Source organism: Nerophis ophidion, linkage group LG01 (genome assembly GCF_033978795.1).
Source record: "Nerophis ophidion isolate RoL-2023_Sa linkage group LG01, RoL_Noph_v1.0, whole genome shotgun sequence".
In the NCBI taxonomy this organism is placed as follows: Eukaryota; Metazoa; Chordata; class Actinopteri; order Syngnathiformes; family Syngnathidae; genus Nerophis; species Nerophis ophidion.
The window spans coordinates 71,011,168-71,076,663 of NC_084611.1; the positions used below are offsets into that span (position 1 = coordinate 71,011,168).

General features: G+C 39.8%; 2 protein-coding genes and 1 long non-coding RNA gene across 6 annotated transcripts in view; 1 reads left to right on the forward strand and 2 right to left on the reverse strand.

The window, feature by feature from the left end:
- The window catches only part of lyl1 (LYL1 basic helix-loop-helix family member), an 18,990-nt gene extending 11,431 nt beyond the window's left edge, over positions 1–7,559 (forward strand). The window contains exons 3-4 of one of the 2 annotated variants that reach the window (XM_061909980.1): positions 660–757; positions 5,278–7,559. In XM_061909980.1, coding sequence (XP_061765964.1) covers positions 660–757; positions 5,278–5,813 — 634 coding nt within the window. In that variant the 3' untranslated portion in view covers positions 5,814–7,559. The remainder of the gene's footprint in view (positions 1–659; positions 758–5,277) is intronic. The other variant, XM_061909984.1, reaches the window with a different exon arrangement.
- A 15,390-nt stretch (positions 7,560–22,949) lies between these two features.
- On the reverse strand, positions 22,950–48,078 carry LOC133558831 (uncharacterized). 3 transcript variants are annotated; one of them, XM_061909971.1, is made up of 9 exons: positions 48,060–48,078; positions 42,810–42,911; positions 38,581–38,909; positions 33,499–33,609; positions 33,299–33,421; positions 32,396–32,762; positions 30,439–30,498; positions 29,095–29,450; positions 22,950–24,972 (listed from the first exon to the last, which is right to left on the reverse strand). In XM_061909971.1, exons 3-9 carry the CDS (start codon positions 38,905–38,907, stop codon positions 23,530–23,532), a joined length of 2,787 nt encoding a protein of 928 aa, XP_061765955.1. In that variant the 5' UTR covers positions 38,908–38,909; positions 42,810–42,911; positions 48,060–48,078; the 3' UTR covers positions 22,950–23,529. The 3 variants fall into 3 exon arrangements, with proteins under 3 accessions (XP_061765955.1, XP_061765952.1, XP_061765957.1); XM_061909968.1 differs by lacking the exon at positions 48,060–48,078 and having other exon boundaries at positions 42,810–42,993; XM_061909973.1 differs by lacking the exons at positions 30,439–30,498; positions 48,060–48,078 and having other exon boundaries at positions 42,810–42,994.
- A 9,402-nt stretch (positions 48,079–57,480) lies between these two features.
- On the reverse strand, positions 57,481–60,142 carry LOC133558871 (uncharacterized). The gene is made up of 4 exons (XR_009808047.1): positions 60,092–60,142; positions 59,294–59,437; positions 58,651–58,759; positions 57,481–57,915 (listed from the first exon to the last, which is right to left on the reverse strand). It is a non-coding gene; the product is annotated as an uncharacterized LOC133558871 (long non-coding RNA).
- Positions 60,143–65,496: the final 5,354 nt, after the last annotated feature.

Genomic DNA, 65,496 nt, shown 5'->3' on the forward strand with positions numbered 1-65,496 from the left:
GGCCGTATTGGTTAATATTTCATCATTGATATATAAACTATCAGACTGCGTGGTCGGTAGTAGTGGGTTTCTGTAGGCCTTTAAATGGATCAAATATAGTAAGGTCGACAATATGCACTTCTTTTTTTTTTTTAAATAATAATGTAATATTTTAGAAGCTCCACTTTATTTCATCACCAATTCTTGCCACTTCAGGAAGCACATAGTGGGACAATCACACAATGGAATGACTAATTGTAGGTGCTTGAAACTGTGAAACTGGTAGCCTTGCTGTATCTGAGCCCTCCAACTGTGCATCTATTCGCAAAATGATTTTTGAACGCAGCAGACGAATGATAGTCCACATTATCTCCATGTACGACTTCCCCATCTGCCCTGGAAGCTTGTTCCTCTCTACTGTGTTTGTAAGCAGGAGGCATTGATCTACTTCATCCTCCTGTAGTGCACAACTGGTCTTAATTAGACTGGACTCATACTCTACACGCACACTCAATCTCACACACACACACACACACACACACACACACACACACACACACACACACACACACACACACACACACACACACACACACACACACACACACACACACACTCTGTGATTCTTCTTTTCTTTGCCATAGTCATGTTTACTTATTACGTATTGCCTATTCCTTTAGTTCATACTTGGGTACCTCAGGAGGAAGCTTTGGAGTCATCACCAGCAGCCGCATTAAGAGGAGACCTTCGTCACACTTTGAGATGGAGATCAATGAACGTAAGTCAGCAGCTTCTACTTTGTTACAAATGTCTCAGAAAACTCACTCATCATATTTTGGTGTTAAGCTGTTTGAATAGCATGTTTATAAGCATGTTGCAGCAAGACTTTTTTGCACGTCTGATAAGCTCCTTCTGTTGAAAATCAGTCTTTAGTCAAGTGTACTTTTCCAATTAAAAAGGCCAAACTATCCAAATTTGGACCATCTGCAAATGTTTGGATTATAAAATTAATATTTATGACTTATTCAATGCGGAACATGTCTGGAAAAAATACAATATTTACCCTGGATTTGCAACTAGATCTGCGCCAACAAGTTGTTTTTTCTGAGCATGCAAAAAAATAAAATAAAACATCAAACAAACAAGTTTTAGATTGAGCCATTTGACACTACACAGTAAATATTAGCTCCTTCTGTTTTTAGCGCAAACAATCACATTTATTGATTATTTGCTAATTAACAATCCAATTATTAAACATTTGAGAACACACACACACACACACACACACACACACACACAAACACGCACGTATTTATTGCCTTCTTGAGAGCTCCGAAAAAGGCCTACTTCTTTAGGACCACCCTTTTTTAGATATATAAAAAATGTATTTACAACATTAATGATATATTGATATATACATACTATGCAAATATGTATGCATAAGGTAAGCTTTTATTTTTGTATTGTTTTGTAATCTTCATTATTTACTTCAAATTATAACAGTATATCTCTATATACATATTTATTTTCCTTCATCCATCCATCCATTTTTCTACCGCTTGTGCCTTTTTGGGGTGGCAGGGGGTGCTGGAGCCTATCTCAGCTGCACTCGGGCAAAAGGCGGGGTACTCCCTGGACAAGTCGCCACCTCATCACAGGGCCAACACAGATAGACAGACAACATTCACACTCACATTCACACACTAGGGCCAATTTAGTGTTGCCAATCAACCTATCCCCAGGTGCATGTCTTTGGCAGTGGGAGGAAGCCAGAGTACCCAGAGGGAACCCACGCAGTCACGGGGAGAACATGAATATGTTTTTATTTTTTTAATTAATTTTGGCAAGAGAGGGCACTGTACAATTTCTTACACACACTTGTTATTACATATGTTGGCCAGAGGGGGAGCACCTGTTGTTGCATATGTTTACCAGAGAAGAGCACATTCAAAACTGAGAGTCAATTGGAAAAATCCCTCCTTTTTGGGACCACCTTAATTTTGATAGATTTCCCCACCAGGGGTGCAAATGAGGCATTCTCTATTAGATGCAATGGTTTTCCGTATTGCGGCCATGATTTCGGTCCTAACTTGTTCACTGGTCCTCACAAGGAAGGTACTTTTCCTTGTTGATGTCTCAAGAAGAGTAGTAAAACAAGAACACATTTGGATGGACGGACTGACCTTTGAAGATAACAAAACAAAAACATGGCACTGAGGAAATGAGAAAAAAAAAAACACTTTTGAGGCGTCCACACCGGAGAATAACTAAAGTTAATTAGAAATTGTGTAAAACGTGATAAAATATATGTGAAAATAAAATAAAAATAAAAATATTACAAAATAAAGATAATAAAACATGACATTGAGAGAATAATAGCAGTATTATTAATAATTAAGATAGAGAACCACACAATAAAATAATAAAAAACATGAGTTTAAGGTGATTAGCCTAATGTTAAAACAAAAAAGTCTGGGTTTCAAAATGTGAGTTTCCAAAGACTGTACTCCGAGGCGCAGCACTCTAAACCCAACACTGCCTCACACACACTTGTCTTGATTAATTGCAGTAAAAACTAATTATTGCATTGATTTGGTTGAAAACAGCTTTTTAAAAACACATGTAAAAACCTTAATTAGATGTTTGACCCTTTTAAAAACAGGATTAACATACATACTACATATCTAGATAAACCTCACAACATTATTTGAGTTTGTTTGAAAAAAAGGGGTTGTTGTATTTTTTTTATTTTTATTTTTTTTTTCAAAAAGTGCCAACAAATTCAACATAAAGATGTCAGAAAATGATTTTACATAATCACATAACCATGATTCACATGGATTATCGCCTGTTGAGGATACAAATATTAATAATACAGTATTAATATTACGGTATGATATTATTAGTTCTCTCCCCAGTCTTCAAAAAACTAGTGACACCTTGGTTTCCAACTTTAAGCGAGGATTCCTGAATGCACCACAGTTAAATATAGTAAGATATGAAAAAAAAAAAAAAAATATATATATATATATATATATATATATATATATATATATATTTTTTTTTTTTTTTTTTTTTTTTTCATAGGAGAAAGTTTTGTACAAGTTTCACTTTTGAATCTTACTGTATATAATTCAGGAATGTATTCAGGAATCCTCGCCTTGTTCTAGAGTGCTGGTGGCGTGTGTCACATTTTGTGTTTAGTGAAGTCTTCCATGTCAAGTTTGCCACTGTCCAGGTAGAACGAACCATTTCGCATTTTTTGATAACGGGATGTTGGCAATTAGACATATTTAATTGAATTCAAGGAACCTAATTATTGAGCTTCTACATATATTTTGTATTAACATTCATTACGTAGATTTTTTAATAACTTACATATAGATCATACGGGGGGGGGGGAATCTTCCGACTTACAAAAGACCAGGGCTCACCTGTGTAACAACCCCTCTGTACGGTACTTTTTTGGGAGGAAATGTGTTCCAAGACAAAAATAGAAATCATTTGTGTTTATTTCTAGGTGATATAACTAGTAGATATATTTCTAAGCTACCGGAGAGTTTGAAGACTCATTTCTTCATTGATAAGAATGATCTTATAATCAGCATTTTGCTAACTTTATCGGTTTGGGTTAATAGCTTGTGTGAGTGACAGGATGAAAAGCTTTGACTCGCTTAGGGAGACGTCGTTTGGTGCAACCTGTTGGTTAGCATGTATAAATTACTGGACTGAAAAGCATAAGACGACCCTGCAAAATTGTAAGAACTGTGGGGATTCTTTCTGAGATACAGTTTATAGGAGAGAGTGATCTCCAAATCTACCCCGATTGAAACAATTGGAATGTGGGTGGTTGATGTGCCTTTTGTGTGCTTTGGAATGTAAATGTCTGTAATATTATGTTGATATCTGTCGGTGGTTTCTCTTTTATTTATTAATTAATTATTTAGTAGATTTTTTATTTTTTTTATGGGACGGCGTGGCGCAGTGGTAGAGTGGCCGTGCGCAACCCGAGCGTCCCTGGTTCAATTCCCACCTAGTACCAACCTCGTCACGTCCGTTGTGTCCTGATTAAGACACTTCACCCTTGCTCCTGATGGGTGCTGGTTGGCGCCTTGCATGGCAGCTCCCTCCATCAGTGTGTGAATGTGTGTGTGAATTGGTAAATGTGGAAGTAGTGTCAAAGCGCTTTGAGTACCTTGAAGGTAGAAAAGCGCTATACAAGTACAACCCATTTATTTATTTATTTTTTTTTACTTGTTGAGGTGGAAAACGGTATATGATGCATTTTTGGCTATTTCTGTTAACTATATGTGTCTAAAACCCATCCATCCATCCATTTCCTACCGCTTATTCCCTTTCGGGGTCGCGGGGGGCGCTGGCGCCTATCTCAGCTACAATCGGGCGGAAGGCAGGGTACACCCTGGACAAGTCGCCACCTCATCGCAGGGCCAACACAGATAGACAGACAACATTCACACTCACATTCACACATTAGGGCCAATTTAGTGTTGCCAATCAACCTATCCCCAGGTGCATGTCTTTGGAGGTGGGAGGAAGCCGGAGTACCCGGAGGGAACCCACGCATTCACGGGGAGAACATGCAAACTCCACACAGAAAGATCCCAAGCCTGGATTTGAACCCAGGACTGCAGGAACTTCTTATTGTGAGGCAGACGCACTAACCCCTCTGCCACCGTGAAACCCAATAAACAAATTAAAAAAAAAAAAAAAATTTAAGACGACATGTCTTTTTTTTAGACTTTTTTTAAGGATTAAAAATAATAGTCGTCCCTCGCCACATGGCGCTTTAAATATTGTGGCCTCACCACATCGCAGGTGGGGGGATTTATTTTAAAGCATACCTACACTTTATTGGTCTTAAATTAAGACTTTTAAGCATAACAAATGGCTAAATGCACAAAAAATATGAAAACTAGAGACTAGCATCGGACACTAAAGGAGACCTAACCAGTTAATCAGTATCATGACCACTGATTGGCTCAGCCTCAGGCAGCATTGCTATATTGGATTAAACTAGTGTAAAGGTGACAAAAGGATGTTATTTTGTGTCTGGAGGGCTGTCATAAAAAAAAAAAAAAAAATTTAGAAAAGTAGTAGGAAAAATGTTTAAATTTGATTCATGTAATTAATGAATTCTACTTAATTTATCAGGATCATGTCCAGGACCAATTAACAGTAATAATCGAGAGGAGACTGTAATCTTGTATCCGGGTCAATGTTCACAGTACATGTTGCCATGACAACACCAACTCAGAGAGTGTGTGTGTGTGTACTCAGCAGGTCCTCCTCAGAAAATCGCTCGCCGTGTCTTCACTAACAGCCGTGAGCGCTGGCGGCAGCAGAACGTGAACGGCGCCTTTTCGGAGCTGAGGAAGCTCATCCCCACGCATCCGCCCGACAAGAAGCTGAGCAAGAACGAGATCCTACGTCTGGCCGTCAAGTACATCAACTTCCTGGTCACCTTGCTCAGCGACCAGGCCCGGGACACGAGCAAGGATTCATCTGGGGAGGAGGCGGAGCTCCGGAACATTGACTCGTCCGGACCCGAGGACAAACTGGAAGCACCTTTTCAGTGCGACACCCCACCCCCGTCCCACAGCTCCTCGCCACCCCCCGCATCGAGGACCCGCCCAGGCCGAGACTCCACGGAATCGGTGGTGCAGCTCACCGCCTTGTCGGCAAGCTCCGGTTGCGACAGCGACACGAACAGCGAGGACAGCTTTGGGGCAAAGGCCTCTGTGGTGACACGTTGCATTCTGGGGGAGGTCAGGGGTCAGATTAGGATGGTGGCAGCTACCAGTGATGAGCGGTGAGGACTAAAGGAAGCAGACCGAGGGAAAATGTCCGACTGGATGAAATACCAAAGAGACTGATTGTCGTGTCTGTATATCTAAACATCACCCACAAAAACAATGGACCATTGCTAATTAGCATAGCCACGCCCCTTTTCTTTAGCCAACAACTAGTGAAGGCTGTTGTTTGTATCGGTACATCCATTGACAGCAACACAGAGGAACACGCTTATGTTGACAACGCAACAAGCCTCGTTTACAGTGTTCTTATTAAAAAGTCAGCCACTTTTGTCATTTCTTCAAAAAAATTGGTCCGTTTAGGACTTTAAGTCAATCCTTTGTACAAACCCCCAAATCAGTGAGGTGGTAATGGTAAATGAAAACAGAATACAATGATTTGCAAAAACAAGATACTTAAAGTTCGAATTGGAAACGTTATTTTGTGCCAATGATTGTCACACACACGCGAGGTGTGGCGAAATTATTTTCTGCATTTGACCCATCACCCTTGATCACCCCCTGGGAGGTGAGGGGAGCAGTGAGCAGCAGCAGTGGCCGCGCCCGGGAATCATTTTGGTGATTTAACCCCCAATTCCAACCCTTGATGCTGAGTGCCAAGCAGGGAGGTAATGGGTTCCATTTTTATAGTCTTTGGTATGACTCGGCCGGGGTTTGAACTCACAACCTACCGATCTCAGGGCGGACACTCTAACCACTTGGCCACTGAGTAGATTAACTCATCTAGAATTTAAAGAATGAGAAAGTTGAGGAATGCTCATCAAACACTTTTTTGGAACATCCCACAGGCGAACAGGCTAATTGGGAACAGGTGGGTGCCATAATTGGGTATAAAAGCAGTTTCCATGAAATGCTCCCCAGGTGCATGTTATTGGCTGTGAGAGGAACACCGCCAAAAACATGGGGAGAACATGCAAACTCCACATAGAAAGGTCCCGAGCCCGGGATTGAACCCAGGACTACTCAGGACCTTCGTATTGTGAGGCACATGCACTAACCCCTGTGAGTGTGAATGTAGTCTGTCTATCTGTGTTGGCCATGCGGTGAGGTGGCGACTTGTCCAGGGTGTACTCCGCCTCCCGCCCAAATGAAGCTGAGATAGGCTCCAGCGACCCCGAAAGGGACAAGCGGTAAAAAATGGATCGATGGATGGGTCCACAAACAAGGATGGGGCGAGGTTGTGGTACAATATGAATCCTAAAATACGACAACGGAGAGCTCGGACTGTTGAACAACTTAAGCTGTACATCAAGCAAGAATGGGAAAGAATTCCACCTGAAATGCTTCAAAAATTGGTCTCCTCAGTTCCCAAACGTTTACTGACTGTTGTTAAAAGGAAAGGCCATGTAACACAGTGGTAAAAATGCCCCTGTGCCATTGTGTTGCTGCCAAGTTAATGATTATTTGCAAAACAAAATTAAGTTTCCAATTTAAACGTTAAGTATCTCATCTCTGCAGTCTATTCAATTGAATATAAGTTGAAAAGGATTTGCAAATAATTGTATTCTGTTTTTATTTAGGAGTTACACAACGTGCCAACTTCACTGGTTTTGGGCTTTGTGGTATTGCCAGTGGAGGCAGGTGTGTGACACAGCCTCACCGGTCATCATGAAAAAAGTAATAATGAAAGTATGAACTAAATATTTGTTGTCCATTAAACTGTGATATAAATGTTTTTCTATGTAATTCTAATGTTTTTGTTGATTTTCTGGAAAAGAAATTGCAAAATATCAACTCCTGCAATGATGAGACGTGTTTCCTTGTGTTGTGGAACTTTAAAGTCACTTATCCCAGGATGGAGTAAAACCAGAAGAAAACATACATTAGCCACACCACATAACAAACATATACTGTAATACAGTATTCATATAGCATGTATAAACTGGACTCAAATGACGACCCTGCAAGGTTCCAAGAAGCCTTTCTGAGATATGTAGCAGAGACTGACCTGCAAATTAACCCAGATTGAAACACAATTGAAATGCGGGTGGTTGATGAGCCTTTTGTATGTCATGACATGCACAGCAATACTCAAAAACACTATGCTTAAAAACCGGCTAGCATGCTAATGCTAGCAGGTCACTCGCTAGCTAATTAAATGCTAACATTAATACTGGTCACGTTGACATCTTCACCCGTCACAAAAGTTTAACCCCAATACAAACCTAAATAAACAACATTTCTATCTGAGAAACTGAGCTAACACTTTTAAATATCAAACTTACAGGCTGTGCTCTCTTTTAGTACAGAGTGAAAGGTGTGAAGACAGATACATTTGTATTGGAAAATCGGAATTTCCAAGGTTTTAATTGGAAGTTTCCATCAAAATGCCCCTTGAGGTCGGATTTCTTACTCATAACGTGGAAGAAATGTCACCACCCCCAAGTTGGCTTCAAAAATGGCTGCTCTGAATGTAAACAATAATCTAAACATGCGGCAAATTCAAGACCTGGACCGCCAGTCATTTAAAGTGATCCGTGACATCATTTAATGTGGCCCGCCATGTCATTCAGTGTGGTCTGCCACCTCAGTAATGTGGCACACCATATCATTTAATGTGGTTTGCCACATCATTATATGTGGTCCGTCACCACATTACTGTGGCCCGTCATGTCATTTAACGTGGTTTGCCACATCCTTACTGTGGCCCGCCATGTCATTCAGTGTGGTCTGCCACCTCAGTAATGTGGCACACCATATCATTTAATGTGGTTTTCCACATCATTATATGTGGTCCGTCACCACATTACTGTGGCCCATCATGTCATTTAACGTGGTTTGCCACATCATTACCGCGGCCCGCCATGTCATTCAGTGTGGTCTGCCACCTCGCAGACCATATTTTTAATGTGGTCTGCCACATCATTTTATGTGGTCCGTCACCACATTACTGTGGCTCGTAATTTCATTTAACGTGGTTTGCCACATCATTACTGTGGCCCATCATGTCATTTAACGTGGTTTGCCACATCATTACCGCGGCCCGCCATGTCTTTCAGTGTGGTCTGCCACCTCGCAGACCATATTTTTAATGTGGTCTGCAACATCATTTTATGTGGTCCGTCACCACATTACAGTGGCCCGTAATTTCATTTAACGTGGTTTGCCACATCATTACCGTGGCCCGTCATGTCATTTAACGTGGTCTGCCACATTATTTTATGTGGTCCGTCACCACATTACTGTGGCCCGTAATGTCATTTAATGTGGTTTGCCACATCATTACTGTGGCCCGTCATGTCATTTAATGTGGTTTGCCACATCATTTTATGTGGTCCGTCACCTCATTACCGTGGCCTGTCATGTCATTTAACTTAGTCCGTTTCGTTATTACTGTGGCCAGCCATGTCATTCAATGTGGTCTGCCACATCATTTAAATGTGGTTGGTCACATAATTTTACGTGGCCCACTGTGTCATTCAATGTGGTCCACCAGATCATTTCACATGGTATGCCACATCATTTATTGTGACCCCCCCCCCCCCCGTATATCAATTCATGTGGCCCGCCATATAATTTAAAGTCATGCGTCATGTTTTATAAACTGGCCCGCAATGTAATTCAATGTGGTCTGCCACATCATTCAACAAGGTCCATCGCATCATTTAAAGTGGTCGGTCACCTCAATAATGTGGCCCACCATGTCATTCAGTGTGGTCTGCCAGATCATTTAATATGGTCTGCCAGGTCATTTAATATGGTCTGCCAGATCATTTAATATGGTCTGCCAGGTAATTTAACGTAATCCGTCATGTTATTTAAAGTGGCCTGCCAGATCGTTAAACATAGTCCGCCTCCTCATTTAACATGGTCCAATGCATTATTTAATGTGATCCGTCACCTCAATAATGTGGCCCACCATATTATTCAATGTGGTTTTCCACGTCATTCAATATCATCCATCGCATCATTTAATATTGTCCTCCACATCAATAATGTGGCCCACCATGTTATTCAATGAGGTCTGCCACAACATTTAAAATAGTCCGTAGCATAATTTAACGTGGTCCATCACCTCAATAATGTGGCCCACCATGTAATTCAATGTGGTTTGCCACATCATTTAATATGGTCCATCGCATCATTTAATATTGCCCATAATCCATAGCATAATTGAACTTGGTCCGTCACCTCATTAATGTGGCCCGACATCTTATTTAACATAGTCCATTGCATCATTAAAATCGGTCGGTCACCTCATTAATGTGGCCCGCCATTTCATTTAACATGGTCCATTGCATAATTAAATGTGTTCTGTCACCTCATTAGTGTGGCCTGCCATCTCATTTAACATTGTCCATCACATTATTTAATGTGGTCCGTCACCTCATTAATGTGGCCCACCATGTAATTCAAATGTGGTTTGCCACATCATTTAATATGGTCCATCGCATCATTTAATATTGCCCATAGTCCATAGCATAATTTAACTTGGTCCGTCACCTTAATAAAGTGGCCCGCCACATTAAGAGAAATCAATCCGTCAATACTTTCCGTGTCGGGCCAGGAAAGGTTCCCCGTGTTGAGTCAAATTAAGCCGCAGGCTCCACTCCTGGTGCTGCCCTTCCGTCAATTATTTTAAGTTTAACATTGTCCATTGGATCTTTTAAAGTGATCGGTTACATTAAAGTGGCCCGCCATCTCATTTAACATTGTCCATCACATTATTTAATGTGGTCCGTCCCCTCATTAATGTGGGCCACAATGTCATTCAATGCTGTCTGCCACATCATTTAAAATAGTTCATAGCATAATTTAACTTGGTCGGTCCCCTCATTAATGTGGCCCGCCATCTCATTTAACATGGTCCATTGCATAATTTAACGTAGCCTACCATGTCCTTCAATGTGGTCCACCACGTCATTTAATGTAGTCCACCCCATCATTTAATGTAGTCCACCACATCATTTAATGTAGCCCATAATTAAGTATTTTACACCTTTGTTCTATAACAGGGGTCAGCAACCCGCGGCACCGGAGCCGCTTGCGGCTCTTTGGCCACTCTGATGTGGCTCAGCTGCATAATCGCCGACCCCCTCCCCCGATTGTTTCGGGGGGTTTCCAGATTTTGATGCCTCTCCCGGACATCAGCCGGGGTTAACATTCTCCGACTTTAACTCGGACTACAATATTGAAGGCATGCCGTGATGGCTTTACTTTTAACGTCCTCTACAACATGTCATCGCGCCAGCCTTTACACCATGCTATCTGCGTGCCGGCCGGCCGGACGCACACATTTCGCTGCTTCTATCGTCGTGATATAAACAACTTTACCACTCTTACTAATATGCGCCAAACTGAAACCACACCAAACAAGAATGACGAACACATTTCGGGAGAACATCCTCACAGTAACACAACATAAACGCAACACAACAAATACCCAGAATCCTTTGCATCCATGAGTCTTCCTGACTATATTATACACCCTCAGTGTAACCTGTGTGGCTGTTGAGTAAGTATGCCTTGCAGTCGTGTACGTCCATCTGTGGAAACCACATACAACATGTTGCTGGGCTAGCACGCTGTTTGCACATGTTGTAGAAGGCGTCAAAGGCAATAGCTTCAAAGCACGCTCTTATCATTATTTTTAGGGTGACCATCAGCAGATATTCGCAAGAACTGTTTGGGCTCCCATTGTCTTCTTTATTTTGTGAAACGGGTCAAAATGGCTCTTTGAGTGGTAAAGGTTGCAGACCCCTGTTCAATAATATCCATTAATAGCACCTCTGATTATTTTTTGTCGCACCAGATCAGCATTATCCAATGTGTTGTTGTATGTTTATGTATGGTAATGTCACTGTAGTGTAAACTACGTTGTCTTCATGTGCTATATGCCTTCTACATAGCTAGCAACAGCTCCTATGTTTCATCTTCATCCACTTTGTTTAAAGGTTGAATAAAGAGTGCCTATTTTGCCAGAAGGTGTTTCTATTCAGACAAGGCAAGCGCAACAATAGTTTTTGTGGATGTGGCCATCTTGATTTCTGACCTGGAACGTTTACACCTTCGCTGTGATGTCATTCCCAGCTCTGACTTACAACTTCTGGATGTAAATGGAACGTGCCAGTAGACGTCTTGTGAGACTACAAATGAAACCCGCGTGATGTCACATAAATCGGAAGTGACGTCAGAAATTGACCTTTTGACTTTATCATTAAGAAATATCCTAAAACCCTGGCAAATCTAAATGAAAGGAGGTTAACATATTTAAACAGTCAAATAATCACAATAATAGTTATAATGCCCATTTTCTGACCAAATACAAAATAAACCCAGAAATGGGGCCGTGGTGATGACAAAGTATATAAGGAAATGTGTTTACGATTAATTAACACCACCACCTTTAACCACTGCTATTTCTCAAATTACTGGAAATGAGGATTGCAATATTAAGTCCTAACTTCTCTCCTGTTTAATAGAAAATTGCAACGACTCGTCAAAACACTATCACCAGTATTTTGGATCATCCAATAAGATATCACATCTGGCAACAACCCATCCATCCATCCATGTTCTACTTCTTATCCCTTTCGGAGTGGCGGGGGGTGCTGGAGCCTATCTCAGCTAGAATCGGGCAGAAGGCGGCTTACACCCTGGACAAGTCGCCACTGTCAAACTTAAAAAAATGTGAAATGAGGCATAATTGACATAACAACACATGCACACGTAAATACAAATCAGCATCTTCCTCCTACTTTGTCATTAACACTAACCTCGTGTGCATTGTTGTTGACGTCACACAAATATGGCCCTTGCACCCAAAAGTTGTGACACAAAAGAAAGTGTCATAGCTCACTCTTCCTCTTATGCTGCTCCAAAGACTGCTCTTTGTCAGCATCCATGGTGTCGCAACATTTGAATATTTGACCACTCTCACTTGTCCATTCTTACTAGTACTGGTTGATTTTTAGCAGCTACTGTCCGCTGTAGAGGACAGAGTTTTTTCGCAGGGTGGGGGGTGGACATATAAACAAAAGTGTCTGTTTTAAAAAACACAAATGTCCGCTGCAGAGGACACTTGTCCTTAAGAGGAAAACAACAAAATGAAAAACAAATAAAAAAGATATTAAGGGGAAAAAAACAAAATGAAAAAAATATAACTGTTAAGCAAAACGGTATAGCTCGGTTGGTAGAGTGGCCATGCCAGCAACTTCAAGGTTGCAGGTTCGATCCCCGCTTTCGCCATCCTAGTCACTGCCGTTGTGTCTTTGGGCAAGACACTTTACCCACCTGGTCCCAGTGCCACCCACACTGGTTTAAATGTAAACAATTAGATATTGGGTTTTCACTATGTAAAGCGCTTTGAGTCACTAGTGAAAAAGCGCTATATAAAATATAATAATTCACTTCACAAATGTTCACTGCAGAGGACACTGGTCCTTAAAAGGAAAAAAAACCCACAAACAAATAGACGTATTAAGGAAAACACACATGTCCACTGCAGAGCATGCAGTTTTTTAGGAGGAACTAATAAATAAAAAATAATTGGGCTGTTTTGTAAAACACAAACGTCCACTGGTTCTTGAATGGGAACTTCACTTTTTTGGGAAATTTGCCAATCGTTCACAGTCATTATGAAAGACTTGAGATTTTTTTTAATGCATTCTAAATATTAAATAAACATCATTAAAAGTCCACTTACAGCGCAGGTAATGGGAGCTCCACTACTTCGCCCATAAAATCAGATAAATAACCATTCAAAAACCACCAGCAATACATGTACGTTTCATGACTTCAATATTGACCAAGTTTGAGTGACATTGTTATTATAAGCGCGAGCGCAGATAAACTAACTATACACTGCAAAAAGTCAGTGTTCAAAAACAAGGAAAAAAAATACAAAAATTAGGGGTATTTTATTTGAACTCAGCAAAATTATCTGCCACAATAGGACAAGAAAATTTGGCTTGTCAAGACTTTCCAAAACAAGTAAAATTAGCTAACTTCAATGAACCCAAAAATACCTTAATATAAGTATATTCTCACTAATAACAAAAGAGACCTTTTTGCTCAATATGTTGAAAAATATTCTTGAATTAAGCAAATGCTAATGCCATTATTTTTGACATAATGATATAGACTAGGCATTACATTTCTTGAAACCAGCAAGCTTATACTAAAAAGTAATGTATTGTTCTTAATGGAAAGGCAACAAGGCAACCGCTTGTTACTCTCGGGGTCTACTAGCCGCTCAGGCAAATCATATTGTCTAAAAATGAATTTTTCCATTGATAACATGACATCATCGCTCCAAGTGCGTGCTCTTTCAGCCCAGCTCCCGGCCAAAAAATATTTAATTGCAATTTTGAAGAATTCATCTGAATGTGCATGAACTATTTCTGTTCAAAATAGTTTGAAATGTTTAAATATTAACTGTCCGTTTACTGTACTGTGCCAATTGTATTACTATGAGTGCGTATTTTCTATTGTTTCATTGAAAATAAAACAGCAAAGTCCATTTGGCTGTCATCCGTTTTAATTATGAGACACAATTCTGTCAAAGTCATATTTTTTTTCATGCTTGAAATAAGAAATGATTACATTGGAAAAGTAATTTCATACTTGTGAGTGTTGATGACACAGCTTTGCAACACTTGATATTCTAGTTTCAAGCATCTTTTACTCAATATAGGTCATAACATCTCAGCAACAGGCTGCTTCCTCGCTTCCTTCCAAGGGTTGGAATTGGGGGTTAAATCACCATAAATGATTCCTGGGCGCGGCACCGCTGCTGCCCACTGCTCCCCTCACTTCCCAGGGCGTGATCACGGGGATGGGTCAAATGCAGTGGACAAATTTCACCACACCTAGTGTGTGTGTTACAATCATTAGTACTTTAACTTTAACTTCCTTGCTTTTTGTAAGTTTATTCAAGATCCTAAATCATGTATCACACCTAGACAGAAGAAGTCTGAGTGGGTATTCCGACAAGTTGGTACACTTTGACAGCCATTTAGGACGACGACGAGAACGACACAAAAAGATACTTGGTCCCTCCGCCCACCAAGTTTCTTCAAGAGCATTATGAGCCCTTTTAGCATCTAAATGGGAATATATGAACATCCTAGCAGTTGGCATCCTAATGACAGCAGACCTTATACAGTAAATGAGTTTTATTATGTTTGTTGGATTTGCAGTGAGTGATAATCAGTGATGAAGAAAAACAAAAGCAATCGTTGTGATGCATTTTTGACATTATTACGCCATGTATGCTTGGGAGGTAAAAATAATTAAAACAACTAATTGACCTGTTCTGCAAAACACAAATGTCCACTGCACCCGTTTTGTGCTGACTAAACTATTCTTTTTCTGACAAATATACCACATGGTGGTTTTGTTGTTAAACATCAAACTTTGATCTCCTAAGTAACTGACAGTATGGCAATATGGACACGGGATACAAATATTGGGCAGACTACAATATTGGGGAACTTCACCAAGCAACTTTATGTAAGTGCTGGTGGTCGGCAGACAGCCAGAAGTGATAAAGATAAACATGCTCTACTTAAAAACACAGGGAGCACAATGTGGCCGACAATGTTGACTTATGGAACTTGTGTAAGAAGTAAGGCAGTTTACCTACTCCTTTGGTGTAACTTTTATCATGTGATCCATGTGTGTCCCAACTGCTCGAGCAGGGGTATCCTACTTTTCCCATATGGGCCGCAAACTGATATTTTACTTTGTAAAAAAAGCTAAAAACAGACTTTATATATATTTATAGACAAACCGATGTACTGGCTTCATGTTATAGGTGACAAAGAATATTAGTAACCAGTAGGGCTGTGAATCTTTGGGTGTCCCACGATTCGATTCAATATCGATTCTTGGGGTCACGATTCGATAATATATCGATTTTATTTCGATTCGATTCGATTCTCAATTCAAAAACTATATTTTTCCGATTCAAAACGATTCTGTATTCATTCAATACATAGGATGTCAGCAGGATCTACCCCAGTCTGCTGACATGCTAGCAGAGTAGTAGATTTTTAAAAAAAAAAAACCTTTTATAATTGTAAAGGACAATGTTTTATCAACTGATTGCAATAATGTTAATTTATTTTAACTATTAAACAAACCAAAAATATGACTTATTTTATTTTTGTGAAAACATTGGACACAGCGTATTGTCAAGCTTATGAGATGCGATGCAAGTGTAAGCCACTGTGACACTATTGTTCTTTTTTATTATTTTTGTAAATGTCTAATGATAATGTCAGTGAGCGATTTTTAATCACTGCTATGCTGAAATTATAATTAATATTGATACTGTTGTTGATAATATTCATTTTGGTTTGTTCTGTGTCGTGTTTGTGTCTCCTCTCAATTGCTCTGTTTATTGCAGTGCTGCTGGGTCAGGTTTGGTTTTGGAATTGGATTGCATTGTTATGGTATTGCTGTGTAGTGGTTTGTTGGATTGATTAAAAAAAAAAAAAATATATATATATATATATATATATTTATTTATTTATTTATATATTGTAGCTGATTGTAGCTGAGATAGGCGCCAGCGCCCCCCGCGACCCCGAACGGGAATAAGCGGTAGAAAATGGATGGATGGATGGATATTTTTTTTAATTGATTTTTTAAAAATGAGAATCGATTCTGAATCGCACAACGTAAACGATTTGATTCGTATTCGAATCGATTTTTTTCCTACACCCCTTGTAACCAGTATACAAATGTGCATGTTTTTACTTGTTTTTTGTTTGATTTTATTTCCACAATATGCCGAGGGCTCAAAAAAAATTGGTTAACCTTTTGCGAAAGTGTGTAAAATTTGAGAAAAATCCAACAACGCTGCCATGAATTGAAACATATTTGCAGGGGCACGGGCAGTACTCATTGACCATTTGTCCAATGATTATAAAACATTAGGATATTATAATCACATACCGCATATGCTAGCACAGGGGTCTGCAACCCAGCATTATTGGACCGAAAATACAAAAAAAAAATATCTGTCTGAAGACGCAGAAAATTAAGAGCCTTATTATTGTTATGATGAAGGCAATACATGGTATAGATGTCTGCATAAGCTATAATAGCCTACTATCAAAATGACTATGTGTCGCATGCTGACACAAATCTTCATTGAAAGAAATGTTAAAATTTTATATTTATTCTACACATTTTTATAACATTGGAAAACATTAGTAAAACGAAGGTGTAGATGTGTGTCCAAGTTAAAGGGAATGGAAGGCTGTCTTCTTCTAAAGGATTAATTACAATCTTTGCAAGCTGGTCTATTACCGTACACAAACTACTATCAGAAATACAGCCAATATTACATGCAGATAATGTGTCATGAGGCATACAAATATAAATTAAATAGACAGAGGACATAAGTAAAGGAAATTAAATGAGCTCAAATATTCCTACAAACGAGGCATAATGATGCAATACGTACATACAGCTAGCCTAAATAGCATGTTAGCATCGATTAGCTTGCCGTCATGCACAGACCAAATATGCCTGATTGGCACTCCACACAAGTCAATAACGTCAACAAAACTCACCTTTCTTCATAAAACGTTTAGTGGACAAAATGAGACGAATAAGGAGAATGTCTTTCTGTGGTTGGAGAAAGTTGTACATGTAAAAGAACTACGGTGAGTTCAAGGACCGACTAAATTAGTAGGACAAAACGGCACTTGCCAAATACTCTCATCAGTGAAAAATGTTTGATAAAAAGGTTTGTGTCATGTTTGTCCTACACAAACCATGTTTAGACAAAAAACATATATTTTCCCCTTATCTTTTTCCTTTTACATACATTCTTGAAAAAGATCCAGGGAGCCACTCGGGCGTGTTGTGGACCCCTGTGCAGCAAGCATGTCTTCCAAAGCAATTTGACCATAACTTCAAATGTCATATACGATCATGGGATTTTTCATTTTCACATGACTAAAACACATCCACCGTGGAAAAAGTCATACAGGGGAACATTATGCCAAGACCTATGTAAGCATCATTATATACCTTGATGTTGCAGAAAAAAGACCATATATTTTTTCGACCGATTTCCGAACTCTAAATGGGTGAATTTTGGCGAATTAATCGCCTTTCTATTATTCGCTCTCGGGGCGATGACGTCGCAACGTGACGTCACCTAGGTAGTCAATCTGCCATTTTCTCAAACACATTACAAACATCGAGTCAAATCAGCGCTGTTATTTTCCGTTTTTTCGACTGTTTTCCATGCCTTGGAGACATCATGCCTCATCGGTGTGTTGTCGGAGGGTGTAACAACACGATCAGGGACGGATTCAAGTTGACTTACGTAGAGTGCGCATCGATTAGCACGGCATGCTAATTGATGCTAACATGCTATTTAGGCTAGCTGTATATACATATTGCACCGTTATGCCTCATTTGTAGCTATATTTGCATTCAGCCTTTCCCTCCACCCACATGTAATGCCAAACAAACACTTACCAATCGACTGATTCAAGTTGCACCAGTGTCAAAAGATCCGAAAGTCCCTCGTCGGCACATTTTACCGGCGATGCTATGACAGACATGGTACAGAGATGTATGGATACCCTGCGACACTCAAAGCAGATGCATTTCCAACGATAAAGTCAACGAAATCACAAAGGTGAGTTTTGTTGATGTTATTGACTTATATGCTAATCAGACATATTTAGTCGCGGCATGACTGCCAGCTAATCGATGCTAACATGCTATTTAGGCTAGCTGTATGTACATTTGTAGCTATATTTGCATTAAGTCTTTCCTTCCACCCACATTTAATGCCAAACAAACACTTACCAATCGACAGATTTAAGTTGCTCCTGCACATTTTACGGGCGATGCTACGACAGACATGGCACAGAGATGTATGGATACCCTGCGACACTCAATCGTTGGTTAGAGGGCGATCGCCGAATAGCTTCAATAGCTATTCGCTCAATAGCTTTAGTTTCTTCTTCAATTTCATTCTCGCTATCTGCCTCCATACTCCAACCATCCGTTTCAATACATGCGTAATCTGTTGAATCGCTTAAGCCGCTGAAATCCGAGTCTGAATCCGAGCTAATGTTGCTATATCTTGCTGTGCTATCCGCCATGTTGGCATCACTAAATGACGTCACAGGAAAATGGACGATGGATTTAAAGATAGCAAAAATCAGGCACTTTAAAGCCTTTTTTTGGGATATTCCATGATGGGTAAAATTTTGAAAAAAACTTCGAAAAATAAAATAAGCCACCGGGAACTGATTTTTATTGGTTTTAACACTTGAAATTGTGATAATGTTCCCCTTTAATTCCTGAGAAAACAGATTATACATGCTCAAATACCTCCATGGTGCTTCCCTGGCGGTGATGACAGGTTAACATGAGTGGCCATAAACTGCGAATGAAGGAAAAAAAGCCGGATGTTACAGTTTGCTTACAGTATGTTGTGACAATGGCAGTCATGGGGAAAAGGCCATTATTGTCATCCTACTGTGCTTTTCAATGTTATTTTAATGATTGTGTGTGTGTGTGTGTGTGTGTGTGTGGTTGACATCTAACAAGGATTTATGTAACCACAGCAACTGTAGATATGTGGTAATATATGAAGAAGATGGATGTAGGATGTGGTTCAAGATGGGATTCGATGTGTTGGGTAGGACTCGTTTGTGTGTGTGTGTGTGTGTGTGTGTGTGTGTGTGTGTGTGTGTGTGTGTGTGTGTGTGTGTGTGTGTGCGTGCGTGTGTGTGCAAGTACAGGCGCTGTTATTGTTACAGTTGCTGCCGATAGCCAATGAGCTTCCTGGATGGAAGGGTTGCGGGGTGGCTTTATTATGTACTTTCTGTATGTAAAGGTGGTTGGACGTTTCGGGTGGCAACTGCATGGAAGACAGAAAACGGTCCCAGGATGTTTCTAGGAACTCCTGTGCACCCACTTTCTGGACCACATGACAGGAAACTTTCACAATTACTTGTCACACACACACACACCCTAATACCGCAGTGAGAATTACTGACTCCGGATATATAAAAAAAAAACTTGTCATCAAAATAGAGTTGCAGCATAAATTGGATTAACTGTGTATGATTAAAGCCATTGACTAGTAAAGTGGTTCTCAAATGGGGGTACGCGTACCCCAGGGAGTACTTGAAGGCATGCCAAGGGGTGAGTGAGATTTTTTTTAAATATTCTAAAAATAGCAACAATTCAAAAATCCTTTAAACATATATTTATTGAATAATACTTCAACAAAATATGAATGTAAGTTAATAAACTGTGAAAAGAAATGCAATATTCAGTGTTGACAGCTCAATTTTTTGTGGACATGTTCCATAAATATTGATGTTAAAGATTTTTTTTTTTTTTTTGTGAAGAAATGTTTAGAATTGGGCTTCACGGTGGAAGAGGGGTTAGTGCGTCTGCTTCACAATATGAAGGTCCTGAGTAGTCAGGGTTCAATCCCAGGCCCGGGATCTTTCTGGGTGGAGTTTGCATGTCCTCCCCGTGAATGCGTGGGTTCCCTTCGGGTACTCCGGCTTCCTCTGCCGTAGCATCTCACCCACCACAACATACTTACAATACTCAGATGACACAGCTATTCTTGCACTCCTCTCCAACAGTCAATCCATCATGGACTATCATAACAGTCAAACATTTCACAGAGTCATGCACAGCCAGTTATCTGGAAATCAACGTCAATAAAACAGAAGAAATATGGTTCAACCCCCCCTCACCTCAGCACCCCATCATCATAAACACACAAACAGTTAAAACAGTTGACACTTTTAAATACCTGGGCGTGATTTTGGACAATAAACTCACCTTTCATCAGCACACCACGGACATTCAAAAAAGAAGTCAACAAAGACTGTCAGCCATCCGAAAACTTAAAGGACTATACGTTGCACCTCACCTCCTCTTATTACTGTACCAAAGCATTGTTCAACCCATCCTTCTGTACTGTTCCACATGTTTTTTCACCATGCTTTCTGTAACCAACCGAACCAAACTCACATGCATTACAAACATAGCAGCTAAAATCATCGGCCTACCCATACCCAACATTTCAGACTTAAACCACAGGTCCATCACTCGACTGGCAAACACAATAGTCCACGATATCAGTGACCACTAAACCAATACATAATCCCACTACCATCAGGGCGTAGGTGCAGAACCATCAAATTCCGGAGGGCCCGCGTCAGGAAAAGCCTTATCCCTGCAGCTATAGCCGCCCTTAACAGCAGGCCCAGCCGACACGTCTGATAAAGCCTGTAAATGTTTTGGTCATGTATGATGTCTTTTTGTTATTTTTGTTTCGTGATGTGTAATGTCTATATGTTTAAATGTACGGCAGTGAAAATGAATTCTTCCAACGGGGACCAATAAATCTAAATCTAAATCTAAAATCTCCCACTTCCAAAGACATGCAGCTGGGGATAGGTTGATTGACAACACTAAATTGGCCCTAGTGTGTGAATGTGAGTGTGAATGTTGTCTGTTTATCTGTGTTGGCCCTGCGATGAGGTAGCGACTTGTCCAGGGTGTACACCGCCTTCCGCCCGATTGTAGCTGAGATAGGCACCAGCACCCTCCGCGACCCCAAAGGGAATAAGCGGTAGGAAATGGATGGATGGATGTTTAGAATTAAATTCATGAATCCAGATGGATCTATATTGCAATCCCCAAAGAGGGCACTTTAAGTTGATGATTACTTCTATGTGTACAAAATCTTTATTTGTAATGGAATCACTTGTTTATTGTTTAACAAGTTTTTATTTTCATATCTTTTTTTCCAAATAGTTCAAGAAAGACCACTACAATTGAGCAATATTTTGCAGTGTTATACAATTTAAAAAATCAGAAACTGATGACACAGTGCTGTATTTTACTTATTTATCTCTTTTTCAACCAAAAATGCTTTGCTCTGATTAGGGGGTACTTGAATTAAAAAAAATGTTCACAGGGGGTACATCACTGAAAAAAGGTTGAGAACCACTGGACTAGTGGATACTGTGAGATACACTTGTTTGAAGGAAATATTGTTAGGTCTTTTAATATATTAAATAGCAGTCTATAAAACATTAGAGTGGCTATAGAAAGAGTAATGGGTTGTTTACCTTTTTGGACTAATTTGAAGAGGCCTTTTAGGGCGAAGCTTGCCAGTCTGGCTCTTACAGATAAGACCTTCAGGGCCCCCAACCTGCACACAAAAAATAGCAGCCAAACAGACAACGTGAAAAATATATGAAATATTATTAAATAGTGCAAGCGTAATAGTTAATAATTACCAACATGAGATAGGGTATACATGGGGTTCACTTTCTTGGCTTCTCTTGCTAGTAATTTGGCGGTTGTTGGCATGACCCCAGGATGCGGAGACAAGGTCAAAGAATTTAAATCATGAAGGTAAAGAGCGAAAAAAATAGGCATGGCACGTAGTGGCAATAGCAAACAGGTGTGCTTGTAGGAAATTAAATGGATCAGCAAAACAAAGAGTCAAACAGGAAGTAGAACCAAAATAAGAGCGCCAGGACAAGAATTGGTACAGAACACAGGGAAATAAAGTACACACTGTCATCTGGAATCATGACAAACATTAATGATATCCACCACCTTAGGTAAAATAATAAAAATGAATAAAGATTGAAAAAGTTGCAGCAATTGTTTCGCAGTATGAACATTGTAAAAAAAGTGCGAGTGCAACTTTACTTCAAAAGGCAAATAAACATCAGCATGGTCTTAGGGCCATGCAGCAACAGGAATTGCCAAAGCTTTAGTCTGTTTAAAGAGCAAGTCAATCATCAATTACAAATAGAAACACCAATAAACAAAACAACAAACTGATCATGTGAGGCAGTCACATTCTTTTAGCAATAGAACACATAAAGGAACCATGTTTTACCATGCTTGCATAACAAAGCTATTTTCCCTGTAAAATTAAACAAAAGGAAGTGACCAAAAACAAGCGTCCACAGTAGTGGACGCTGGTTCTCATGAGGACAAAGGCCTGGAAAATTTAGAAAAATAATCAACAGCATTCTGAACTTTCTAACTTATCATGTGACATTCTTACCTACACAGGTGACCTGGAAGTGGAAGACACTTATATTTTATAAAACCAATTACAATAAAAGAAAAAACAATATCACAAAAGGTAAAACATGTGACAACTTCTATACTTGATGTTCTTTTATTTCAATTGCATCCAAGCGCGTTAGACAAAAATTTACTACAACAGGAGTCGTCAACAAGCAGATAAAAGGAACTTGTGCCAAACGTAAATATGTACAATCTAGTTGTTTGTTTGAGATGTGAGCAATCGAGTAAATATTGGAATAATTAAAGATATTATAAGGTAATTCATGTAATTTGACAAAAAGGCACAATGGATGATGAATGACTTACACGCAGGGCTGTTCAACCGGGGGCCGCATTTTCAGAAAGTAAAGAACCAGGAGTTCTCCCTTCACAATTATTCTTATCTTGAGACCCAGCGTCCTCTGCAGTGGACGTTTGTTGCACATTTCAGGAAAAAAATGCCTTGTTATTTAAAATAAAAGTGTCCACTGCAGTGGATGCTGACCGTTCGGAGGCTAAAGTAAAACCGTCAAAGTGTTTACATTGGTCCGAGTTCCTCGATACAACAGAATTTTAGGAATTTGCTGTAAAATGTTGAAGTCTCTGAAGTTTTGAACTGAAGTGGGTGTGGTGTCATTCCCACACCGGGTTTGAATAGCCCTGCTGGGCGAGATCACTCTGCCTTCATCGCTTTCTGTCCTTGTTTCACCAGCGAATCCACGGTGTCGTTCACCCGTCTTTCAACATTGCTCGCAACCTTTTCTGGCGTGCTTTTCCTGGCAAACTTTCGTCTCCCAACTTCAGTTGCGGCAGAACCGACGACAGCCCCTACGGCCCCGCCGATGGCTCCTCCTAAGAACACGCCCAGCGCCAAACCTAGCAAAGCGCCAGCGATGACGAGTTTGGGAATCTTTTTGACGTTGGTCGTCATTTTCTCCCACAGAGAACTCTCTGTGACCATTTTGGCGCCTGCTTTGGCCCCCGAGCCTACCTTCCCCCACACTGGACTCTGGGCCACCTTCTTTGCACCGGCGCCGAGTCCAGCTCCAAGTCTAACGGAGCCACCGGCCACCAGTTTGGCGCCAGACTTGGCCCCGGATCCAACCTTTCCCCACACAGGACTCTGCGCTACACTCTTAGCGCCGCTGCCGATGCCAGACCCGACGGAGCCCACTTTCCCCCACACGGAACTGGATGCTACTGCCTTTGCTCCGGACCCGACTGCTGCGGCGCTGTCTCCCAGTTGCTTGGAGATGCGTCCAGCTTGAGCTTCCACCGTCTCCCTCACGGAACTGTCCCCCACCGCCTTCTGGGTGCTGTGTGCTCCGCTCCCCACTGAGCTCATCATCTTCTTTGCTCCGTCGCTGACCCACACAGAGCTGTCTGACAACAGCTTGGGCAGCATCTTTGCGTTGGACTGTACTTTCTCCATCACCGACTGGAGCATTGAGGGAGAAACGTCAGCCATCGTGATGGACGGGACGCTCTCAATAGTCATGGTGCTGACGCTTAACTCCGCCTCGGTCCGCGTTTTCTCAATCTCTTCCTCTCTGACTTCCTCCTCGGTCACAGTCTGCATGTAAGGGTAGAGAGAACGGCGTTCACCTCGAAAGTTGTCATCCTCCATGTTCTTCCTATTCTCCCTGGCGATCTCGGCCTGTCTCTCTCTCACTCTAATCTCAGCCTCCTGGAAAACGGGGCAGGAGTAACACTGCCCCCCGGCCTCCGCCGCTATCTGCTCTACCTTCTCCAGAAGCTCCTCCACATTTCCGCCGTGTCGCTCCATCACGTGGAAGTGGTCCCCGCATTTCTCCACCAGCTTTAACAAATCCTCCCGCTGACCAGCGATGTACGCTTCGACGCTGCCGACACCCTTCAGGCGGTCCGCGTACGTGAAGAGGACCAGAGTGTGCTTCTCCACGGCGTCTCGGCCAAACACGGCCTCCAGGGCACTGAGGGCTTGCAGCTCCGTCTTTGACGGCTGGTCTGTTGGGACGCAGAGGAGAAAGGCATGGGGTCCAGGGCTGGACAGGGCCACGCAGGAGGAGATCTGAGCTCGCACCTCATCCGGGGTACGCTCGGTCTGGAACCAGTCTGGGGTGTCCACTACTGCCACCTACAGGGAGACAGGACATGAGGCAAGAAAGTCAATAAACGTAAACATAGGGCTTTCCATCCATGTTCTCTACCACCTATACCAGGGGAGGGATTGCGCAATACCGACAATACACAAAATACTGTAAATGATTTACATTTAGCAGATGATAAATCGTGATGTTGATGACTGATTCTAAATGTGTCCCGCTAATGTAGCTTTTTTGCTAGCGGCTAACGTACCTCCACAGTGCAAAGCCACTTCTAAGTATGGTGGCAAATAAACTACGTTGCTTACTAGTATCATTATCACTGGAGGATGAGGAATAGCTAAACATAGCAAACCACAAGTGACAGCTCTTGAATGTGGGCGGAGCGATACAAATATCGACAGTAATTGTACAAACTGTAGTAACAGTATATGGTCGACATTACAGTGCTAGATCGATATATTTGTATCAAAAAGTATTTTGGTGTTTTTGTTATTGTTTACAAACAGACAATAAAACCATGGACACAGGAAGACTAAGTGCAAAAAACAAATCATTTCAATCACAAGCTGGTAGTAAGAAATAATTTAAATACTTAATTGATATTGTTACACAACAATCCTGCATTTTTGTCTGATTATAGTAAAAAATTTAGTCATTTAATGATGTTAAACATTTTAAGTATCAGAATCAGCATTGGTATGACCGATACTGCCCCTGTAACTACTTGGATTGATTTCAAGATTTGTACTGTCAGCCAAGAGGTATGAAAAGTATCCAAACAACAGAAGAATAAGTGCTTATCATATTTTAACAGATGTTTTTCTAGACCTATGTGACAACAGAAAGTAACCAGGTATTGATAGTAAATTATCAAGTAGATTACATACATACATACCAGCTTAGTTTTGTAATGTTTCTATTATCATTTATACCAAATAATATATTGTGACATATATCGTTATCGCAATAGGCTGCAATATATATATATATATATATATATATATATATATATATATATATATATATATTAAGCCGAATCGCCCATCTCTGTGCCAGGGTTGTCCAAACTTTTTCCACTGAGAGTCGCAGAGTGAAAAAAATCTATAGATTTTGACATATTGATATAACTATATATATAGTTGTTTTTTTTGTTTTGTTTTTTAAAAAAACTGCCTGCATGTCAGCTTTGAGTTAATTTTCTCATTAAATCACAGCCTGTTTACTCTTCTATTTTGTAATAGTAAAATAGTAAAGTAACAGAAAAGATCCCAGCTTACCTCAACACCAATTTAGTCTCTAATTAACATAGTGTTTACTCAAATAATTGTCGAGGGCTTTTATTCACTTAACTGCGGAGAGTACTAGGCAACGGCGAAAAAAGGTCTGCATTTAATAGGAGGCCTTTAATCAGTCCCTACGGCAGATTTACCGTTTTTTGTGTGATTGTCTTGTCCTGAAATGCCTGATTTCTGGCCAGCTTTTTCCAAAAAGTAGCAGCAAAAGTGGCGATGGTTTCAGGCTTATATTTTTTCCCCGACATCGCATCAGTTTAGGATTTTATGAATTTGTGATCAATGTTTGAAGTGTTCTTTGTAACCTTGACCCCAAATGAGCACAAGCATAAGTGAAGTGTGAATTATATTTACATAGTTTTTAGTCTTGGGAGACTCCAAAGTGCTTTACATGGTCAAACCAAATATATACATTTAAGATAGATTTAAACCACAATAAATATAACAAAACCTAACTCACAAACAGATATCAGATGACAGTAAAAATAAAAGTGAAATTACTATAGTACAAACCCCATTTCCATATGATTTGCAAATCCTTTTCAACCCATATTCTGTTGAATATGGTACAAGGACAACATGTTTGATGTTCAAACTGATAAACTTTTTCTTTTGCAAATAATCATTAACTTCAGAATTTGATGCCAGCAACACGTAACAAAGACGTTGGGAAAGGTGGCAATAAATACTGATGAAGTTGAGGAATGCTCATCAAACACTTATTTGGAACATCCCACAGGTGTGCAAGCTAATTGGGAACAGGTGGGTGCCATGATTGGGTATAAAAGCAGCTTTCCAGAAAATGCTCAGTCTTTCACAAGAAAGGATGGGGCGAGGTACACCCCTTTGTCCACAACTGCGTGAGCAAATAGTCAAACAGTTTAAGAACAACGTTTCTCAAAGTGAAATTGCAAGAAATTTAGGGATTTCATAATCTGCGGTACATAATATTATCAAAAGGTTCAGAGAATCTGGAGAAATCACTCCACGTGACCGTGACCTTCGATCCCTCAGACGGCACTGTATCAAAAACCGACATCAATCTCTAAAGGATATCACCACATGGGCTCAGGAACACTTCAAAAAACCACTGTCACTAAATACAGTTGGGCGCTACATCTGTAAGTGCAAGTTAAAGCTCTACTATGCAAAGCGAAAGCCATTTATCAACAACACCTAGAAACGTAGCTGGCTTCGCTGGGCCTAAGCTCATCTAAGATGGACTGATGCAAAGTGGAAAAGTGTTCTGTGGTCTGACGAGTCCACATTTCAGTTTGTTTGGGGAAACTGTGGACGTTGTGTCCTCCGGATCAAAAAGGAAAAGAACCATCCGGATTGTTCTAGGCGCAAAGATGAAAAGCCAGCATGTATGATGGTACGGGGGTGTATTAGTGCCCAAGGCATAGATAACTTACACATCTGTGAAGGCACCATTAATGCTGAAAAGTACATACAGGTTTTGGAGCAACACATGTTGCCGTCCAAGCAACGTTATCATGGACGCCCTTGCTTATTTCAGCAAGAAAATGCCAAGCTACAACAGTGTGGCTTCGTTGTAAAAAAGTGCGGGTACTAAACTGGCTTGCCTGCAGTCCAGACCTGTCTCCCATCGAAAATGTGTGGCGCATTATGAAGCGTAAAATACGACAGCGAAGACCCCGGACTGTTGAACGACTGAAGCTCTACATAAAACAAGAATGGGAAAGAATTCCACTTTCAAAGCTTCAACAATTAGTTTCATCAGTTCCCAAACATTTATTGAGTGTTGTTAAAAGAAAAGGTGATGTAACACAGTTGTGAACATCCCCTTTCCCAACTACTTTGGCACGTGTTACAGCCATGAAATTCTAAGTTAATCATTATTTGCAAAAAAATAAATAAAGTTTATGAGTTTGAACCTCAAATATCTTGTCTTTGTAGTGCTGTCAACTGAATTTGGGTTAAAAAGGACTTGCAAATCATTGTATTCCGTTTACATTTACATCTAACACAATTTCCCAACTCATATGGAAACGGGGTTTGTATAAAAAAAACATAATCACCACCAAAAGCTCCCTTTCCTCCACTGTCCAATCTACCATCCACACACATACTCTCCTAGGGGTGTACCAATACTTTGTCACTTCCGATTAGATATTGATATTAAAACCTTGAGTATCGGCCGATGTGATATCAGCAGGAATCATACATACATTTATCATTTTGTAGTGTTGAATATTAGAAAATGCTTGATCAATTGAAATTACTCAAACAGAAAAAATAAAACCTATCAATTTATAAATGTTTGGAATGAACTTCTGCTGTCTTTATGTTGAAGTAGAGTGGCAATTGTTTTTTGTGACACCAAGTAGCCACAATAATTCATTAAGTTAAGCTCATGCCACAGTAAGATGAATGATGCGGACATGCTTGTTACTGTATATCTTCTGATGGTCTTGGAGACCATGCTGTTTAATTTTGTCCAATTAGGACACATGTTATTTATGTTTAGTTTGTGCGCTTAGCTGTTGTGTAGATGCGAGCTTCTACTAAAACAGAAACAAAAAACAACTGTGAACTTATCGGAGTAAATTTAGATTAGTTTACTAGATGTACATGTTGAAGAAGTAAACACGTTGCAGGAGCGCTTATTAAAGTAGTTTACCATGGCTTTCGTTGAAAACAGTGGGGAATTTTTTATATTAATTCAGTATTAATAATCTATTTAGGGCTTTGACAAACTCAGTCGCATGTTAACGAGCAAATACGTATGTATTTGGGGGGTCCAGGAGGTGAAAACCCACTCACATAAGGTCAGTTTAAAATAGTGGAGGCTACTATTTCAGTGTTTGCAGGGAACGTTATCGAAAGGCTACGAACCCTTCTTCCTGCCACCACTGCCTTCTTCTTGACACACTCCTGCGTAATGGCGACCAGGCTCTCAGGGCGGGACACAAACTCTTCCCGTCCCAAGATGACGTTGCCGGCCGCGCTTTTCCCAGATCCGGATCGGCCGAGAATTACCAGACGCAGCTCCGGAGAAGACGGCGAGGATAGTACGGCGGGCGTAGCTGGGGATGCGGTGAAGGCTGTTGTTGAAAGGTTGTGGGTGAAGACAGTAGCCTGAGGGGACGAGGTGGGGTAGGCCTGAGGGGACGAGGTGGGGTAGGCCTCCGGGGACGAGGTGGGGTAGGCCTCCGGGGAGCTCTCCTCAAAGCTGTTGATCCTGTGGTGAACTAAGAGATACAACAAGGTTTAACATTATCATTAGTCATTTCATTCAAACATTTTAAAGGGTGTGTGTGTTTAAAGTGGATAATATTTATATAGCGTTTTTTTCCCTACAGACTCAAAGCGCTTTGCATAGTGAAACCCACTACCTCCATCAGGGGTCTCAGACACGCGGCCCGCGGGCCAATTGCAGCCCGCGAGACGTTATTTTGCGGCCCCCACCTTAATATGAAAGTTCAATGTTAGTGCAACCCGCAAGTTTTGTATGAATGGCGCTTGACAGCGTTGTGTGCGGAGCTGTAGGAATCTACCAATCACGGTGTGGTATGTGGCTCTCGAGGGCCGAACATTGACGTCACTTGCATGATGCAAGCAGAGAAACCCCCATTTGCTCCAGACAGAGACGATTTTTGTTATTTGGGTCCAAAAAGGCTCTTTCAATGTTCTGGGTTGCCTACCCCTGCGTTAGTGGAAAAGGGGCAAATGAGTGAAAGCGACAGAGATGTTGTCATGGAGACGAGGGTTTTCTAACGTGCCTGGCTGCAGTCGCACCGCGACATCTGTCCGTCAGTAATACAGTCAGTAATAACATTACTCGATAACCGTTAGTTTTTTTATTTGCATTGCCTCACATTTCTTAATCCTCATTTTGTTCATTTATATTTTGTTTTTATTTTGTGTGGAAAATAAAAATAAAGACATTTACAAATATATTTACTTGCAGCCCAGCCTCTCCCAGACTCTGCATCCAGTGGCCCCCAGGTAAATTGACTTTGAGACCCCTGATCTACGTCTTCAAGCTACATTAAACCAGTACAGGTGGCTCTGGGAGCAGTTGGGTAAAGTGTCTTGCTCAAGGACAAAATGGCAGTGACTAAGAGGGCGTAAGCGGGAATCGAACCTGGAACCCTCAAGTTGCTGGCATGACCGCTCTGCCAACCTAGTCACGCCCCCGTGTGTGCGTGTTTAAACATCCTTCTACAAATAACTCACAGGTGGAAACAACTTGAGGAGGCGTTTTGTCCTCCCACATTTGTGACAGTCTGGCTCCGTCTAGAGGACAAACAGAAAAGTGTCACAAAGAGAAGCAAACGTATGCCGCACACTACTTGGCAATTGGAAAGTAAACAAATCAAATTCATGGCTGACGATAACAATAAGTGTGTTGTTTAGTGTTAGAGCTACACTAAAGTTGGTAGGCTGAGATTATGCAATCCTTTTTGGCAACCTCATCATCCTTCATCATTTTTAACCAAATAACTTCATTCAGAGAAGATGTGTTTTCATTTGACAGTATGATAAAGTACACACACACACATATATACACACACACACACACACACATATATATATATATATATATATATGTATATATATATATATATATATATATATATATATACATACACATATATATATATATATATATACACACACACATATATATGCATATATATACACACATACATACACACACAGATATATATGCATTATATATAGACACACACATATATATATATACACATACACTTATATACTTTTTTATATATACACACACATATATTTACACACACGTATATATATATATATATATATATATATATATATATATATATATATATATATATATATATATATATATATATACACACACATGTATATATATATATATATATATAGAAACATATATATATATATATACATACATTTACATACACATACATATATATATATACATATATATATACACACATACATATACACACACACACACATTTATATATACAAACCCCATTTCCATATGAGTTGGAAATTGTGTTAGATGGGAATATGAACGGAATACAATGATTTGCAAATCATTTTTAACCAATATTCAGTTGAATATGCTACAAAGACAACATATTTGATGTTCAAACTGATAAACTTTTTTTTTTTTTTGCAAATAATCATTAACTTTAGAATTTGATGCCAGCAACACATGACAAAGAAGTTGGGAAAGGTGGCAATAAATACTGCTAAAGTTGAGAAATTCTCATCAAACACTTATTTGGAACATCCCACAGGTGTGCAGGCTAATTGGGAACAGGTGGGTGCCATGATTGGGTATAAAAGCAGCTTCCATGAAATGCTAAGTAATTCACAAACAAGGATGGGACGAGGGTCACCAATTTGTAAGCAAATTGTCGAACAGTTTTAGAACAACATTTCTCAACGAGCTATTGCAAGGAATTTAGGGATTTTACCATCTACAGTCCGTAAAAATCATCAAAATGTTCGGAGAATCTGGAGAAATTATTGCACGTAAGCGATGATATTACAGACCGTTGATCCCTCAGGCGGTACTGCATCAAAAACAGACATCAGTGTGTAAAGGATATCACCACATGGGCTCAGGAACACTTCAGAAAACCACTGTCACTAAATACAGTTGGTTGCTATATCTCAAAGTGCAAATTTTGATTGTTCTACAGCTAATGGACGCTTCTTATAATGTCCACAAAGTTCAGTGAGCAGGTTGTGTTATGTGTGACCGTTTTTCTTTTCTTCACAATGACTAAGGAAAGTTGTTTGCACTGGGTCATATAAGTAAATGCTGGGTATACTTCTATTCAAGTCAGAATTAATGGTCATTGACCCTAATTACTTACAGTACATTATCCACTAGAAGTCAGCATAAAAGCGGCATCAAAATGACTAGATTGTTAAAATGATTGCAATATACTGTGGCTAAGATTCCTTATTAATAAACTCATGACGTTTTTCTGGCAAAATTGCAGATGTCGGCGTGAATGCAGGCCGTATTTCGGACAACCGTGTTGTAATAACTGATTGATTTTATAAAGTTGGTAGGCCTGGGTAAACCAAATGTGGGCTTTCAGCGGCAACAACTTAATCGAAAGTGTTGTCTTAACATTGCAATGAAGAATAATTTCATTCTGCACATCCTCACCGGCATTCAGTCTAAACGAGCGCTTCTCGACTGTGTCATCATCATTTAGGCCGGACTGCCAGCCGCTGGTCGCTGAAACTGTGGAACTGGACCAATGCACATCAGAAGCTCCTCCGTTGACGCCGTCGCTCTCGTCTCGACTCATCCCCTCCCAGGCCTTTCCGTAGGAATCCGCACCATAGACATTTCTCTGGAACGTGTCTGTGTTCTGTGCATAATTGGATGGCAACGTTTGTCTTTTCTCCTCATGCCGCATACGGAAACTTTCCATCAGCTCTCTCTTTCGCTGCAGCACTCGTTCCTCCATCTCCCTCTCTCCACTTGTTTTGTTGGCGTACACGCCCTTTGTTCTCACCATGTCATCCACCTTTTTCAACAAGGAAACCACAGAAAATTCCATTGAGCAAAACAACAGTTAAAATGTTGCATTCCTGCACGCTGTAATGAATTCCAAGAATCAGCCTTGCTTACAGTCATAGTAAGACTGACCTTATCAGCAAAATCAAAACCGGTTCAGTATGTGGTTAAGTAATGAAAGAAGGTCCAATAGGAAAACCTGCAGACAAACTTTTCCATTAATCTCCAGGTGTCCTTTAGTTGCCAAAAATCTAATAACCGCCAGGGTTTCTAATTAGCAGTGAGTTAAAAGAAAATGTCATTAACAGCTGTGGCTGTGGGCAAACTCCTTATAGGGGTAAAGTTGTATTTACTGAGGCACAAGATGACAGTAGCTGGATTCAAAGTATCGCAGATGATACTTTATTTACCCCTGCATGCGCTTTAAGAAGTTATTTGCACTACTCAGCCTTGTGTGAAACTCATGCGTGTTACACTTGCTCTAATATTGTTGTGCACTGAAAACATAAATACAAAAAGGGACAAACACTCGCATTATACTCTTACCTTGTCCAAAAGCTGCTGGACTTGCTCCCGGTCCTGCCGGTGACGGTTGTTGATGACATGGTATCGCCCACCGCAAAGCCCAATCGTTTGCCTCAGGCCTGGATGCTCCCTTTGCAAATATTCCTGCAAAATAATCAATTAACAAAAACTGTAAGGAAATGTAGTTGAAATGTTCTTTATTCATCAAAGTTGATCATTACCTCTACAGTTCTTCCCATGAGATAATCACCACAGGTCAGTAGCACCATCGTGTGCTCCAACACATCTTGTCCAAACAACTTCTGTAGTTGTCCAGGCACTCTGCCGTCCATCTATCAATTCCAAGCAACATGGAATATCAATTAATAGTAATTTTACAAATTCCCCGAAAGTTTGAATAATGTAAAAAATTTTAATTAAATTTATAAATGTGATAGAAATTGTTTTAATTTTACATATATATATATACTGTATGTATATATATATATCCATCTTACCCCGCTTATCCGAGGTCGGGTCGCAGGGCAGCAGCCTAAGCAGGGAAGCCCAGACTTCCCTCTCCCCAGCCACTTAATTCAGATCCTCCCGGGGGATCCCGAGGCGTTCCCAGGCCAGCTGGGAGACATAGTCTTCCCATCGTGTCCTGCGTCTTCCCCGTGCCCGAAACACCTCCCTAGGGAGGCGTTCATGTGGCATCCTGAGCAGATGCCCGAACCACCTCATTTGGCTCCTCTCGATGTGGAGGAGCCGCGGCTTCATTTTGAGCTCCTCCCGAATGACAGAGCTTCTCACCCTATCTCTAAGGGAGAGCCCTGCCACCCGGCGGAGGAAACTAATTTTGGCCGCTTGTACCCGCGGTCTTGTCCTTTCGGTCATGACCCAAAGCTCATGACCATAGGTGAGGATTGGAACGCAGATTGACCAGTAAATTGAGAGCTTTGCCTTCCGGCTCAGCTCCTTCTTCACCACAATGGATCGATATAGCATCCACATTACTGAAGACGCCACACAATCTACTCTTCCCTTACTCGTGAACAATACGTCGAGGTACTTGAACTCCTCCACTTGGAGAAAGATCTCTTCCCCAACTTCCCCAACAAGATGGCACTCAACCCTTTTCCGGGTGAGAATCATGGAGTCGGACTTGGAGGTGCTGATTCTCATCCCAGTCACTTCACACTTGGCTCCGAACGGATCCAGTGAGAGCTGAAGATCTTGGCCAGATGAAGCCATCAGGACCAGATAATCTGCAGATAGCAGAGATCTAATCCTGCAGCCACCAAACCAGATACCCTCAACGCACTGACTGCGCCTAGAAATTCTGTCCATAAAAGTTATGAACAGAATCGACAAAAAGTCCACAAATCACATGTAGACTGGTTGGGCAAACTCCCATGCACCCTCAAGGACCCTGCAGAGAGTATAGAGCTGGTCCACAGTTCCACAACCAGGACGAAAACCACACTGTTCCTCCTGAATCCGAGGTACGACTATCCGGCGTAGCCTCCTCTCCAGTACACCTAAATAGACCTTACCGGGAAGGCTGAGGAGTGTGATCCCACGATAGTTGGAACACCCTCCGGTTCCCCTTTTTAAAGAGAGGTACCGCCGTGTGTATATATATATATATATATATATATATATATATATATATTACTTTCATCTGCGGAACATTAATCGTCTTCGCCCATCCCTCACCCCACATACTGCTGCCATATTAGTCCATAGCCTGGTCACCTCTCGCCTGGACTATTGCAACGCTCTCCTGTCCGGTCTCCCTCACAAGTCACTTCACAAACTTCAGCTTCTCCAGAACTCTGCAGCCCGGATAATTACCAGAACCCCTTTAATCCAGCACATCACCCGTTTTGCAGCAACTCCACTGGCTACCAATTAAACATTGTACCCACTTTAAAATAATTCTCCTCACTTTCAAAGCCATCCATAACCTCTCTCCATCATATCTCTCTGACCTGATCCATGTCGCCACGCCCTCACGTTCCCTACGATCCTCTTCATCCATCCATTTCACTGTCCCTTTATTTAAACTGTCCACCATGGGTGCCCGAGCTTTCAGCCGCTCTGTCCCACATCTTTGGAACTCTTTGCCACCAGACCTTTTTAACTTAGACTCAATATCCATCTTCAAGTCAAGATTCAAATCTCACCTATTCCGGACTGCTTATTCATTGTCATCATCTTTTCTTCTCTATCTTAGTTGTTGTTATTGTTGTTGTTTTTATCCAATTTGATTTTATTGTTTTGATTTTGTACGGTGTACTTGAGTGCCCAGAAAGGCGCCTTATAAATCAAATGTATTATTATTATTATTATATATACTGTATATATACACACACACATATATATATATATATATATATATATATATATATATATATATATATATATATATATATATATATATATATATATATATATATGTATATGTATGTATCTACACACACACACATATATATATATGAATATATATATATATATACACAGTGTATATACACACACACATATCACATACGTTTATGTATATACACACATATATATACACACACATATATATATATATATATGTACACACACACACACACACACACACAGACAGACACACACATCTTCAACTCAAGACTCAAATATCACCTATTCCGGAGTGCTTATTCATTGTAATCATCTTTTCTTCTCTATCTTAGTTGTTGTTATTATTGTTGTTTTTATCCAATTTGATTTTATTGATTTGATTTTGTACGGTGTCCTTGAGTGCCCAGAAAGGCGCCTTATAAATAAAATGTTTTATTATTATTATTATATACTGTATTAGGGCTGCAACAACTAATCGATTACATTTATTAAAATCGATTGTAAAACAAGTTGGTGATTAATTTAGTCATCGATTCATTGGATGTATGCAATGCGCATGCGCAGAGGTTTTTTTTCCCCCCTAAACCTTTATTTCTAAACTGCCACATTTACAAACAGCTGAAAAACAATAATCAAAATAAGTACAAAAACAGTACAAAACAGCGCCAGGGCTGCGTTGAGGCTAAGTGTCATGAGGTGGCAGTGAGCCAGCCAATGATGTGTCATGTGCACACGTGGACACGTTCGAAAAATGGCCGAGGTAAACAGTACGGATAGTTCAGTGGAGAAACATCTCGAGGTTATAAAAGTGTACGACCTAAGTCGTCAAAAGTGTCGAACACTTTACTTTAAAGACTTCTAAGACGACATTTCCTGCAAAACGAGCAGCATGGACCTCGCGTACGTGGCACGAAGGACAACATTGCTTCGGCAGCACCTGAAGAGGGGCCATGGATGAAGAGAACTCACAGTACGTAACTTTTTTAAGTCCATAGTCCGAGTATATTGATCCATTGTGTCCGTCTTGGTGTGTTTTTAATCTTTTGTTAACGAGGAGATTTTTTTCTGGAAGCGGAGCAGCAACTGTTGTGTATTGACTTTCAGAGTGTTAGGAACTTTTTGGTCAGTGCGGGGACTTCATTTTCTGTGTTGTTTTGAGTGGCAACAGGCATTCATAAGTTCAGCTATTTTGTGAATAACTTTAGCATTATGTCTTTATTGCAACGCGGGGCTGATAATGTGTGTCCGGCACATTTGACTCCGTTTTCAGAGAGAAAACGCACGTATAATCGTAACGGACAGAAATATCTCAGGTTGGTTTATTATATAGCCCAATAAAGCTATATAAATCTTTTTAAACTTGAGTGACGCTTTAGTATAACTAAACGTTATGAAGGTGCTGGAATATTTCATGCTATTATTCAGAGGCAGCCTAAAGTGAATCCTTTATTATTCAGAACAGAAACCTGTACTATATCTGATCCAGATTTGATCTGATGCGTTACATTTATGTGTTTTTATTTATGTATTCTGCAACTCCAATATCCATTTATTTAATTTAGCTGTTTGTTTTAACGTGGTAGCATTTTTTTCTTTTACGTCAGAAATGATTAATTAAATCAACTGGGTATGTATTGAGTTACATGTAAATGATGCTACTATGTACATTCATGATATGGTTTCTCTCATTTCAGAAAGAAACAAGGCAGCATTGAAGACTTGGTACAAAGGAAGGTGTGCACACCACAGCAAGCGGCTGCATTGACTGATGCTATCCTGAATATGTTGCTAACTGACATGAGGCGACTATCAATGGTGGAAGATGAAGGTTTTAGACAAATGATTCACGTCCTCAACCCTGGTTACACGCTTCCCTCGAGGAACCATTTTACCAAACTGATGGAGAGGAAGTACGAGCGGACATTCCATGCAGTGTAGACTGACATAAAAGCCACCCAGAGCAAAATTGCTCTCACTACTGATGTGTGGACAAGTGTAGCCTACCTTGGCAATACATTTCACTATATTGGAGAAGAATGGAACATGAAGTCAATCTGCCTTACGACCATGCCACTAAAGGAAAGACATTCAGCATCCGACATTGCAGAATGGTTGGAATAGGTAGTAGCCACGTTTGAAATTACCCTAAGCAAAATTATTATTGTCCAGGACAATGGTGCACTTTATAAAAAAACAAAACAATTATGTAACACTTGCCTTATATATATATATAAACAAAACAATTATGTAACACTTGCCTTATATATATATATATATACATATATATATATATATATATATATATATGTATGTGTATATATATATATATATATATATATATATATATATATATATATATATATACACACACATATCACATATATGTATATATACACATATATATACACACATATATACTGCATATATATATATATATATATATATATATATATATATATATATACACACACACACACACACACACACACATATATCACGTATATGTATATATACACATATATATACACACACGCACACACACACACATATATATACACACACATATATACTGCATATATATATATATATACACACACACACACACACATATATATATATACATATAAATATATATACATACACACACACACACATACATTATAGACATATATAGACACACATATACATATAGACACGCACATATATATATATATATATATACACACATATATATATATACATATATATATATATATATATATATATATACACACACACATATGAAGCCTTTAAAATGGAAATAAAGTGGGAATTCTCACAAAAAATTTGAAAAGTACTTTCTAAAGTTTAAAAAGGGCACACAGGAAGTTTTCCACAATCAAACAAGCCAATGCAGATGAAAAAATGTAAAACAAAAAAAAAGTTGGACCAACCTCTGTAAACTGGCTGACAGGCACCAGCAGCAGAAAAGCGTGAGGACCGGGCTCCAGTAAGGACACGGCTCGCTCTGTCTCCTTCCTGACGCTCTCCTCCATATCTAAGCCGTTCCAGTACCACCTGGGCGCCTCCACCAGGATCACTTTCCTGTCTTCGATGAAATCTTGCCGCAGCTGGCTGGTCCTGGGCGTCGCTGAGGACACGTCCGACAGCTGTCCCAAGATGGTGTCGGCCGACAATGTCTTGCCACATCCGATGTTCCCCAGCAGAACCAGTCTCAGCTCCTGGAGGGTCGAGGAGTAGGGCTGCACGTGGTTACTCATAGCTGGCAAGGGAGAGAGCAGGAGAGACCAGGTGAGGCTATTTTGGAAAGTAAGTGCTTTGACTTATTTCAGGGTTTTCCAAAACGTTTCCAATTTTTCTATATATATACACACACACACAGTACAGGCCAAAAGTTTGGACACACCTTCTCATTCAATGTGTTTTTTGTTTTTTTTCCATTAATATTTACATTGTATATTGTCACAGAAGGCATCAAAACTATGATTGAACACATGAGTCATGTACTTAACAAAAAAAAGATGAAATAACAGAAAACATGTTTTGTATTCTAGTTTCTTCAAAATAGCCACCCTTAGCTATAAATACTATTTTGCACACTCTTGAAATTCTCTCGATGAGCTTCAAAAGGTTGTCACCTGAAATGTTTTAAACTTCACAGGTGTACTTGAAGCTCATCGAGAGAATGCCAAGAGTGTGCAAAGCAGTAATCAAAACAAAGAGACCCGGGATTCCGCACTATGGACCTCCTTGCTAAGTGAAGGTTTTCTATATTTACTGTATAAAGTCCCAATGATTGTCACACACACACACACACACACACACACACACACACACACACACTAAGTGTGGTGAAATTACGCTCTGCATTTGACCCATCCCTATGTTCACCCCCTGGAGGTGAGGGGAGCAGTGAGCAGCAGAGGTGGCCGCGCTCGGGAATCATTTTGGTGATTTAACCCCCAATTCCAACCCTTGATGCTGAGTGCCAAGCAGGGAAGTAATAGGTCCCATTGTTATAGTCTTTGGTATGACTCGGCCAGGGTTTGAACACACGACCTACCGATCTCAGGGCCGACAGCATGGGTGTCAAACTCTGGCCCGCGGGTCAAATCTGGCCTGCCGTGTAATTTAATTTGGCCCTTGAGGCAATATCAATTTAGCATTAGAGCTGGCCCGCCGGTGTTATACAGCGTCGGTGCCGCTGTAACACCGCATTCCCCGCTAATACTCATACTTGCCAACCCTCCTGATTTTCCCAGTAGACTCCCGAAGTTCAGTGTCCCTCTCGAAAATCTCTCGGGGCAACCATTATCCCGAAATTCTACCGATTTCCACCTGGACAACTATATTGGGGGCGTGCATTTAAGGCACTGCCTTCAGCGTTCTCTACAACCTGTCGTCACGTCCGCTTTTCCTCCATACTAACAGCGTGTCACATAATATTTGTGGCTTTTACACACACACACGCACGCATGCACACACGCAACCAAGCAAGCACGCACGCGCACACACACACACACACAAGTGAATGCAAGGCATACTTGGTCAACAGCCATGCAAGTCACACTGAGGGTGGCCGTATAAACAACTTTAGCACTGTTACAAATATGCGCCACACTGTGAACCCACACCAAACAAGAATGACAAACACATTTCGGGTGAACATCCGCACCATACCACAACAAAACAAATACCCAGAACCCCTTGCAGCACTAACTCTTTTGGGAAACTTCCAGCAAACTGACCAATAATTAACGTTTTATTAATGCATTTTCTCTTGCTACTTCAAGGCCTGAATGTTTGGTTCGTTTATTATTTTTATTTCATTTTCAAATGTATTATTAGCCTGTGGAAAAAAATTGATATTTACTTCAGAAGATCGCAAATAGAAAAAAAGGCATTACATTTTTATTTAAAATGTATTTGATATGCCATTGATATTTTTTTAATTATTATTATTATTATTATTTGAAACTGGATTTTGCATGTCACTAAAGTTATATAAGCCTTGCTTGTTCAATATTTAATGCAAAACTTGTTTGGGTCCCCATTAAGATGTTAATTTGTTCAACTTTGGCCCGCGGCTTTGTTCCGTTTAAAATTTTGGCCCACTCTGTATTTGAGTTTGACACCCCTGCTCTAACCACAGTAAAAGGTGGCATTTCAATGTAGCTTCGGAGATTAAAGCATTTTTTAAAAGATTCTTAACCGCTTGCCCGTCCTGCCTGACTGCATTCTACTGTCATGAAAATGTTCACAAAACCATGTTAAATGTTGAAAATCAAATCATTCTGAGTATAAATAAGGAAGATGAACACTCATTGTGGAATTAACACAGCATTTCCAATATGCTACAACATGATGATGATTATTTGACACTAATAATATCATCAAGAGAGGGTCTGCGGTTGTAAATTCCATCCTTACATTTTTTACCGCTTGTCCCTTTTGGGGTCACGGGGGGTGCTGGAGCCTATTTCAGCTGCAATCGGGCGGAAGGTTGTGTACACCCTGGACAAGTCGCCCTCATCGCAGTGCTAACACAGATACTGTAGACCAGGGGTCACCAACCTTTTTGAAACCAAGAGCTACTTCTTGGGTACTGATTAATGCGAAGCGCTACCAGTTTGATACACACTTAAATAAATTGCCAGAAATAGCCAATTTGCTCATTTTACCTTTAATATATATATATATATATATATATATATATATATATATATATATATATATATATATATATATATATATATATATATATATATATATATATATATATATGGGTATTTCTGTCTGTCATTCAGTCGTACATTTTTTTTCCTTTTACGGAAGGTTTTATGTAGAGAATAAATCAATTTCAATCAATTTCGACTCTTTAAAATTCAAAATTCAACCGAAAAAAAGAAGAGAAAAACTAACTAATTTGAATCTTTTTGAAAAAATTAAAAGAATAATTTATGGAACATCATTAGTCATTTTTCCTGATTAATATTAATTTTATAATTTTGATGACATGTGTTAAATACGTTAAAATCCAATCTGCATTTTGTTAGAATATATTACAAATTGGACCAAGCTATATTTCTAACAAAGACAAATCATTATTTCTTCTAGATTTTCCAGAACAAAAATTTTTAAATAAATTTAAAAGACTTTGAAATAAGATTTAAATTTGATTCTAAATATTTTCTAGATTTGCCAAACTTATTTTTTTGAATTTTAATCATAAATTTGAAGAAATATTTCACAAATATTCTTTGTCAAAAAAACAGAAGCTAAAATGAAGAATTAAATGAAAATGTATGTGTTATTCTTTACAATAATAAAAAAAAAATTTACTTGAACATTGATTTAAATTTTCAGGAAAGAAGAGGAAGGAATTTAAAAGGTAAAAAGGTATATGTGTTTAAAAATCCTAAAATAATTTTTAAGGTTGTATTTTTTTTCTCTAAAATTGTCTTTCTGAAAGTTATAAGAAGCAAAGTAAAAAAATGAATTAATTTATGTAAACAAGTGAAGACCAACTCTTTAAAATATTTTCTTGGATTTTCAAATTCTCTTTGAGTTTTGTCTCTCTTTGAATTAAAAATGTCAAGCAAAGTGAGACCAGCTAGCTAGTAAACAAATACAATTTAAAAAATAGAGGCAGCTCACTTGTAAGTGCTGCTATTTGAGCTATTTTTAGAACAGGCCAGCGGACTACTCATCTGGTCCTTACGGGCACCGCGTTGGTGACCCCTGCTGTAGATAGACAACATTCACACTCACATTCACACACTAGGGCCAATTTAGTTTTGCCAATCAACTTATCTCCAGGTGCATGTCTTTGGAGGTGGGAGGAAGCCAGATTACCCAGAGGGAACCCTCGCAGTCACGGGGACAACATGCAAACTCCACACAGAAAGATCTGGAGCCCGGGATTGAACTCAGGACTGCTCAGGACCTTCGTATTATTAGCAGATGCACTAACCCCTCTTCCACTGTGCTGCCCCCCGGTTGTAATTTAACAAAGCAAAATAAGTGGTTATATAAATCACATTTTAACCCAAAGAAAATTAAGCAATTTGATGAAAACATCACTGACTAGCAAGCATTGAGGAACGTAAAGAAGTTTCATCGGAGCTTGTTGAAGATAATCCATGACGAAGATGTAACTCACTTAAACGCTGCTGTCTGCTCCGGGCGCTCGCTTGGACCCGCTGCAACTGGAATGCAAGTCTCCTCCACTCGAGATCAGTACGTGTCGACTCCCAGGTGATGGCTTGCAAAAAAAAAATGCGGGCATCACACTTTAGCCGCTCCCCATTTAGAGAGCTCGCATAAGAGTACACTTATTTGGATACTGCTGTGTGCATAACAGGTTCCGCTGTCTGCAGGCTATGTAGCATTCCTGCATGGGGCGAAGAATGGAGGTGTGTCCCAGGGCACTTTCAACACACTTACACAGCAAAGTACCTGCATGGCTGTTTTGAAATGTTTGTTGTCATATAGCTAATAGAATGTGTCAAGGGGAGAGTTTTGATTTGTTGTATCCAACTGTTATAAAGCCAGTGATGTGAGTGGAATATACAGTGTAAGGAGTAGCGTGTTTGTATTCCCACAGTGTGTACTGTACTTTCACAGTGCTGTAGGAGCCCTTGAGCCTCTTCAGGCCTGTGGATGTTTTACTTTTTATGTCTGCTTAAGAGCTGATGCCAACCATTACGACACTCTGCAAATAGTACTAGTTTCCTGAGCAATACCTTGACAATGAGCAAGCACTTGTTCACAGTTACAGCACAGTTAACACACTTTTAACAAGGGTCTGACTGTGGCAAATTACTTCCCACAAAGTAGGAAGAATTAATTATGACTCTTTTTTCAATTTCTTTATTAACTATAGCATGAAAAATGTCTTAAAGGTATTTTTTAACCTTTAAGAGAGCCTCCTAGACATGAATTAACAACATACTTGCCAACCTTGAGACCTACGAATTCGGGAGATGGGGGAGGTAGCGGGGGGTGTATGTATTTTCGAGTATTTCTATTATATACACACATATACAGTGGGGCAAAAAAGTATTTAGTCAGCCACCGATTGTGCAAGTTCTCCCACTTAAAATGATGATAGAGGTCTGTAATTTTCATCACAGGTACACTTTAACTGTGAAAGACAGAATGTGAAAAAAAAAAATCCGGGAATTCACATTGTAGGAATTTTAAATAATTTATTTGTAAATTATGGTGGAAAATAAGTATTTGGTCAACCATTCAAAGCTCACACTGATGGAAGGAGGTTTTGGCTCAAAATCTCACGACACATGGCCCCATTCATTCTTTCCTTAACACGGATCAATCGTCCTGTCCCTTTAGCAGAAAAACAGCCCCAAAGCATGATGTTTACACCCGCATGCTTCACAGTAGGCATAGTGTTCTTGGGATGCAACTCAGTATTCTTCTTCCTACAAACACGACAAGTTGAGTTTATACCAAAAAGTTCTATTTTGGTTTCATCTGACCAAATGACATTCTCCCAATCCTATGCTGTATCATCCATGTATCCATTTTGGTATAAACTCAACTCGTCGTGTTTGGAGGAAGAAGAATACTGAGTTGCATCCAGAGAGCACCACACCTACTGTGAAGCATGGGGGTGGAAACATCCTGCTTTAGGGCTGTTTTTCTGCTAAGGGGACAGGACGATTGATCCGTGTTAAGGAAAGAATGAATGGGACCATGTATCGTGAGATTTTGAGCCAAAACCTCCTTCCATCAGTGAGAGCTTTGAATGGTTGACCAAATTTCTATTTTCCACCACAATTGACAAATACATTCTTTAAAATTCCTACAATGTGAATTTCTGGATTGTTTTTTCACATTCTGTCTCTCACAGTTGAAATGTACCTATGATGAAAATTACAGACCTCTGTCATCATTTTAAGTGGGAGATCTTGCACAATCGGTGGCTGACTAAATACTTTTTTGCCCCACTGTATATATCCATATATATATATATATATATATATATATATATATATATATATATATATATATATATATATATACGTATATATATAAAATGCGTTCATGAATGAGTTTTTCCGTTCGGCCACCGTGTTCAAGAGAAGTCTGATCTATACAATTTGCAGGCAGCATACCCCTTCCCCTTCGAGCTGTCCTGGAGGAACTGAAATAATTTTTTTCCAATCATTTTAGAACTTGCAAGCGTACTTCATCTTACTCGTCGTCAACATGTCTCTTCATTGTTCTTCTGCTTCGTCTCTGTTATGTTTTTGGACATTAGTACTTGCCGTAGTTTTGAAGTAATGCATGATGGGAATCCGGATGTTGTGTGTCAGTGTATTAACGTGCCGGCTAGAATAAATACACGCTGAGAAATAGCTCCGTGCCTGCCTACTTTATGGGTTATATATAAACCTATGGATAACGGAGGCATATGCAATAGTTTCCTTTTCAGGTGAGAGAGGACGCTAAAAGTAGTGCCTTTAAGGCACGCCCACAATATTGTTGTCCGGGTGGAAATCGCCAGAAATTCGGGAGAACGGTTGCCCGGGGAGATTTTTGGGAGAGGCACTGAGATTCGGGAGTCTCCCGGGAAAATCGGGAAGGTTGGCAAGTATGATTAACACCCACAGTCACTTTTACACTCGTTTAATTCCTTATAGTAATGCTGCCTGAGGCTGAACCAATCAGCCACCACAATACCTACTCAGTGGCCTAGTGGTTAAAGTGTCTGCCCTGAGATTGGTAGGTTGTGAGTTCCAACCCCAGCCAAGTCATACCAAAGACTATAAAAATGGGACCCATTACCTCCGTGCTTGGCACTCAGCATCGAGGGTTGGAATTGGGGGTTAAATCACCAAAAATGATCCTAAGGGGTGATCAAGGTTGATGAATCAAATGCAGAGAATAGTTTCGCCACACCTCATGTGTGTGACAATCACTGCCCCACCTTGTGTGTGTGTGACAATTATTGGTACTTTAACTTTTAGCTTTGCTGAACAGCATGGTCTGTTTGGTTTGGTCTAATCTAATCGCCAAAACTACTATAATATTGATATTTTTTAGTTCAATTAGCCATTGTAATGCTTGGAAATGTTTTTTTTTTTTACTTTTTAACTTACAGTGGATGGCCGTCAGAGGTGCGTAGTAACATTTAATTTTGGAGGAACTGTACTTTTACTTTTTACTGTATTTTTCTTTTTGAAGAATCATTACTTTTACTTTCATACATTTCATTACAATTGCTACATTTATATAGATCATCATTTTACATATAATCTATTGAGTACTGCTTGCAAAAACACATTATTTAGGCTTGTTAGAGACTTCTTCCAGTGGATACGGTCACACGACTCCGTTTAAGCAATCAAACTACAGACTGCAAAAATTGACATGTTCAACGAGACAAGCCAACTCTTCAATGTTTGCTTATAGACTAAGAAAAATAACATTTACATCAGGAACTGTCATCTGTGTCAGTAGAAATGTTCACATTACAGACTACAAGAATTCCACTTTCCAACTACAGAAAACATGTTGCGGTATATTATAGATGTCTGTTTACGTTTTAGCTGGCATTTTCTAACATTAGAACTATTTTCACGTCATAAGTGACAGTAAAATGTGCATAATTTCAGCTATATACTGTAGTAAGGACTGTCTTGTGCGCACACACACATTCACCAACTGCAGTTTTACTGCAGTACCATTAAAAAATATCTACCGGTATTTAATGATTCAGAACTTACTCACCAGTTACACAGCATTTTATTTACTGAATACTTACTATCTCTTGCTAAAATTATTATTTGGATTACTACTGTACTCCATCCATCCATCCATCAATCCATCTTCTTCTGGTTATCCGAGATCGGGTCGCGGGGGGAGCAGCCTAAGCAGGGAAGCCCTGACTTTCCTCTCCCCAGCCACTTCGTCCAGCTCTTCCCAGGGGATCCCGAGGCGTTCCTACGCCAACAGGGAGACATAGTCTTCCCAAAGTGTCCTGTGTCTTCCCTGTGGCCTCCTACCGGTTGGACGTGCACTGAACACCACCCTAGGGACGTGTTTAGGTGGCATCCTGACCAGATGCCCGAACCACCTCATCTGGCTCCTCTCGATGTGGACGGGCAACGGCTTTACTTTGAGCCCCTCCCGGATGATAGCGATTCCCACCCTATCTCTTAGAGAGAGCCACGCCACCCGGCGGAGGAAACTAATTTTGGCCGCTTGAACCAGTTATCTTGTCCTTTCGGTCATAACCCAAAGCTCATGGCCAAAGGTCAGGATGGGAACGTAGATCGACCGGTAAATTGAGAGCTTTGCCTTCCGGCATTTTATTTTTTTTTATTTCACATTATTTTATATATCAGCTATACACTGGGAAATAATTGTATTGTAAAAAAACCGTGACATGTTTGGTATTTTTTAGATCAAGGACTAAAGTTGACTCAGAGATTTGAGGGGAAAAAAGTTGAAAAAAAAAAAATATATATATATATATATATATATATATATATATACATACATACATACATACGATATACATATTTATATATATATTAACTCCCTGAGGACCTTCTCATCCTGCGCTAATTAAATTATATTGAATTACGAAAACCCCAGAGGGTTAAGACAGGTTGATTTGGGAACACAGATCCTGCATCCTCTTATTCCCTGGCAAACCAGCAGCAATTTAATGGGTTTATGTTTGAGGGTAGCGCCCAATCTAGTTGTGGCGGTCCAAATTAATTTGAGGCAGGTTGGAAGAACCCTACTGTACTTATTTTTGGATAATATATTAGCCAGGAGGACTCAAAGTTGACATCATTGTGAGGCCTTGAACACTTATGTCATTTGTTGTTGGAAAAAGAACCCTATGCATTTTCATTATGCATAGGGGCGCGTTTACAGGTCAAATCACTTGGTAATCCAATTCAGCTGATTTTCTTCAGACTTTTAGAGATGATCGCTCATTAAAGAAGGTGCAAGGGTCAAATAAGTTAATTTAATTTCTGTTGTTTTCAATCAAAAATAAAAAATGTCCATCTTGTAACCTAACACTGTACGTACATTGCCTCATTAGTTTGTTAGGTGATTTGCACAAACGGAGGTCAGAGGTAATTTACAAACTCAGCATCATATAGCTGATGATTTGCAGATAATAAAATGATGAAAGCCAATGTCATCCGAGCGTACGTAAACATGTGCTGCGGATCACTAACCAGCATTATATCTGTGCAACTGTGCAGCTCTGGTATCTGTGAGGTGAGGCACATATGTGGAGGAAGGGCACAAAGCAGACAGTCCAAAAGAAGAAAAAAGCTCCTGGGTACACACACATTAATAGAAACATATTGGAGACCAGGAAGAACAAAACCAAAGCCTCATCTTCTGTGGATGTACTCACGTTGGTCCCCTTAAGAAGGTGTCCAATCACGGACAAGGCTTCTCCAAGCAGGTGAAGGTGAGCAGCAGCACAGATGGGATCAAAGCAGGCAGGGCTGGTAGATCCGAGTTTGTCCCAAGCTGAGCTAAAAGGTCAACATCAGGATCCACAGTGACCACCAGTGGAATTTAGTATGGAGCTCATAGTGGTAGTAATGGCTGACACTGAGCTTGTGTTCTTGGTCACTGTGAAACTCCCTGGACGCCAATACACATCTTGGATGTGCCTAAGCAGAGGAAGAAAGTGGGTTTGAGCAGGAAGAGAAATGCTGCCCTCTAGTGCACAACATGTGTGGGATACATCCTGTAAAGTAGACCTGAAAATTATACAATCTGAAATTCGATATTTTGAGTGATTGATTGAAACTTTTATTAGTAGATTGCACAGTTCAGTACATATTCCGTACAATTGACCACTAAATGGTAACACCCGAAAGAGTTTTTTAACTTGTTTAAGTCAGGGTCCACGTTAATCAATTCATGGTACAAATATATACTATCAGCATAATACAGTCATCACACAAATTAATCATTATAGTGTGTACATTGAATTATTTACATTATTTACAATCCTGGGGTGGGATGAGGAGTTTTGGTTGATATCAGTATTTCAGTCATCAACAATTGCATCAACAGAGAAATGGACATTGAAACAGTGTAGGTCTTACTTAGTAGGATATGTACAGCCAGCAGAGCACATAGTGAGTTCAGATAGCATAAGAACAAGTATATACATTAGAAATACATTTGATTATTTACATTAGGTTATTTACAATCCGGGGAGATGGGATGTGAATGGAGGAGGGTATTAGTAAAGGGTTGAAGTTGCCTGGAGGTGTTGTTTTAGAGCGGTTTTGAAGGAGGATAGAGATGCACTTACATAAAACTTAGCCAGACTCAGTGTCCTAAGGCTTTTGTCCAGCATGATTATGCACATTGTAAAGTCTGAGCATGTGTTTGCTGCTGCTTTGTTGTTTTACATTTGAAGTGGAATGTTACAAATGAGACTCTTAGTCTTCATCTTTTCTTAAATGTGGAATAATTTGTAGAAGAGAAAAACGCTCACCAGTTCTCTCTTCCTGCATGTGTCTTGTGACATGAGATGTACAAAGCAGACTGACTCCATTCCACAAAGTCATGGCTCCACTTCTCTACTGTCTGTAATCAATAGTGCATTCAGATCATTAGACTTAAGGTTATCATGATAAAAAATCGAGTATTATACTACCTCAATTTATGAATTTCTCTTAACTCAAATATTTGTATCTCAAATGAACATTCCCATTGAAACAAATTATAATCAAATTTGATGTTGGGTTCCCCAAAAACATCACAAGTTTAACATACATCATGCTTTTCAAAACGAAAAACAAACTCTTAGATAAGAAAAATATTGTAGGAAAAAACTGTACAACAGAATGTAGGACTAACAACTACAGTAGTTGTATGAAGTAATGTAACAACAATGTCCAGCATTTACCATGGAGAGTGGACTTCAGTATCTTCTTCTGGCTGCTTTGCCGTCAAACACACCATCAGCAGTTTTTCCATATTTGCTTTTATAGACGGCCACCGTTTGGATATTACTTTACCATTCTTAGCAGACAGATTCATTCTGCAGCGATTGTTTCGTCAAGTTGATCATGTTTTTGATTTCTTTCCTTAATTCAATGAATACCATCCACTTCTTCCACACACACTTTCTTACTTTCCATGGTTGGAAAACAAAGTTATGTCCATTTTTAGCTATAAGACAATGCTAGCGAGTAAGATGAAATGTTTTAGTCAGATCTTATGGGGTTCCTTGTAGCTTTTGCTATGCCAACTAATGGTGGTATACTTGTTACTCAAATTTTGCTTGCAACTTGAAGGGGAACTGCATTTATTTTGGAATTTTGCCAATCATTGACAAACATTAATGCATTGTAACTCAAACTTAAATAAAAGTCAATGCACAGTGGAGCCAAAAGGAGCTCCCATATTCCGCCCATAAACCCTAATTAAAAAAAGATTTGAAAACCGCCAAAAATACTCAATTTACCATTTGTGACTTGAATATTAGGAAGTATTAGTGATATTGTTATTATGATCGCTAACGCAGACAAACTATTTATAGTGGCGCTGTGATCACGAGCTTGTGCCAATGTTGACATGTTCAACTGATCAGCTGCTTCCTCGTTTCCTTGCCCGTCAAACTTTGTCGATCATAAATCATGCCTCTCACCCGGATGATAGAAGGACGAGAACGTATTCTGAAAAATTGGTACACTTTGACGGCCAACTAAGACCCGGAAATGGCGAAACCGACACGAAAAGACGCTTCGTTCCAACCCCTTTTTCTTCGCGAGAATTATGAGTCTTTCTTTACCTAAACGGGAATATAAGAACACCCTTGCAGTCGGCATCCGTACAGCAGACATTGTACAGTAAGTGTTTGTTGGCTCTCATAAAGTGAGAAATAATCAGTGTTTTTGTTTTTTAAAATAATGCACAGCCTATGCTTAAAATGATCAAAATACATAAATACTTAATGTTATTATAAATGTGCGCATTACTACAACACATATATAGTTACATCATGTATATAAAACCTTAATGGAGTTGTTTCGATGTTTTTTAGGGGCTCTGTAGGCAGAATAGAGCGGCTCCCACATGCTTCATTACAAACAGAGTTTTGATTGCATTTATTTGATATTTAAAATTGTCACGTTTATGCGGCGCGCTTGTTGCACGGAGTTGCCACTTCGTGGATGCACAACGACCAATTAGCAGGAGTGCAGGTAAGAAACTGATTTTAATATCGGGCGGTTTAGCTCGGTTGGTAGAGCGGCCGTGCCAGTAACTTGAGGGTTGCAGGTTCGATTCCCGCTTCCACCATCCTAGTCATTGCCGTTGTGTCCTTGGGCAAGACACTTTACCCACTTGCTCCCAGTGCCACCCACACTGGTTTGAATGTAACTTAGATATTGGGTTTCACTATGTAAAGCGCTTTGAGTCACTAGAGAAAAAGCGCTATATAAAATATAATTCACTTCACTAATATAATCAAACAAAAGAACACTGACAAAAAAGTGGAAAAATAAAGCGCGTGCCTACGCACGGAAGCTAACACTAAACTTAGCAGGATACAAAAAGGGTTCCAAAACGGTGACGTGCCGAACGCACGCGAAGCTAAGACGGAACTTAGCACAACTAAAGCAGAGATAAGCAGAGTATACAAACGTGATTGTTGCCGTTAGCAAATAATGAGCCGAGGACGAACTGAGGAATCAGGTGGGCTTAAATACACAAATAATAATCAAAAACAGGTGTGTGACAGGAGCCCGTGAGGAGGAGCACACTACGTTGCCATGGTGACTAAACGGGGAAGTGCTCAAACACAACAAATCGGCAGAGTCCAGAACTAAACATGAACAAACACATATAAACGGCAAAACAATAAACGATCCGCATAGCGGATCGTGACAAAAATGCATGAAAAATAAATCTGTCATGTCTTTCATATAGATTGTGAACCATAAGCAAAAATCACACTTATCTCAAACACTCTTAAAAGGTGCCCTATTATGCAAAACCAACTTTTCTTACCTATTGGTACCTGCTGGTGTGTAATTGGGATCTGCATAAGTCCCAAAAATTGAAAATCAAACTGTAGAGGCATTGGAGAGATATTTATAAAACAATGTTGCCTTCTTTGCCTTCTACCATGAATTGATTAACGTGGACCCCGACTTAAACAAGTTGAGAAACGTATTCGGGTGTTACCATTTAGTAGTCAATTGCACAGAATATGTACGGAACTGTGCAATCTACTAATAAAAGTTTAAATCAATCAATCAATTTCTTATACGAGCTGTTTGGAATTTGCTCATTCGGTGACGTTTTTCCCATTGGGAATATTAGCGGATTATCTATGTTTAGTATAAATTTACCCACAAGGCTTTGCGTGGGTCCGCCATTGTAGTCGGACGATGTAGTCCATAAGTGTCTTCTTTTTCTCTATCCTTTTAATGTAGGGCAGACTGGCTCGTACATGCACGTGCAACCTTCTCTGCTGTTGCCATCTGTAGAACAAAGTTGTGTATAGTTCAAACTTAATCTGTCAGTAAACTCACTACAGAAGCCCTAAAAAAAAACTAGAACAAAGATGGCGGGGAGAAGATGCAGTCCAAGTGGATCAGAGTAAATAAGGCCGCCCACAAAACGGCACATTCTGAGGAGACTGCGAGTCCCTGTTTACACTGCACAACAGATCTGATTTTTTTTTGCCAGTCTAAACGCTCCAAAGTGCTTCATATCTGAACTTTTGGCATCAGATTCAGGCCACATCAGGAGGTAGTTCTGAATCCAGATGGAATCTGATCTTTTCAAATCTGATTTCAGTCTCAACGCAATGCGACCTGAATGCGACCCGTATCATGTACAGTGTTTCCCCCAGAAAATGTGTTAGTCAAGGTGGTGACTCTCACGCACGCAGACACATCCGCACAGTGAACTAACGTTATGCTAATAGCTAATTAGCCTTCACCTCAAGGACTGCGAGCGAGCTGAGCTGCCGCTTGTTTCTAGAACGTCAACGGGCGATGTTACTAGTAGTTGACTGGGAGGTGTTTATAATCATTTGGGGAGAGTCCGCTGCCTTACCTGCTAAAACACCTTTCTGCACACTCCCCGTTACATACACTCTGAATACACATTGCTGATTGGCGGTTACATGCGCTCTAAATACGCACTGCTGATTGGCTGTTACCGCTCTGCATGTAACCAATAAGATGGTTCTGTGGGTGGGATAATGCTGGGTGCTGCATAGACATACTGACAGAGGCAGACACAGAACTAAGCAGAGCAGCTTGTTAAGACTTTTTTTGTTGTTAAGACTTTAATTTAGGCGGTGGCTCTTTGCTGTTCAGGTGGCCGCCTGAACAACAAAACGCTGCGGGAAACCCTAATGTATGTGACTTTTTCCTCAGCTTTGGGCGAGCGACGTCACTCGTGTGCTCGGGGAAAAATGCAGTCGCCTGCGAAAGTGGATATTTTATCACGACATCTGGTTTCAGTGAGCAAATTCTGTTTAAAACAACCACATTTTTGGTGCATCACTTGTCAATAGTGAATATATATATTTGTTTTATTTTAAAAATTAGCGATCGTTGGAGGACCAGAATTGACGCTGTGGAACATTTGCTTACATATGAGTCGAAAAATAAAGCTCACAAAGATCCGTGTCTCCTCTGGGGTAGCAGGGGGTGCTGGTGCCTACCTCAGCTACAATCGGGCGGAATGCAATGTACACCCAGGACAAGTCACCACCTCATCGCAAGGCCAACACAGATAGACAGACAACACTCACATTCACACACTAGGACCAATTTAGTGTTGCCAATCAACCTATCCCCAGGTGCATATCTTTGGAAGAGGGAGGAAGCCGGAGTACCCGGAGGGAACCCACGCATTCACGGGGAGAACATGCAAACTCCACACAGAAAGATCCCGAGCCCGGGATTGAACCCAGGACTATTCAGGACCTTCGTATTGTGAGGTAGACGCACTAACCCTTCTTCCACCGTGAAGCCTGATTACAATGCTCCCAAATATACTACACTATATACATCCATTCATACATTATATTACTTTCAATTATTTTCACATGAAAAACTCAAATTTTTAAGGTGTTGCGAATTTTATCTTATTTTGTAGTAGTAGCGACTTATCCTGATCAACTTCCTCTGTTTTCACTTTATCGAAATGCGCGTGCAAGTGACGTCGAGGCCACATTGAGGCCTAAGAGCATTTACACTGGAGTCTGATAAAAAAATATATCTTTCTCTTTGCAGCGTAAACTGTCAGCTGAAAAAAAATCCAGCTTTCAAAAAAACCCGCTTTAGGCCACTTTGGCCTGCAGTGTAAACATAGTTTCTTGAAAACTGTTTGTAAAACATACTATATGCAACTTTTTGACCAAAGAACCACCATTTAATCCTTGAGGCAGTCTTAAATTGAGGTACCACTGTGCGCAACACCTTAACACATATTTGGGCTTTCTGCGGCACGCGGGCCACATCCGGCCCTTTGTGCGTCCCTGTCCGGTCCGTGTAAGGCCGATCATAAATTACAAAATACAATTAAAAAAGTATCTATGTTGAGTGTGCAATACAACGGTGCTGCTTTTGTTTTGAAAAGCCATCCATCCATCCATCTTCTTCCGCTTATCCGAGGTTAAGTCGCGGGGGCAGCAGCCTAAGCAGAGAAGCCCAGACTTCCCTCTCCCCAGCCACTTTGTCCAGCTAATCCCGGGGGATCCCGAGGCGTTCCCAGGCCAGCCGGGAGACATAGTCTTCCCAACGTGTCCTGGGTCTTCCCCGTGGCCTCCTACCGGTTAGACGTGCCCTAAACACCTCCTTAGGGAGGCGTTCGGGTGGCATCCTGACCAGATGCCCGAACCACCGCATCTGGCTCCTCTTAATGTGGAGGAGCAGCGGCTTTACTTTGAGCTCCTCTTGGATGGCAGAGCTTCTCAGCCTATCTCCAAGGGAGAGCCCCACCACCCGGCGGAGGAAACTCATTTTGGCCGCTTGTACCCGTGATCTTGTCCTTTTGGTCATGACCCAAAGCTCATGGCCATAAGTGAGAATGGGAACGTAGATCGACCGGTAAATTGAGAGCTTTGCCTTCCGGCTCAGCTCCTTCTTCACCACAACAGATCTATACAGTGTCCGCATTACTGAAGACGCCGCACCGATCCGCCTGTCGATCTCGCGATCCACTCTTCCCTCACTCGTGAACAAAACTCCGAGGTACTTGAATTCCTCCACTTAAGGCAGGGTCTCCTCCCCAACCCGTAGATGGCACTCCACCCTTTTCCGGGCGAGAACCATGGACTCGGACTTGGAGGTGCTGATTCTCATCCTGGTCGCTTGACACTCGGCTGCGAACCGATCCAGTGAGAGCTGAATATCCCGGCCAGATGAAGCCATCAGGACCATATCATCTGCAAATAGCAGAGACGTAATCCTGCGGCCACAAAACCGGAACCCCTCTCGCCTTGACTGCGCCTAGAAATTCTGTCCATTAAAGTTATAAACAGAATCGTTGACAAAGGACAGCCTTGGCGGAGTCCAACTCTCACTGGAAACGTGTCCGACTTACTGCCAGCAATGCGGACCAAGCTCTGACACTGATCCTACAGGGAGCGAACCGCCACAATCAGATAGTCCGATATCCCATACTCGCTGAGTATGGGGTATCGGACTTTTGAAAAGCGTTATTTGTATTACTCCCGTGTGGACGTGTGCGCGTGCGTGATTGTGAGTGAATGTGAACAGTGGCAATCACAAATTACAAAACACATTTTAAAAAACATCTATGTCGTGAGTGCAATACAACTGTGATGCTTTTGAAAAGTGTTATTTATGGACGTATGTCCGTGTGTAACCTGTGAGTGAAGGTGCACAGGGCCAAGTGATGCCTGGTTACCACCGAGATGTCAGCTCACGCCAAAAAAAAAAAGAAAAGTTGATGACGATTGCCGTGTTTTCAACAAGACATGGGCTGCCAAGTATTTCTTTACAGAAATTAAAGCCGTGTGGTTAATTTGTGGTACACAGGTTGCTGTGTTTAAAGAATATAATTTGAATCACCACTACACAACGCAGAACAAGGAAAAATAAAGGAATTTGTCTGATTTAGAGCACGAAAGGGAGGTTGATGCGTTGATGGTAAAACTGCAAACCCAACAAGGACTTTTTGCCAAATTTCACACCCCCAGAGATGCAGCCGTCAGGACACGTTTCGTCATTTCTCACAAAATTGCCAGAAAAAGTAAGGCGTTTTCTAACACAGAGTTTATCAAGGAGTGCTTATTGGACTCTGTTGCGCTGATATCCAGAGAAGAGGGGCGCACTTGAGAACGTGTCACTCTCCCGACGCACTGTAACGAGGATGGTTGAGACCATCGCTGGAAACTTGGAGCTTCAGCTGAAGAACAGAACAACCAACTTTGACTTTTTTTCGCTGGCTTTGGATGAGAGCTGTGATGTACGTGACACCGCCCAGCAGCTCAACTTCTTACGTGGGATAACTGCAGACTTTCAAATCACGGTGGAGCTGGCAGCCATGCGGTCAATTAAAGGGACAATCACAGGTAATGACTTGTTCACAGAGGTGAATGTGTGTTTGGACATGTTAAGACTGAAATGGGACAAGCTGGCAGGTGTGACAACAGATGGTTGTCCAAATCTGACACGGAAAAATGTTGGACTTTTAAAGAGGATGCAGGAGAAAGTGACAGAAATTGACATCTTTCCATTGTATTATACATAAGGAAGTGTTGTGTAAGACAGTGTTAGAAATAAAACCATTAAAAACAATCTGCTTTTGTATAAAGTTAAGTTAGGTTAAATGAAATTAATATTATTATTATTGTTAATTATCTTACAGCAGGGGTCACCAACCTTTTTGAAACCAAGAGCTACTTCTTGGGTACTGATTAATGCGAAGGGCTACCAGTTTGATACACACTTAAATAAATTGCCAGAAATAGCCAATTTGCTCAATTTACCTTTAATAAATAAACATATATATATATATATATATATATATATATATATATATACATATATATATATATATAATGGGTATTTCTGTCTGTCATTCCATCATACATTTTTTTTCCTTTTACAGAAGGTTTTTGTAGAGAACAAATGATGAAAAAAACACTTAATTGAACGGTTTAAAAGAAGAGAAAACAAGTTAAAAATGAAAATTTTATTTTGAAACATAGTTTATCTTCAATTTCGACTCTTTAAAATTCAAAATTCAACCGAAAAAAAGAAGAGAAAAACTAGCTAATTCGAATCTTTTTGGAACATCATTAGTAATTTTTCCTGATAAAGATTAATTTTAGAATTTTGATGACATGTTTTAAATAGGTTAAAATCCATTCTGCATTTTGTTAGAATCTATAACAAATTGGACCAAGCTATATTTTTAACAAAGACAAATCATAATTTCTTCTAGCTTTTCCAGAACATAAATTTTAAAAGCAATTCAAAAGACTTTGAAATAAGATTTCAATTTGATTCTACAGATTTTCTAGATTTGCCAGAATAATTTTTTTGAATATTAATCATAAGTTTGAAGAAATATTTCACAAATATTCTTTGTTGAAAAAAACAGAAGTTAAAATGAAAAATTAAATTAAAATGTATTTATTATTCTAAAAAAATAAAAAATAAAAATGTACTTGAACATTGATTTAAATTGTCAGGAAAGAAGAGGAAAGAATTTAAAAGGTAAAAAGGTATATGTGTTTAAAAATCCTTAAATAATTTTTAAGGTTGTATTTTTTCTCTAAAATTGTCTTTCTGAAAGTTATAAGAATCGAAGTAAAAAAAATTAATGAATTTATTTAAACAAGTGAAGACCACGTCTTTAAAATATTTTCTTGGATTTTCAAATTCTATTTGAGTTTTGTCTATCTTAGAATTAAAAATGTAGAGCAAAGTGAGACCAGCTTGCTAGTAAATAAATAAAATTGAAAAAATAAAGGCAGTTCACTGGTAAGTGCTGCTATTTGAGCTATATTTAGAACAGGCCAGCGGGCAACTCATCTGGTCCTTAAGGGCCACCTGGTGCCCACGGGCACCGCGTTGGTGACACCTGTCTTACAGTATATAAAAAAATAATATTGAGGAAAATTTTTATTGAAATATTGTCGATGAGGCCCTCCAGCAGTGCTCGAGTTGCTCATAAAAATGAATTGCCCACCCCTGCCTTAACAGAATGCCATGTTGCTCCTCCTGAAGTTGCACAGTCAATTCCTGCAAAATATTAATAAAAAACATTTTTCAGACCGACTCAAAACACTTTTAATTATGACTATGTATCTTGAAAATAATACACCTTATTCAAAAACATTGTATACACCCTTTAAAATGACATGAGACTGTAAATTGGCCTATTCTTGTTATTTTTATGGTCATGGATAACCATAAAGTGCAGCCACGAGTCAAGAGTGTAAAAGTCCACAGTGTGACATACACCAGAGTATATGAATCTTACAGATATTGATAATGAGAGAACTGTACATGCATCCCAAGGTATGTATACACATTGTGGAATTAAATTATGGAATGGATTAAGCAAAGAAATCAAACAATGTACTAATGTGATCCACATCAAGAAACTCTTCAAACTTAAAGTGTTAACAAAGTACAAAGAAGAAGAACCATGATAACGATTCTGAATGTATTTCTTTTCTTTCTCAAAATAATTTTACTCATCTCATCATATGAAATAGGACTTAGTTCACCAATTATTTATTTATTTATTTTTATTGTGATTACCTATGGAGTATATTTTGAGTAAATTGAGAACAGGAAGTGAACAAAAGTTATGGAAAAGAAAAGGGGTAGGATTAACTAAACTCTGCGTCTTCCTACTCCTTTTCGAATATGTTGAAAAGAGAAACTGGAAATTGTGTTGTATCATGTTGTATTCTTGCAAAACTCAAACTCAAATGTACACATATTGATACTAGAGCATGCAAGACTCACTTTGCAAGACCTGGCGGTGTTCCACTCTTCAACACATAATTCTGATCCTTTTAAATGCTCCACAGCCATGTGGACATTTTTATAAAGTATGCTGACTTCATCCCGCACACTGGAAACATAATGAAAAAAATATTTAGAGTCCTACTGAAACCCACTACTACCAACCACGCAGTCTGATAGTTTATATATCAATGATGAAATATTAACATTGCAACACATGCCAATACGGCCGGTTTAGTTTACTAAATTGCAATTTTAAATTTCCTGTGAGGTATCCTGTTGAAAACGTCGCAGAATGATGACGAGTGCGCGTGACGTCACCGGTTGTAGCGGACAAGTTCTCCCAGCACCGATCACGGCTAAAAGTAGTCTGTTTTTATTGCATAATTACGCAGTATTCTGGACTTCTGTGTTGCTGAATCTTTTCCAATTTGTGTAATTAATAATGGATACTACAAAGAAGAAAGATGTTGGTGGAAAGCGGTGTATTGCAGCCGGCTGTAGCAACACAAACACAGCCGGTGTTTCTTTGTTTGTTGTGAAGCTTTAATATGGAACAGAGCGGTCAAGCAAACATGGTTCTCTACTACCTGTCAACCGACAAGTTTCGGTGAGAAAATTGTGGTAATAAGTCGGCTCTTACCTTACACATGAGCAGAGCTCGTGTCGTTCTTCCTGCAGCTGTCAAAGAGGCGGCTGCGACTTTCTTGACTCCTCCGTGGCTTCCCTCGGAGACACTGGCGGCCACCACACTCCTCTGACTTTCAGTTATGACTATATGATCTCACTAAAATATTAGTAACACAATAAGCAGATAAGGGATTTTCCAGAATTATCCTAGTAAATGTGTCTAATAACATCTGAATCGCTCCCACTGCCCTCGTCTTTTTTTTTTCTTCTAGTCCTTCACTCTCACTATCCTCATCCATGAATCTTTCATCCTCGCTCAAATTAATGGGGAAGTTGTCGCTTTCTCGGTCAGAATCGCTCTAGCTGCTGGTGGCCATGATTGTAAACAATGTGAGGATGTGAGGAGCTCTACAACCCATGACGTCATGCGCACATCGTCTGCTACTTCCGGTACAGGCAAGGCTTTTTTATTAGCGACCAAAAGTTGCGAACTTTATCGTGGATGTTCTCTACTAAATCCTTTCAGCAAAAATATGGCAATATCGCGAACTGATCAAGTATGACACATAGAATGGACCTGCTATCCCCGTTTGAATAAGAAAATCTCATTTCAGTAGGCCTTTAAACTTCTTGGAGGATTCAAGACAGTAATGTAAGCTAACCTGAGTGTATTTTTGTGTTGGCACATACATGGTCACATAACAGTAAGGAAAGCACACAAATCTAAAAACAAAAGCAGTTTAAAAGTCGAATACCTACTTTTGTTACGCATTTGTAACATAAAATATTTGAATTAAGCGTTTTAACATACCTTCATTTCTAAAGTTCCAAACTAGCTGTCTATTGTGATGCCTGATTAAATAATCAGGGTCCTTGTACCCTCTATGGTTCGAGTGCACAGTTTTCCGTCAGCCAGAATGCCTGATTTTATATTTATATCGGCGAAATTGATCTCTTTGGTTTATGTGAGTATGGTTATTCATTTATTAGATTGAATTAAAAAAACATACGTTGAAGTAAATCATGAAACGTCGACTCCGGAAAAGAATATGCTGACTCTTGTGTAGGGAGCTTGATTCTGCTGACTCACGGTAGCCGCTGACTGCTTGTTGGTTGGCTGATCCCAGGTCAGTCGGTTAGGCTGCCGCTGGCCATAAACAAGTCAAACACACAAGTACACTGATCTCTGCCCTGATTTATGTGTTTAGGACGGTTTTGGTACTAAAGGGTTGGTTTTTTTAACAAAGTTAATGAATTGTGAATAGTAATCACTGCAGCAGGCTCAAGACACCCCCAGCCAGCCAAAGAAAATACAATAACATGTCCAGCTTGATACACTATGAATTGATGAAAGTGGACCCCGACTTAAAGGCCTAATGAAATAAGATTTTCTTATTTAAACGGGGATAGCAGGTCCATTCTATGTGTCATACTTGATCATTTTGCGATATTGCCATATTTTTGCTGAAAGGATTTAGTAGAGAACATCCACGATAAAGTTCGCAACTTTTGGTCGCTAATAAAAAAGCCTTGCCTGTATCGGAAGTAGCAGACGATGTGCGCGTGACGTCACGGGTTGTGGAGCTCCTCACAGGGCAGTGGGAGTGATTCAGATGTTATTAGATACATTTACTTGGATAATTCTGGAAAATCACTTATCTGCTTATTGTGTTACTAGTGTTTTAGTGAGATTATATAGTCATACCTGAAAGTCAGAGGGGTATGGTGACCGCCAGTGTCTCTGATTGAAGCCACGGAGGAGTCAAGAAAGTCACAGCTGCCTCTTTGACAGCTGCAGGGGGAACGACACAAGCTCCGCTCATGTTTACAGTAAGAGCCGACTTATTACCACAATTTTACTTTTAGCCGTGGTCGGTGCTGGAAGACCATATCCGCTGCCACCGGTGATGTCACGCGCACGCGTCATCATTCCACGATGTTTTCAACAGGATACTTCGCAGGAAATTTAAAATTGCAATTTAGTAAACTAAAAAGGCCGTATTGGCATGTGTTGCGATGTTAAGATTTCATCAATAATATATAAACTTTGTGGTCGGTAGTAGTGGGTTTCAGTAGGCCTTTAAACAAGTTGAACAACTTATTCGGGTGTTACCATTTCGTGGTCAATTGTACGGAATATGTACTGTACTGTGCAATCTACTAGTACAAGTCTCAATCAATCAATCAAATGTACTCGAGTATGTTTGTTTATTTTTCATGTAAAGTGTTTTATTTAAATTATTTGTTGTTGTTGTTGGTTTTTTTTACTATGCTGTTTGTACAACGTTTCTGTAGCAACGTAATTTCCTGCAAAGGGATCAATAAAGTATTCATAGCAGGGGGGTGGTACGGCCCGAGGGCCGGATCATGCCCGCAAAAAGGTTTTATAATTTATAATTTATTTGTCTTGATAAATGAGAATTAACACCAATGAGTTGACTGATAGGCAGCACGGTGGAAGAGGGGTTAGTGTGTCTGCCTCACAATACGAAGGTCCTGAATAGTCCTGGGTTCAATCCCAGGCTCGGGATCTTTCTGTGTGGAGTTTGCATGTTCTCCCCTTGATTGCGTGGGTTCCCTCCCACTTCCAAAGACATGCACCTGGGGATAGGTTGATTGGCAACACTAAACTGGCCAAGTGTGTGAATGTTGTCTGTCTATCTGTGTTGGTCCTGCGATGAGGTGGCGACTTGTCCAGGGTGTACACCGCCTTCCGTCCGATTGTAGCTGAGATAGGCACCAGCGCCCCCTGCCATCCCAAAGGGAATGAGCGGTAGAAAAATGGATGGATGGATAGAGTTGACTGATGAACATTATCATGCAATTTTTTCAGAAAATATAAATAACGACAAATAAAGATAGAATACTATTAACCGCAACATGTAAGTGTAAAAAAACAAAAACATTATGATTGTACATTTTCAGAATGTGCTTGTTCTATTTTTCAACAAAAAAAACTATCTGAAGTTGTCTTTATTTTTAAGTTATCGTGCCGTGATTTTACCAGTCCGACCCACTTGGGAGTAGATTTTTCTAATCAGAAACTAATTTTAGATCGGGGGCCACATCGAGAAAAATCTACTCCAGAGTGGGCCGGACTGGTAAAATCGTGGCACGATAACTTAAAAATAAAGACAACTTCAGTTTGTTGTCTTTGTTTAAAAATAGAACAAGCACATTCTGAAATTGTACAAATCGTAATGTCATTGTTTTTTTTTTTTACACTTACATGATTTTACCAGTCCAGCCCGCTCAGGAGCATATTTATCTCCACGCGGCTCTCGATCTAAAATTAGTTTAACACTCCTGAGCTATCTCATGCAATATAAAAAAAAAAATCATTAAAAAAATAAAAAATTCAATTAAAAAAATTAACGTAACAGACCTAAAATAACATACATATCTGCAACTCAGACCTAAAACGGAGTGAGGTTCTCCAGGTTGGCGAAAAATTAGCACGGCTGCATTTTGAACGCAGAATAGTTCAGACCTAACAAGTCTGCTGCCTCGATGGGCAGCCGAAGACAACACATCACTGTAACCTAGTTTAGAGAAGTTAGCATCCAAGCATGTTTTACACCTTGCTCGCAGGTGTTTTCTGTCTATCATTTAATTCAAGCCTAACTAGTTTGCTGCCTAAACGGGTCTGCAGAGGAAACCACACAGACACATTCATGTGTAACATGAATGGAGTGAGGTTCCCCATGTTGGAGTAAATGGCATGTCTGCATCCCATGCCTGTCAACATTTTCTGAATTCAACTCATACAATTTTTTTAAATTGTAATTATATGTATTTATCTAAATAATTAATAAAAGACCTGATTAAAAAGACATGATTTATAAACAATGTATTATCTATTTTAGAATTAATTGTAATTGTATTTGTTTAAAAACATACAAATACAATTAAAAGAGCAAAAATTACAATACTTAAACAGGAAATAAAAACATATATTATATATATATATAAGAGAGTAAGAAAATCTATTTTTGGACCCCGTTTTTTTACATGTATTTTTTTTTTCATTTACTTATTAAATACATTGTTATCACATAGTCGCATACTAATATTTTTTTATTAAATCCGTCCACATCCTTTATATTTAAAAAGGGTTGGCAATAATTTAACTGACAAAGTATAATATGTATATTAGGTTGACATAAAAATATCAAGTAAAGTCCTTGTTTAGGTTTTTTTTGTGTGTTTGTGTGCACATCTTAAAAGTGTAGTTGTTGGAGCTGAATAGTCATTCACTTGTGCTTTGTACACGACTTTTGAAAAAAAGGCGTTACAAATCCATGGCATGTAACAGCGTGGGCACGATAACTGTTTAAAACCACAATTATACCTTTATTAGAAAAATCCAATAAAAAATTTTTGGGGGAAAAACAACTAATAAATTATAAATAAATAAATGCATTGGCCTATGTACAAACCCCGTTTCCATATGAGTTGGGAAATTGTGTCAGATGTGAATATAAACGGAATTTAATGATTTGCAAATCATTTTCAAACCATATTCAGTTGAATATGCTACAAAGACAACATATTTGATGTTCAAACAGATAAACATTTTTATTTTGCAAATAATCATTAACTTTAGAATTTGATGCCAGCAACACGTGACAAAGAAGTTGGGAAAGGTGGCAATAAATACTGACAAAGTCGAGGAATGCTCATCAAACACTTATACGGAACATCCCACAGGTGTGCAGGCTAATTGGGAACAGTTGGGTGCCATGAATGGCTAAAAAAGCAGCTTCCATGAAATGCTAAGTAATTCACAAACAAGGATGGGGTGAGGGTCACCACTTTTGTAAGCAAATTGTCGAATAGTTTTAGAACAACATTTCTCAACGAGCTATTGGAAAAAATTTAGGGATTTTACCATTTACGGTCCGTAAAATCATCAAAAACTTCAGAGAATCTGGAGAAATCACTGTACGTAAGCGATGATATTACAGACTTTTGATCCCTCAGGCGGTATTCCATCAAAAACCGACAGTGTGTAAAGGATATCACCACATGGGATCAGGAACACTTCATAAAACCACTGTCAGTAACTATAGTTGGTCACTACATCTGTAAGTGCAAGTTAAAACTCTACTATGCAAAGCCAAACCCATTTATCAACAATATCCTGAAACGCCGCCGGCATGGCTGGGCCCGAGCTCACCTTAGATGGATTGATGCGAAGTGGAAAAGTGTTCTGTGGTCTAACGAGTCCACATTCCAAAGTATATTTGGAAAGAGAGGTCGTGGTGTCCTCCAGAACAAAGTGGTAAATAACCATTCCGATTGTTATAGGCGCAAAGTTCAAAAGCCAGCATCTGTGATGGAATGGGAGTGTATTAGTTCCCAAGGCATGGGCAACTTACACATCTGTGAAGGCACCATTAATGCTGAAAGGTCCATACAGGTTTTGAAACAACATATGTTGTCATCCAAGCAACGTTATCATGGACGCCCCTGCTTATTTTGGCAAGACAAGTGTTACGACAGAGTGGCTTCGTAAAAAAAGAGTGCGGGTACTTTCCTGGTCCACCTGCAGTCCAGACCTGTCTCCCATCAAAATTGGGTGGCGCATTTTGAAGTGTAAAATACGACAGCGGAGACCCCGGACTGTTGAACGACTGAAGCTCTACATAAAACAAGAATGGGAAAGAATTCCACTTTCAAAGCTTCAACACTTAGTTTCCTCAGTTCCCAAACGTTTATTGAGTGTTGTTAAAAGAAAAGGTGATGTAACACAGTGGTGAAAATGTCCTTTCCCAACTACTTTGGCACATGTTGCAGCCATGAAATTCTAAGTTAATTATTAATTGCAAAAAAAAAATAAAGTTTATGAGTTTCAACATCAAATATCTTGTCTTTGTAGTGCATTCAACCGAATATGGGTTGAAAATGATTGGCAAATCATTGTATTCCATTTATATTTACATCTAACACAATTTCCCAACTCATATGGAAACGGGGTTTGTATAGATTTATGTCATCAAGATGCATATGTTCTCTTTTTTGCATGTCGTTAACTATATTCAACTGGCTTGACCTCCATTGAATAAAAGTAGATCACATGAGATTGTGCAGGTGTACCTAATGAAGTGTCCAGTGAGTGTGAGAAACCTTTGATAGACGTGTGTTTATACATTCAGTTCAAGTTCAAAGTGTTCTATTAGTACACGGTCATGTGACTGTTCCCTCGCCGTGCCA

Bases quoted from the DNA above. Each gene is read 5' to 3' on its own strand.
- LOC133558831 (XM_061909971.1), bottom strand. From the start codon at position 38,907: ATGAGTAACCACGTGCAGCCCTACTCCTCGACCCTCCAGGAGCTGAGA. The intron at 33,422-33,498 runs GTAATGATCAAC...ATTATTTTGCAG, and splicing joins TCATGGGAAGAACTGTAGAG to GAATATTTGCAAAGGGAGCA. The intron at 32,763-33,298 runs GTAAGAGTATAA...TTGTTGAAAAAG, and splicing joins TCCAGCAGCTTTTGGACAAG to GTGGATGACATGGTGAGAAC.